Here is a 72,089-nt window from a genome sequence, read left to right on the forward strand (position 1 = left end):
GGGCTTAGACTTATGCAAAATAGAGACAATGCTTAGTCTCATGCAATGAATAGATAATAAGTGATAGCAGAGTATTTCTTAGCTAGAGATATGTTTGCGTTCGGTAGCTTTGTTGTTATGAAGATAGTGATTCTAAGGTGCGCACGTACTCGCGGCTATTCCTTGTTTCTGTATCCAAAGAAAAATTGTAACTTTTACGGGGAGGTCGGTTTGTGCCTCTGCCTTCTTGCTTTGCTTTGCTCTGCATTGAAATCCTGCTCGAGTTACTATGGGTAACATCTGGCTAAAAGTAAAGCTTTCCGAAAAATATGTGTGCATAGTTATTTAAAACACAGTAATATTAAATAAATTAGATGAACCAGTAACTGTGACATTATCAGAGACATTGCGACCTTCTTGCCATAGAATTTTGAGGGTCCTTCTCAAAATTCTACCCCAGTTATTCAGACAATTTTCTGGATATTCCGCACACGGTGCCGTTGGCTGAGCTTGCCCCGGAATTTTGAGGGTCCTCCTCAAAATTCTGCCCCAGTTTCTGATTGTGGGGAAAATGAGAATTTTATTGAATTGTGACCGAACCCACAGGGCTGCCTATATATCCCCTCTTAAATGGGAATCAGGTCAAGCGTAGTTCAATTACATCAGATGAAGAAATGCGAACATTCTAAACATAATATCTTTTGTCTGCGTCTGAATTGATAGGCTTTGGCCAAACCTCTTCATCCATTTCTGCGAGTATGAGTGCTCCTCCTGTTAGTACTCGGTGAACCATGTAGGGCCCTTTCCAATTGGGCAAAAATTTCCCTTTGACTTCATCTTGATGCGGGAAGATCCGCTTCAATACTAGCTGCCCCGGTGCGAACTGTCTAGGTTTGACCCTTTTGTTGAAAGCTCTGGACATCCTATTCTGATAGAGTTGACCATGACACACTGCATTCATTATTTTCCATCAATGAGAGCTAATTGTTCATAGCGGCTTATTATCCATTCCGCATCACTGAGTTCAGCTTCTTGTATAATTCTTAAAGAAGGAATTTCAACCTCGGCAGGAATGACAACTTCGGTACCGTAGACTAGCAAATAGGGAGTTGCCCCAGTTGATGTTTGGACTGTGGTCTGGTACCCCAATAAGGCAAATGGTAACCTCTCGTGCCATTGCTTGTGGTTGTCTACCATCTTCCTCAGTAATTTCTTGATATTCTTGTTTGCGGCCTCCACGACTCCATTCATTTGAGGCCTGTATGCTGTGGAATTCTTGTGCTTGATTTTGAAGGTCTCGCACATAGCTTTCATTAGGTCACTGTTGAGATTGGCATTGTTGTCGGTAATGATGGACTCTGGAACCCCGAATCGGCAAACAATACGATCTCTAACAAAATCTGCGATGACTTTCTTGGTTACAGCTTTGTAGGTTGCAGCTTCGACCCATTTTGTGAAGTAGTCTATGGCCACTAAAATGAACTTGTGCCCGTTTGAAGCGGTGAGCTCGATTGGTCCAATGACGTCCATTTCCCAAGCGGCAAAAGTCCAAGGTGCACTCATTGCATTGAGTTCATTTGGCGGCACCCGTATCATATATGTATGTATTTGGCATTGATGACATTTTTGGACATACCTGATGCAGTCTGTTTCCATAGTCATCCAAAAATAACCTGCCCTCAGTATCTTCTTGGCTAAAACAAAACCATTCATGTGTGGTCCGCAAGTTCCAGAGTGTATCTCTTCGAACAGTTTGGAAGCTTCTTTGGCGTCAACACATCGTAATACTTCTAAGTCTGGAGTCCTTCTGTACATAATTCCTCCACTTTGGAAGAAATGGTTGGACGATCTTCGGAGCGTGCATTGTTTAGTATGATTTGCATGCTTTGGGTACTCTCCTTTTGCCAAGTACTCCTTGATATCATGGAACCATGGATTCCCGTCTGCTTCTTCTTCAACATAAGCGCAGTAAGCTGGCCGATTATGAATCCTTACCGGAATGGGGTCGATGAAATTCTTGTCCGGATGTTGTATCATTCTTTAACATTTTGAAAATCGGCTCACAGATCACAGTTGATTGTGCTATAAAGCGGCTGATGTAATTAAGACGTCCCAAGAAGCTCATCACGTCTTTCTTGTTCTTTGGAGGTGGCAAATCCTGGATAGCCTTGTCCTTTGATGGGTCTATCTCAATTCCTCGGCGGCTGACGATGAATCCTAATAATATTCCTACGGAGACCCAGAAGGCACATTTTGCGGGATTCAATTTCAAATTGTACCTCCGAAGCCGATCAAAGAATTTCCTCAAGTTTGCTATGTGATATGTACTTTTCTTGGATTTGATGATGATGTCATCCACACAAACCTCTATTTCCTTGTGATCATGTCATGGAAAATAGTTGTCATGGCCCTCATATAAGTGGCCCCAACATTTTTCAGACCAAACGACATCATTTTATAGCAGTACACCCCCCATGGTGTGATAAAAGCTGTCTTTTCGGCATCCTCTTCATCCATCCAGATCTGATGATATCCCGCGAAGCAATCCATAAAGGATTGGAGTTCATGCTTGGCGCAATTGTCGATCAGTATGTGTATGTTGGGTAACGGGAAATCATCTTTGGGACTTGCTTTGTTTAGGTCTCGATAATCGACGCATACTCTGACTTTCCCATCCTTCTTCGAAACTGGCACGATGTTAGCCAACCAAGTTGGATATTCAACCACTCTGAGAATCTTAGCTTTGATCTGCTTGGTGACTTCTTCTTTGATTTTCAAACTCATATCTGGATTGAACTTTCTGAGCTTCTGCTTTACCGGTGGACACATTGGGTTGGTAGGTAGTTTATGAGCCACTATGGACGTGCTCAAACCAGTCATATCATCATAGGACCATGCAAAGATATCCTCATACTCCTTCAGGAAACAAGTGTATTCTTCTTTCTCTGATGGTGACTGGTGATTGCTTACACGTGTTTTCTTGACTGTTTCGGAGTCTCCTAGATTAACTGTTTCAGTCTCATCCAAATTGGACTTAGGCTTATTTTCAAAGTTTTTCACTTCTCTAACAATTTCCTTGGGTATTATATCCTCTTCCAGATCCTCTAAATCAGTATCCTTATGTTGCGTTGTCTCATTACATGTCACAGTCGTAAGTTCATCGGGATAGGTAGTAATTATGCTGTAGAGAAAAAACGTAAAGAATAATAATAAATAAAAACAACAATGCATTTAGATAAATCTTGAAAACGTCATACAAGTACGGCTCGATGACCCGAGCAATTATTTCAAAACAAAACATTCTTAAAATAAAATACTGAAAATGTCTTAAATGCTCATAAAAATTGCTTTTAAAATAAATGATGCTAATTGCCAGGCTACCCAGGAACTCGATGGGCCCTTGATGGTGCAGCAGTCCAGTTCTTGAGAACAACTCCCTTCTCCACGGTTTGAATAATGAGGCCTTCCTCCTCCTCCTCCTCCTCAACTATCGCACTACAATACATGTCTTCATCATCCAGAAACAGATTCCTTATACCGGCTAGAACTTCATCTTCTTCGGACTCCCATATCATGTCAGCTTGATGAAATGACTGGCTCAAATGTGGTACTGGTTGCTCTAGAGGGTAATAAGGACCATGCCATGGTGGCGACCAATTCTGATACTCGTGCCAGATGTATTCATACCCAAGCCAAAAAGTTGTGCCATGATGCTTTAGTTGTATTGGTTTTGTGATCCCATGGAGATTCTTACCGAGACCTTTGCCAGGATCATACACTGTCCATGACAATATGCCTTCTATTTTACTACTCCACCATTTGTCATTTTCAATTGCGTTGACGCGCTCGATGCGATGGTATGTTTCTCCACCCAACTTTCTTCTATTCTCGATGACCGGAACAGTTTGACTGGTGTAAATAGGATTACTTCCGTCCCAATGGATGATCACTTCCTGATGGTTCCACTCAAACTTCATGACCTGATGTAGAGTAGAAGCTACGGCCCCAACGGCATGTATCCAAGGTCGTCCCAACAATAGTTTGTAGGTAGCAGATATGTCCAACACTTGAAACTCAACATCAAACCAAGTTGGGCCCATCTGTAGGCTAAGGTTGGTTTCCCCAATTGTGGCCCTTTGAGACCCATCAAATGCTTTCACGTTCATACTTTCTGCTCGTATCTCGTGCAGGCCTTTACCCAATCTTTTCAGAGTAGTTAGTGGACATATGTTAAGACTCAAACCCCCATATATCAGGACTCTGGAAATGAACTTATCCTCAAACTGCACTGTGATATACAGTGCCCTATTGTGACTTAGTCCTTCTGGTGGTAGCTCGTCTTCATGAAAAGTGATCTTGTGGCTTTCCAATACTTGTCCGATCATATTGGCCATCTCTCCACTGGTAATGTTGTTGGGTACATAAGCCTCATTCAACACTTTCATCAACGCATTCCTGTGTGCCTCAGAATTCTGCAGTAGTGATAGAATGGATATCTGAGCAGGGGTTTTTTCAAATGATCAACAACAGAATACTCCCTTGCTTGCACCTTTCTCCAAAGATCATCTGGGCCGGTTTCAATGATGGGCTGCCTGGAAGCGGCTTCTTTACTTGTTCCCCCCAAATGCTCGGGCGTGTAAACCCTACCAGTTCTAGTCATACCTTGTGATGCACTAGTTTCTTCCATTTTCCCCTTTCCTTTCCTTCTTGCTTCCGCAACATAATCCCATGGTATAGTATTAGACTTATAAGATGGTGTAGGTGCTACCATCACAGTGAAGGGTGTTGTTACTTTAACCTCAAACGGAGTTGGAGCAACTACCTCAACTTCAATTGGTGCCTGAGTTTGTATCATGATAGGTGTGAGAGTGACTGGAGATGTTTCAGGATTATCCCCTTCTCGAATGAGTCCAATTGACCCCTTTGAGCCCCATTCTTCATCGGTATCTATCATGTTTACCCCTCCGCCCCTGTGATCTGGGAGAGGATTGTTACGGACATTGGGTGCAGCCTCCTTTGCCTGCATGACTTTGGTGTCAATTAATGTCTGAATATTATCCTTCAAAGTACGACACTCATCAATAGTATGACCTTTCATGCCTGAGTGATAGGCACATGTCTTATTTGGATTGACCCATTGAGAGGAATTTTCCATCGCGATAGCGGGAATGGGAGTGATATAACCGGAAACCTTCAGTCTCTCGTACAATTGGTCTATAGTTTCAACAATTATGGTGTATTGTCTGGGTGGTATGCGGTCGAAATTTGGTCTAGGTTTTTGGTAGTTTTGGCGGGATGGTGGTGAGTGGTAGTATGCGGGTTGAGTGTTATAGGTATGGTAAGTGGTGGCAGGTTATTGGTATATGGGAGGTGAAGGCTGATATGTGGGTGGAGGTGTTTGGTATGTGAGAGGAGACTTCAGACCTTGGGCTACCATTACTGCACCTACTTATTTCTTCTTGGAGATACCTCATGACTGCAGGGCTTTATTTGTGGCTTGGAGTGCTTCAAAATTCGTCGTTATTCCGCTTTTGATCCCTTTTTCTATTCTCTCTCCCAGCTTGATGATATCAGAAAATTTATGGTTTTCAATAACCATCAATCTTTCGTAGTATTGCGGATCCTGAGCTCTGACGAAGAACTTATTCATTTGTTCTTCTTCCAGCGCTGGCCTTACTTTTGCAGCTTCAGACCTCCACCGAGTATCATACTCGCAGAAAGTTTTCGTTGGCTTCTTCTTGAGATTTTGAATGTAGAAAATGTTTGGTGCGTTTTCTGTGTTAAACCTTAACCGATCCATGAAATCCGATGCCATGCTTACCCAATTAACCCATTTCTTTGGGTTCTGACTGATCTACCAAGACAGGGCATCTCTAGTGAGGCTTCTCATGAATAGCTTCATGCGGATTATTTCATCCCTGCCAAGTCCTACAAGTTTGTCACAATATGTTCTCAAGTGCACCTTCGGATCACCAGTTCCGTCGAACATTTTGAACTTAGGAGGTTTGTAACACTCTGGCAGTTCTACATCTGGCTAAATACACAAATTTTCATAATTCAAACCCTCGACGCCTTTGCCCCCTTCGACATTTTGAACCCTGATGGTACGTTTCTTGAGTTCCTCTACCATATTCTTGATGAGCAGGTCCTTTTCGGCGGATTCAGGTATGTATAGGGTATGTTATGGGGTATGGGGTAGGGTTTCAACATATATGGGATTGCTATGGTGGACTCTAGGAATCTGGGCATAATGTTGGTCATTGGTTGAGTTTTGCGGGTCAGGAGTAGGCTGTGCTGCATTTTGAGGAGTGTGGTATGTGGTAGTTTGTGGGTACTGGGTCGGATGATGATGATGATATGGAGGAGTTGGTACTGGTGGAGGATTAGGATTTTGGGGAGGCGTGGTGTATTGATGAGGTGTGGGAGAATTTTGCGGGTGCTGGTTTTGTGTGTTTTGAGGAGGTGTTGAGATTTGGGCATTTTGTTGGTTGATGTCGGGAACACTCAGGGTAAGGGAAAGGTTTGCCAAGTTACGGACCTGCTCAAGTTACCCTTGTAACTCCAGTATCTTTTGCTCTAATCACAAAACCAAGTCGTTCTGTGCCGGAGTACTCCGACCATCCGAAGTCTCAACATTCTCTGCATGTGTAGTGTTGTCTTTCCTGATACCGCTCAGATCATCCATCTTAGCCTTTCCTTTGTTATTAGGATCACTTGGAGGAGGAGGTGGTGGAGGACCTCTAGATCTGGTATGATATTCCGATGATGCCAGTATGCACAAACCAACCTTAGGGGATGGGAATAAACAAAGAAAAGAAGAAAAACAAAAGGTAAACAAATCAGTAAAGAGTATTAAAAGAATATTTACGATATTTAAACACGTATTGCGGAATTCACGTCCTAATTTGGGGACTTCATCGTGCTCGAGGTAGGCCTAGCGATATATAGCTTTGGAGAAAACTCAATGCTGATAACTATATCATTTGATTAATATGATAAATAAACCAAATCTCTACTAAAACGACAATAATTATAAAGAGTCACTAGTGGCATTTGCCTTACTACAATCAAATTCTAAAACGAATCTAGAAAATATCACGCCTAATCTACTTGGTCCCAGAGGGACCTTCTTTAAGCTTGGCCTTCTTAGCCCCGTCAATCAGATTCTCCAGGTCGCGCATGTCCAATAGCAGATACGCCCTTGCTAGATGTCCTCCTTCATTTCCCTCTGCGTTCTGACAATCCGAGACCCTTTTCCTTATCTTTCCCTCAAGTTCCATCAAACCCTGCTCCAAATACTCCAACCTTTCTGTTGATTTAGTAGCGATTCCCCTCCATTCATTGATTGCTTCCATGTCCACTTTATGATGTTCTAAATGCCTGGACTCAGATTCAAAGACCCTTTTGCGCAACCTCCTGTATTTGACTTGTGCTTCAGCAGCGTCGTCTATGACCCTATTTCTCAAATCAACCCCTGTCTTGACCTCTCCTGCTATGTCATCGACCAACCATGATGGGTAGAAGTACACATGGCCGGCATGATACCTGTCTGGCTCGATGGTATCTTTCTCTACAATAATCTTTTGATGCCACATGTGTTGTGCCTCGAACTTGAATGGAATGACATTCCCTTGGAGATCTGCTTTGTAATGAACCATTTTGGAAACTCGTGGTATAACCTGTTTTTTCTCCCAGCTTGCCTCATGACTCTGATATGAGCATAAGGATAGATTCCCCTTAATCCGATTAGCACTAGATGAGGAGCATCTCTCGACTTGATGATAAATTCACTGCTAGGGAACCACTCAAACATCCAATGTATCTTGTCATCAGTCAAATTGCTAAAGAAATGTACCCAACTCACAGCGTTTCCCGATTGTGCAAACCTGTCTGGGATAAAAGTCATTCTCTTCAGATGGTGATAAGCTATGTGGTCATTCCATGGTCGTCGTGGAAATTCTTGATGGTATTGTCCTCTCTGAAGGTGTTCCAACAACCTTATTTGCAGTAACAGATTGCAACCCTCGAAATGCCTATATCCCTTTTTGCAATGGTCTAAGGCTCGGTACATCTCAGCCACGATCATTGGGATAATAGTGTAAGTTTTCCCCTTAATTCCTTCCATTAGGGTCTTAGTGACCATAGCTAGGTGAGTGTGGATCCTTTCTCCTTGTATCTGGAATATCAACATCCCCAGAAAATAGACAATGAATACAAAAACCCGGCGGTGAGTCCAACCCAAAGAAGTGATGGCAAATTCATCATGTTAAAGGTGATATGACTTGATGTGACCATAACACTCGTAAAGGAAGTCGAATGGTATGTAAGATTTCTTCAGACAGACTAACTTATCATTTTTCCTGAAACCCATCATTTTTAGGAAACCTCGAGAAGTACAGTTTTATGGTACCAACAAGCCAGGGCTATCCCATGGGAGCCCAGCGAAGCCTCCTATTTTCTCTAGAAGGGAGACATTTCTATATCATCAAAACGAAAGACGGCCCTCTTCTCATCCCAGAACATGGTGGCAGCCTCAATTAACACATTGTTCGGTTGAATATCTAACAAAGAAGGTAAATTCCTGAGAACTCTTTTCACATGGTTTTGTCACTCGGCGAGAGAATTTCCCACCAATCTAGCAACAAAGGTGGGGTACTTAGAACTATGCCGAACCTGGGGACTTCGTGCCTCATTTCTGCAAAACAAATAAAGTTAGCCCTTTCCTCTCCGGATTCGACTATTTACACATTAATGATTAGCATATCGGCACGTTTTCTCCAAATAATACACATGTCATGATCGTACCCATTGGAATTTAAGGAAATCCCGGCGGGCTTTGGACAAAGCTTGCCTTAAAGAGTTATTACGCGAACAACATTCTAACCCATACTAGGTTTAGACATGATGCATGCACAGTTAATATAAGAGTGGGGGTTTCTAGAAGAGTCTAGACTCGTACTCTCAAGTAGATAACTTGAGAAGGGAAGGTACGGAACCATCGATTGCACCGTTGATCGACTAGTTTTACCGCAAATAAGCCTTTCCAAATTTAAAGGGTGATTTAGGAAGAGCGCGGACACTCATCAAGTGCCGCTATGGTATTAGTTACGCACGAGTGGAATATGATATGGAACATGCTTTATGAAAACATAAAACAACACGTTGTCAAGTATTTTGCGTGATGAAGACGATAAATGCAGTATTAAATGAAACGTAAAGATATAAAAACAAAGAAAAAATAAGGAAGAAGTTAGTTCGCGCAATATGAAAGAATTGTAATAAAGCAAGCAAGGGGTAGGGGTAGGGATAGAGACATGATGTAGCAAATTTAAAAATGATTCGGAGTAGGTGAACATGACTAGGAAATAAAGGAAAACGCACATTGTAACCAAATTAAGCAAAGATTTGCATACAAATTCAAAATGGAGGGAAATAGGGGAAAGGGTGTGCATGTAGCCATAAAAGGGAAAATGGAAGCGGGATGTTCATGTAACGATAAAGAACAAGGAAACACATTCATCAAAGAAGACTAATTCATATAGACCAAGTTCGCTATGGTAAGAGCCTAAAAATATCCCCAGCAGAGTCGCCATGCTGTCGCGCCCCTTCTTTCTCGCGAAATCGGGCTTCGATGTCGTGACAACTCTTTTAAAGGAAGGTAATTAAAAAAGAAGAGTCGCCACCTAACGGATTAAGGTGCGTTAGGGCACCTATTTTGCAAATAACTCTGGATTAACCAGTTCGCATCACCAAAGATCGGGTAAGGGCTCAAATTACCTTGAGGAGAAGGTGTTAGGCACTCCTCGAGGTCCACAACGGTGGGTCCCGGCCGAACTCGAATTATATGAATTAGTCTAAGAGAAGGGAAGCAATTTGGGCAAATAAAATGATTGACTTTAAACAAAGGTTGGGGGTCCTAAGTTTTTTAGCCTAAAGGATCACCCTGTGCAACATAAATAATACTTCGTAACTCCCTCAAGATGGGGTGTTACTCATATTATTCAGCGAGCACAGACTATCATCTCCTACTACCCGATTACTATCTTTAAGTTGTTTACCTAAAGCGCACTAGTCAATTCTATGTCGTACTCTATGCGTGCACTACCCGTCCCATGCCTATGGTCCAGGAGGTATTTGGACCTCTATTTCAGGGTGGTTCTAGAATTTAACTTAGGTTGCTCAAAAGGGAAAATACTAGGCGACAAGCAAAACATTTAGGACTTTCACATATAAGCAAATAAAGGCTCAAGTTAGCCTCCGCATTTAGACAACAAATTCACGCCAAACTGATTATCATTGACAGATTTTAATGAGTTAAGGTTGCAGAATCCTATAGGCAGGATCTCTATGTGATACCAAATTACTGAGCAGACAGCTACACGCAAAAGCCATTTCCTAAATACGATTTCCAGAAACCTACATAATTTACCTACTAATTTTAAGCATAAAGGGATTAAACCTATAGACACGATGTCTAGGTGTTATACTCAATAATAAATAATGGTAATCACGTAAGGATATTCAGAATTACTTATTTAGTCATATAGGCATATTTTCTAGTGATAATAATGACACAGTGTTGAGAACTCCTGAATAAACGAGCAAGATGATAATTAAACGGATTCTGACCTATAGGCATGCTTTCTACAATTAAATCTGATTTTAGATCCTATAGACATGATCTCTACAATTTGTGAATAAGGCAGCATGTAAATGCATATTGAATCATACAATTCCCTATAGGCATGGTTTCTAATAAGCAGAAATAGATCACAATTGAACCAAGTATTGAAACCATAGGCAGGATTGCTAAATGACTGAACATAATAGGATACCTATAGGCATGCTTTCTAACACACGATAACTAAACACACATTATTGAACCTATAAGCAGGATTTCTACCCCATTTATTGCAAATATAAGATAAAATCCCTTTCCCAATTTCACTAATACCCCAAATGTTATTACAATAATTATTATAGACCCAGAATGAATAGCATAAATTACATAGGAGAATAACTATAGGGAGCCTACAGCATGCCCAAAATACACCTGGACAGGCCTGGCCTTTATTCTCACAAATCACAACAGTCTCCAAGTTACACACTCATAGACATACAACAGCCAGGAATTGAATGATTCACCCAGTGAGCACAAGATAGAGTTGAGAATATAGAACCAAGGCCCAAGTGTGTCAGAGTTCCCAAGGGCTTCAAGAACCCAGGGCAGTGCTCACGTTAGGGTGGTTAACAAGAATAGTTCAGAGGATGGATTACGGACCAAATCCTAGTGTGTCGGAGTTCACAAGGGTCTCTAATGAACCCTGAACATTGCTCACACTAGGAAGGCCAAAGGACAGAACTTGGGCAGCATTGGCTAAGAATAGGATTTAAAAGAGCTTAGGTGACAGAGAAAGAAAGACCAAAATTGAGTAGACAGGAATTGAGGATTTAAACAGACATGACCAAATTGAGTCAACAAGTAGACACTTAAAAAAAGAACTAGTTTAATGAAACTGATAAACAGGTTTCAAACTCAGCACAGTAGCAGTCACATGCTAAAAGTTGGCAAAGAACATGTTTGCAAGTTTGGCAAAGTCATAGGTGTAGAATGAGTTAAAGCATGCTGAATCATGTTAAGTATATAACCTAGTGTTATTATCAAGAAAACCAGAACATCATCATAGAAGGGGGGAGGGCATCATGCTTACAGTCATAAGTCAAGACACACACACTCAGTAAAATCATGTTAAGTAGCAGGTAACTTTGTTATAATGATCTAACCAAAGATGATCCAGTTTGTATCAAAGGATAAAGCAGCAATTCGAACATGATGAGACAACTATTCCAAATTACAAACAAACACTAGAGGGCGTGTGGGATCGAGTGATCATGTTAACGCAATAGCAAAGAGGCAGATTATAACTAGTAATAAGAGTCACAGATGTGAGGCATTCACTGCAGGGATTCAGGGTAATGGGATAAACATGTTCATAGGCATTCAAGGATTTATACACTAACTGGATAGACCCTAAATAAGTTCAAATAACTTCAGCACATGTAATATTAGGAGCAATTAAGTGTTAAAGGGACTAAGACATACCGATTTGATAGAGCTATACTTAAACACCCTTCCAAGCATATTGAATAACAAATTCAGTAGTAATCACATATACAAATCATGGACATATAAGAATGAAAGTGCTGAAGTTAGGTGACTCACCAGTTTAGCGGAAAAAAAAATGCACAAAGTATGGAAGTCCACAATATATAGCAAGATTTCAGAGCTGACTGGCCTTGGCTTCCAGCCGGCCAAAGTTAGAGTATAGAATGCAAAATCAGAATAACCTTAGGTCTAGTAAGTCTATAGTGAGTTCAGAAAGTAGTCGAAGGTCCTTTCAAAAGGGAATGGGGGAAGAGTATATATAGTGATAGAAATCAGTACATAAACATGGAAACAAATCAGTCGTATGCAAGAAAATATTTCAGAATCAGTTATAGGTAATTTAGGGCACAAATAAAGGGATTCAGCAAATCAGGGAAACATCCGAGATTATTCAGAATATTTAAGGTAAATACACAGACATACCAAAACATAAATCGTTCAGACTTATTAAGGCAGACTTTAACGGACACACAAATAATATCGAAACAAAAATTATTCAGAATATTTAAGCAAATATTAAAGGAAACACAAATAATACCAAAACAAAAATTATTCAGAATATTTAAACAAATATTAAAGTAAAAATCAGGGAAAACATAAGGAAAGAAAGTAATCGAACACAGAAAGGAAAGATTCACCAGAATCGGTAAGAAAATGAGAAAGTTTCAAACCCTAGTTTTAGGAAAAGTGTGAAATCAGTGGAAAATAAAGTAAGATTCGCACAAAATAAGATGAATAGAAGCGGAATAACATTAAAAATCAGAAAATCGGACCTATTTTGATCCGATTGAAAGGGTTTGAAAACCCTCATTTGGGGTAGGTAAGAATCATCAACAGATATGAAGAATATTCGTTACTCACAAAGAATCAATGATGAACATAGACGGAATAGCCACAACAATTAGAGGTGTGAACCGATTTGGTTCGATTTTGGCAAGATTTGCTTGCCATGTTAGGCAAACAACTAAGTAAGATCATAGACGAGTGGCCAGTGGTGAGGAGAGGTAAATAAGGTAAGGGAATCCGTGGTGGATTCCGTTTTGGGGTCGGATTTGGGGGGTTTGATAGGAACGGCGGATAGGGTTCATGAGAGATGAGAGACGAGGGAATTCCAGGGTGGCGAGGTGGTATAGAATGATTAGGGTTAGGGGTTTAGGTTGGTTTAAAAGGGAGGGTGTAACGTGGACCGTTGATCTTAGAGATCAACGGTCACGATTTAAAGGGGTCCTGGGTCGGGTATTTAAATGGGTATGGGGATTGGGCTAATGGGTCTTGGGCCAAGGGTATTGGGCTGGTGTAAGGGTGTTGGGTTAAATTCGAAAATAGGGGATTTTAGGGCTAGATTTTAAATACCCACTATTTAACAAATAAATAATTTATAAAATAATTAATTAAAAAAAATCATTTGTACATGAAAATGATTAACAATAATTACTTAACATTATAAAAATATAAAAAGTCATTTTCTGTATGAATAATGTAATTATATATGCATATGGGCTATTATTGCAAAATATGCAATTTAGCCCTAAAAATGCAAATGTAATTATGATAAATGCACTGAAAATATTTAAAACCTCATATTGGTATAAATGATAAGTTTAGATGATTAAATCATCATAAAAATAATTTGTAGGGTAATTATTAGATATTTATATAATAAAAATACAGAAATAAATTGATTTAAAGTCTTTAAAAATTATGGAAGATTATGAAAAATACTTGTGTATGCTTGTAAATCAAGCGATGATGCATATGCACTATTTTGAAGGTATATATATATATATATATATATGGAAAATATGAGGGAAAAATTGGGTATCAACACATGCCACTTTTACACAATCTTTCCGTGGGACACGCTCTCACGACCTTCCGCATCAGGTAACAAGTCTGCACATCCATACCGCCGGTCACACTAATGTTGTAAAGCATATCAAGAATTCGCAATCAGTACGCAAAGCCTCTTACACAGGACACTGATCTCAGGTGACGCTGGAGACAATACCAGCTTATTCTAAACATCTAAATTCCTTTTCCTGCTCATCCGAGCTCGTGACATCCTTGTCAATACCGAACTGCAACCTCAATCTCTAATCTTTCAAATTTTATGCCGCTCACCTCTCCTATCTTATCAATACATGAGGGCCCAAGAATTGCATCATAGCTCCTAAACCACTAATAGGATATGCACTTCACTTTGTAGAAACCTTTCACTTTACTCGTTTCAAGAGAATCATTGCAACACAGTGACTGAATTCTCATAACCATATAACACACAAATCCTCAAGTAGTGGTCTAAACCACCCTAACCCTCCGGGATCCATATGCACATAACATGCCATAATACTCGAAAGCCTCCAAATAAGACCGGTTACGACGACCGTCAAACCTCGCACGTACCATCACAAATCACATGAATAACCCAACACACTGAAGGAGATGATCATTGCCATCATTATGTCAATTCAACCATTGCTAACCAAACCCGACTTCTCCTAATTTACTCTAGATCTTCCTTAGAAATAACAACTCCTTTATCAATATAACGAACTCAATCCGCACTCATCCTGAGTGGCCTTGAATCAGGAGACCATGCTGTCTCAAAACCCACGAACCATTTCATACCCTACTTGTGCGCATAATCACGTCTTCAATTGATATACCTATTCTGATAATTCTTCTATAAATCCAAGGCTACATGCTCCCATTCCTCTCTTGATACCCCGTAGACCAAAGATAACACGGAACACTCCAATCTCCTTTATCATAATCCGCTGCAGAAGCTCGATATTCAACCATACTATGGACTCGAAATCCTCAGGCACCATGCCTTAACTTTTGAATCCACTAGGACCATTATTGAGAGCCCCCTACTCTGACTTGGTCCCGAATATAACCAACTCCAAGGCTCTGCTAGCACATGAACGCCCTCTCAAAGAAGCACCCGGCCGAATCATCTTCCTTGAACATCACATCTACATGAAATATAAACTATGAGTCTTCCCAAAGCCTGAACATGAATCTATAAGGCCAATTATGGCACACATTCCTCAAATTCTTTGCCCAAATCACCACTGATGACCCTCTTCCTTAGTCATAATATCCCACAAATATGCCGATAACCAGAAATCTCACAATTAGCTGATCATGCAATTCAACCGTAGGCGGTGGAACTCTCCCACTTAGCTTGAAGATACCATTGCATAGATCTAGAACCCGCAAAGATTCTTTCTTCATCGTTGAACTGATCTTGCACAATCAACTTGCCAAATTCCTCGAAATCCTTCCATTTTACCTTTCATGAACACTCTGAATCACTAACCACATTCACATATTCGATCTCTTATCGGATAACCAGTAGAATTCTTTCGTGACAGCCCCATCAGCACCACGCAATCGCTAACCTGCTCATATGAGATAACCCGCATGTGAAAATTCTATGCCGACATCATCCAATGCCGCTGCACTAGGTACAATAACTACGAAATCAGTAATCCATTCTTAGCCCGTGCTCATTCACCTGATGTACATGTCCATTCACTCCTCATGGACATCAACTAAAGGTGCGACAATATATTCCAATCCAAAGTCATGTTGTATCCTTCTTCATATCAAGCAACTCCCTTCTGTCACACCTAATCTTCCTCAATATAGCAGCCAATATTTCAAATTAAGTCCATAGACCTAGTCACGGTCCACCATGAATCCCAAATCACTCTAAACTTTCTCAAGGCGTGTAGTTATCCTACCATAGAACCCACATGCTACTCTGTCACTCTCCCACTTTGGTCAAACTCACTCCTTTAAGTAACTACCCGACTCATGTTTCTCATGCTTGGCCTTCTATAAGTTTATCCACTGCAAGGCACCTCCCACATGCCCTTCCTCATTCTTCGCTGCCCAGTTGTTGCCTTAAATCACAATCTACCTCTGTAGCACTTGAACCAACAGATCACTACTAACTTTAAACCTCTTAGAAGATCCTCTTTCTCGAACCATCAATACTAGAAGTACCAATTCGATTCCGAAACCGCTACACTCCGTTATCTCTGACAACCGTATCTCAAGCACCATTTCACAGTACCCTGCCCCAAAGGCAAATTAAAGAAGGCCATAACATCGGCGAACCTTAACGCGTTCAACAAGGACGATGACACCACATCACAATTTGAGAACTCTACTACGCTCGAAAATACCAAGCATCATTACTCCATCAACCCAAATCTGGACATTCTTAGTTCGATTGCCTTTCCTCCGTCGGAAATAAAGTACCGAATCTGAATCATGCACTGAGTAAACCTCTTTTCAAATCATTCACTGCCCCGAGACATATGCAAGCATCCTACCTTCACATCAATACTGTGCGATAACAACTCATGAGCATCATAGCAACCTGTGCATGGCCTCAAAGCTCTCCGAAGTATAGCTACTGAGCTGAAATGACAGAATATCCTTCCACAAGGCGACGACAATAGCCCAATCAACTACACAGGGAGAAACATCCCGCACCACATCTGTAGTACCATTATAATTCCTCAATTCCCGATTTGTAACCAGCGCTTCACGTCGCATAAGATTGAATGGGAAGGAAATGAAGGCATAAGCCTCAAGGGAATCAAATTGCACGATGAGGAATCAAGAATGGAAGTGCTCCTAACAACCCTGTAGGCTCTCGAAGATAAGTACAGACGTCTTCGTACCGATCCGCAAGACTCTACTAGACTCGCTCATGACTCGTGAGACCTAAGTGAACTTAGTGCTCTGATACCATGTTGTCACGACCTTTAATGGATTTTGGGTCGTGACAGAATAAAGCAAAAATAAAAAGCTAAACCTAAACCAAATCAAAACAAGCTATGAAAGAAATAAACAACCATAAGTTTTTCTAGAGCTATATAGGTGGCTACGTATACGTTTTCAATTCTCCAAATTTATTTGGAGATATGCTTATATAGTGACTTCTTCAAGTCACCATATTTGGAAAGAAATCAAAGGAAATAAGGACTTTCTTTTAATAAATCTATGCGTAATTATTAGGTGAAATATTATAAAAATAATTAAGTAATAATTTGAGGAAAATATTAAATGACAATTTTGTCTATTGTGATGTCTTTTAATGAAGGGTAAAAAGTTCAATCAACATTTCGCTAAGGGCCTTCGTGCTTTTAATATAGTATAGATTACATTGTTAATAGATTTGTATTAGCATATTACTTTGTTTAATATTTTTGTCTGCTACTTTCTTTTTGTAATAGAAGATATATATTTTATTACTCTTAAAATTATTATTTTTCACAGGGAGCTGGAATGAACTTGATTAGCTGGGACTAAATTTTAAATTTTATTCTATTATTCTCAATAATATTCTCTGAATTTTAATGAATAAATAAAAAATTTATTTATAAAGAAAAAAAGAAAATAATTTAAACAAAAGAAACAAAGAAATTAACAAACCTAAATACTCACCCATGTTTGAGTAGTTAATTTTAGGTAGTTAATTTCTTTGTCTTTTTTTTCATTTTCTTTTTTCCTTTTTTAAATAATTTTTGAATCTCCAAATTTGTAGGAGGTTTGTCCTAAAATGTGACGATTATTAACTTTTGTTTGTTACACTTGGCATCATCACATTGATTTGCTTCTTCTATTCTATATAGATAGATAGATATATATTGATATGGATATAGACTATCATATTAGAAAGAAACTACTCCCAAATTTGAATTGAAAGTTTTTTATTTTTTTATTTTAAAATAATTCTAAAACTCCAACTTGAAACTACTCCCCAATTTGAATTGATATTTTTTTTTTATTATTTTAAAATAATTTTGAAACTCCAACTTTGTTGGAGCTTTGTCCTAAAAATCTACACTTGTCATCGTATCGTTATGCCACTTGGCTTTATTTATTTTATATATATATATATATATATATATATATATATATATATATATATATATATATATATATATATATATATATATATATATATATATGAGAGAGAGAGAGAGAGAGAGAGAGAGAGAGAGAGAGAGAGAGAGAGACTACTATATTAGGAAGAAACTACTCCCCAATTTGAATTGGTAATTTTTTATTTTTTCTTATTTTTGAATTTTATAGATATTTAAATTCAAAAATAATAACCAATAACTAATTTTTAACTTAACTAATTATTAATTAATTATGCCATGTGAATTTTTTCTAGGCTGCCACTTGGCTTAATGTGATGCTTTTTTCTTTGGCTTTTAATAATATAATATATAGATTTGAATTGGCAATTTTTTATATAATATAATATATAGATTTGAATTGGCAATTTTTTATTTTTTCTTATTTTCGAATTTTATAAATATTTAAATTAAAAAATAATAACTAATAACTAATTTTGAACTAAATACCTAATTATTAACTAATTATGCCATGTACCTTTTTTTTAGGCTACCACTTGGCTTGTGATGCTTTTTTCTTTGACTTTTAATAATATATAGATTCGTGTACAAAATTGAAGAATCCAAGTCAAACACCCTTGGGAAAAGTTTCTTTTCAAAAAATACAGAACAAAAAAAAAATATTTATCGTGGATACATAAAATTTAGTTGAAAATAACATAAAGATATAACATAAAACTGATGTATTTTGTTTGTCAAAATATATTATCTTAGTACAGATATAATGATTATCTAGAGTAACATTTGTACCTTCAGAAATAAAAAGACCAAATTTGAAATGCGAAGATTTACCTTACTCTAGGTATCTTAAAAAATTAATTTGATTCACAGAAAAATAGATGATATAATATTTTTAACCTCAATTGGATATAAACTAATTTATCATTTAATTTCTTTTACCAAAATAGTGCTTCAATGCTTTTTATTATTACAATAGTAATTGTTTTCTGACGATACTTGCAAGTTGCAATATATACTGAAAATCGATATTTATTATTTGATCTATATATTGTTGCTAACATGATATACATCACTGACTCAATAGAAAATAGATACCATCGCGTATAAATCAAGATTGCTAAATTGAATGCCTTGTACGTAGGGGTGTCAATGGTTTTGTTCGGCCGATTATTTTATAAAATTTGTACCACACCAAATTTTCGATTATTTTATTATGTATAACCAAAATTAGACTTTTCGAAACCGTCCCAATCATATCGGTTTCTCTTCAGTATCAGTACGATTCGGTTAATTTTCAGTATTCTTTTTAAAAATGTCATGTAAAAGTCAATAGTAAGAGTAGAATGCAATAACATACGTACTTTTATAGGTTTTAGCAAAACTCTCTAAACATTTTTACATTTGAAAGGGTGATGAATTAAAAAAATATGAAAGATGTATAGAGTATAGATCTATCAACTATTCTACAGCAACATAAAAGAAACTAAGCAAATTAATATAAAGAAAATATAAATTACACGAGTGGAAATATATTAACCAAGTTGGGACTGAGACTCAAGAATAAAGTCTATAGAATATTGAATATTCAAAAAGATAAATCTAAATCATACGAAAGGAAACATATTCAATACATTGTAGTTTGCTACTTATAAGCGCTACAATACCTTGTGTCTTAGCTTGCTAATGAATGTGTTGGAAATAATTTAGTTTCAATAGTAGTAGCGTAATAGGTTTGGGAATTAGAATTTTGAGTTTAATTACTTGTTGGCTTGTAACTGTTTTCATAATTCCAAGACCCAAGGAAAAGGTTAATGCTCTATTATTTTTAAAATTAATATATAAATATATTTTTCACATGTAAATTTATTCGGTACGGTTCAGTATTTTTTCGGTTTATTTTCATAAAATAAAAAATCTACCCTAATTATCGGTATAATTATAAAAATTTATATAAAAACTTACTGTTTTATTAAAAGAAACCTAAAACCCGATTCAATACGATACGGTTCGGTCGATTTAGTCGAATTTTTAAATATCCTTTGACACCCCTACTTGTATGCAATGTACTCCAAAGTCATTAGATCAAAATGAAAGAGAACTAAATTTGGGATTTAGTAAGTTATTTCCAACTATAGGTACCATCGTAACAAGGAATAGACCAAGAAAGAATAAACAAGAAAGAAAGAGCTGCAATCCAAGTTTGCATTTGTGCAAATCAACAACAACAACAATAACAACAACCCAATGTAATCTTACAAGTGGGGTTTGGAGAGGTAGGATGTACGCAGCCTTACCCTACTCTGGAAGGGCAGAGAGACTGTTTCCGATAGACCTTCGGCTAAAGAAGGTGGAAAAAGCCGTGATAGCAAATAATAGCAAGATAATATATTTAGAAAACTAAATTGAAGATAGCAATAGAGAATATAAAAGAGGTACCGATAGAAAGTAATAGCAAGACATTATATTTAAAAAACTAAATCCAAAATAGCAATAGAGAATATGGAAGAAGTACTACTAGCAAACTAATGAAGTACTGATGGCAAATAGTAACAGAACAAGAAATGTGATAATAGCAAACTAAGGATACAGGGGGTACCATACTATCACTAATACTATCGAACTAGCGAAGACAAAGGGAAACGCACGACTACCTACTAACCTTCTATCCAGGGTCATATCCTCGGTTAGCTCAAGTTGCGCCATGTCCCGCCTGATCACCTCTCCCCGAGACTTCTTTGGCCTACCTCTACCCTTCCTCCTACCTCCAAGGCCAACCTCTCACACCTCCTGATTGTGGCATATGTGCTTCTCCTTTTAACATGCCCGAACCATCTTAGCTTCGCCTCACGCATCTTTTCCTCCACATAGGCTACTCCCACCTTGTCCCGAATAACTTCATTCCTGATTCTATCCAACCTAGTATGCCCACACATCCATCTCAACATCCTCATTTCAGCTACTTTCATCTGCTGGATATGGGAGTTCTTGACTGGCCAACACTCTAACCCATACAACATAGTCGGTCTAACCACTACCTTGTAGAATTTACCCTTAAGTCTCAACGGCACATTCTTATCGCACAAGACACCGGAAGCGAGCCTCCACTTCATCCACCCCGCTCCGATACGATGCGTGACATCCTCATCAATCTCCCCATCCTTCTGAATTATAGACCCCAGATACTTGAAACTCTCTCTCATGGGAATGACTTGCGTATCAAGCCTCACATCCACGTCCTCTTCCTGGGTAACACCACTGAACTTACACTCTAAGTATTATGTCTTGGTCCTGCTCAACTTGAAATCCTTTGATTCAAGAGTATGTCAGACCTCCAGCCTCTCGTTAACACCACCTCGCGTCTCATCAATCAGGACTATATCATCTGCAAATAACATGCACTAAGGCACCTCCCCTTGAATGTGCGACACACAACAAAAATAATACCATAAATATTTAGCTGATCTCCCTTTATTTGATTAAAAAAAATAGCATTATATAGTAAAAGTCTTTAAAGACCATAACATAAGAATATTTTAAAGTCAGCTAATTGGAGAAATATATTTTGGCCTCGAGAACAGAAAAACTCCATAAGATATAGTATGAGATTAAATAATTAAAATATTAAGTACCTTAATAATTGAAAAAAGAAAAGTTGCACAGCAGTACTACGCAGTATTAATTCTCCACAGCTCTTCCTTACACACAGCAAACCACAACCTAACTCTGATGTTCAAAATAAACCACAATATCAATTTGTAGTTGTACATCATTTCAAGAGCCCTTAGCACTGGCAGTGCTAAACGGGGCAGGGTAGGGTGAGATCTAAATAGGCAGGGAGTTACATGGGGCAGGGCAGGGGAAGACTTAACCCGCCCCACCCGCCCTACCAAAAGTTGCACAGCGCGGCACTGCAATGCCAAATCTATCACAAAACTCTTAACGTATGGCAAGGCAAAACACCGCGATATATACTACAACATCAACATTCTTTTCTATCTATTCACTTCAACAACCAAAACAATTTAGCCAAAGTTCATGGTTTAATTAAAGATTCGTGAAGATCAAACATGACTGTAATCTTATACTAGTAAACTTTTGACAATAACTTGTGCTTTAGGTGATGCACGCTGAAATTTTGATATCTCAGCGAGTAATTTTGACTCTTGCAGATTCTTCATTTTCTCTGATGATGAGTAACTTGCAGAATTTACATATAGCCAGGACTCAATTTTCACTCTGACTAGCACTGGAGACTTGGCTAAGAGAAGCTTGATAAGCTGCATCTGAGGATTTTTGCCTATAACGCCTTCTAGCTTAATTTTCATGAGGTGATTGAATGTCACATCTGAAAAACCTTCAACTTCATGAGATTCTGGAGCAACAAATACGTCATTATCCACCTAAGATTTTAAAAAAAAAAAAAAAAAAAAAAACCATATATCCGAATTTATTGAGAATCTGAGGTATAAGAAAGCAATAAATAAGGAGGAGAAAGAAAAGAATGAAATGATTAAGAACCTCGATTTCCAAATATTGTAAATACGGGATGCTTCTCATCAAGCAAAGAGCATAGGAGACCTCACATAATTCACACAGACAATGACCAAAGAGGTACAGACGTTTCACCCGGTTAAGCTGAAATGGAAGCCTAGTCGGTACTTCACCTGCTACTGCAGCCACGAACTAGGAAGAAAATGCCACATTACAAGATGACTCAGAGCCCAAAAGATGTTCCATATATAAAAATGCATTAAAGATTCAAATAAGCAGATTTACCTTGAGAGTAATTATGTTACTCAAGTGGAGATGCTCGAGAGCAGAAAAAGACTCAAAGAAATTGATGATATAAAATTAACTTGCCCCATCATACCATCCCCAATGCGCAAGTGATAATTTTTCCAGCAGGGGAATACTTTTTAAGCAAATAGATCTTATATTGCCGTCAAAGTCAAAGGATTTCAGGTTGGGAGCATTAATTTCAATGACACTTCTTAAAGTATATGAGATTTTCAGCGCCAAATGATCAAGCAGCGGGCATCCAGAGATTAAACTTTCAAGCAACTCAGAAGAAATTTTTACGCCACGTAATTCCAGGCTAGTTAACTTATCAAAACCTTTGAAGGAGGGTGGAGGAAGTATTAAACAACCTTCGAGAGTCAGATGCCTCAAATGCAAACATGTGAAAAATGAAGAAGGCAATTTGTATGGTTTACCCTTGGTCGGAAGTCTAAGAAAAAGATGCTGAACGCCATTCCTAAAAAGGAAATATATCAAGTTGTCAATCTTATTACACATTCCTAAATGAGGAATGCAGAGGGTAAACGTTGTAATAGGTCCTGAATGAAAGGTGAAAATATTGAAGATAATCTTTGTAAAGTAAATGTTAAGGGATCTCAAATCCTTTTGAGATTTCCAAAGTGTTTCATCAAGCGTCAACTTCGGAAGCCTGCACCAGATATATCTCCATTTCTTCGATAAGATGCTTGTCCTCACAGTATCTTGAAAAGGCAAACACATAAGAATATCATCAATTACATTCTCAGGAAGGTTGCTAAGTACATCAGTAGTTAAAGTTCGACGACACTGCTTCTTGAGCTTTGGAGACATCAGAGCAACATTCGCCAATAAGAACCTGTAGAAAATAAACAAGACTACAAAAGATGAGGTTAACTATCTGGACAGAACTGCTGTTTCAGCATCGTCAAATTAACATGCAACAACTGTAAGAAGAACAAGAAGGGGGTGTTCTGTTGAAACCATTCATCCATCTCCTCTGAATATCCTTCATGAATATAGTGGAATAATCACATTTGTTGTGCAAAAGTAGAATCACATTACCTTTCGCTTCTATTAAGCTTACCAACTGACATAGATAGCCACAATTAATAAGTAGGAGTGCTTATCGGGTGGTTAGGTTCAGTATCTGCATTTATCGTTTTGCCTTATCAGTTATCGGTTTCTAAATGTGCTAAACCTGAACCGATAAAAGTCGGTTATTGGTTAAGTTAATACATATTTTGGGGTTTGATCAACTATTAACGATGTTGGTGTAATCAAATATCCGTATAGTAGTATGCAGAATCAAGATTCAGAACATATAGAAAGTAGAAGAATCCGCACGGTATAAGAAGGAATTCAAGGAAACACAACTAGTTAAACATTATATGATTGATATCAAATTAACATGGCAATCAACTGTTAGCAACACTTAACATTCAAATGAAGTGGACTAACGCTGATATACTCTAAAATCATTCAAAGCTTTAACCAACTCACACCATAAAAATATTTGGATTAGTGCACGAAACTAAGCAAATAATTACATTGTAATCTTCTGAACGAGGCTCTTGTTCAGGATTTTCAGTTAAAAAAATCTCAATAGTCAATAAACCAGTATTTATATATATATATATATATATATATATATATATATATGAAGTTTGAATCTGTAATATTGACTCTGCAATAACATAGGGTACAAACTGAACGTTATCACCTGTAATTTAAAAACAAAAAGAATCATGCAGATGGGTATTTTCCACTAGCATAAACTTCTAATCAGTAGCGTAGCTGTGTAGGCTGTAGCAAATAATATCAATGTCCGCTGAATTTGTGCATGCTTATTAAGCTGTTTTTGTGTGAGAATAAGATAAAGCAGCAGATGAGATTCACTACCTTAGTAGAATAGAAGACAAAATACAGTGTTTGAGACACCATGGACCAAAAATGAGAGAGAAAGAGGAGAAACTGACCTGAGATTGAAGGGATTTGGCCGGAAGTAGCAAATCGCCGAAGAGCTCTTTGGTTTTGGAAGTGAAGGGAGAAGTACCGTTCCTAAGGCACTAAATTAATTTGAAAAGTAATTAGCTTTTCAAATTAGCTTCCAAAAAGTAATTTTGGGCCAAATGTATTTTTTTTCAAAGTTAACATGTTTAGCCAAAAATTTTAGAAGGAAAAAAGTATTTTTGAATAAAAGTAAAAGCAGAAAAAGCAGCTCTTCCTAAAAGCATTTTTTTGCAAAATATTTTTGAAAAAAAATACACTTTCATAGCTTGTATGGCAAAGTTTTTTTTTGTTTGGCCAAAAGTACTTTTTTTTTTGTTGCCAAAAGTGTTTTGTTCGCAAAGTTAAAGTATTTGACAAAACTTTTAGAAGGAAAAAAATACTTTTGGACAGAAGCAAAAATAGTTTTGAGAAGTAGATAAAAGTAACTTCTTTTAAAAGCGCTTTTTTGAAAACCACTTTTGAAAAAAATATACACTTAGAAACACTTTTTTAAAGCTCAGTCAAACATTAATTATTGTTCAAAGTATTTTTTAAATTAATTAATCAAAATTTGGTAAATCACTTTTCAAGATAACCTAATTTTAGAAGCACATATTAAGTAAAAATCCTACTTATAGCCTGTTTGGCCAAGCTAAAATCAACTTATTTTCAAAAGTGTTTTTCTCAAAAGTACTTATTAAGAAAATACTTTTGTTGAAAACCAACTTATGTTTGACTAATTAATTTGAAAAGCACTTTTGAACAGCAACTAATATTTGACCAAACTTTTAAAATCTGTTTCTACCTGTATTTTTTTCAAAAGTGCTGTAAAAAAAAATATTTTTGAATTTTTTTTTTCTGCTTCTCAAAAACTGCTTCTACTTCTACTTAAAAACATTTTTTTTCTTTAGAAATACTTGCCAAATACCTTTACTTTGAAAAAACAGTTTTAGCCCAAACTAAGCCAAGCAGGCTATTTTAGCATCATTTAAGGATATTCAACGGATGACCTCTCATAGAGAATCTCCAGTAATGTTCAATAGACTCCTAAATGGGGTTCTCAATTGCTCTATTAATATGACCAATTCCTTCCCCCCCCCCCCCCCCCCCCCACCGACCCCCAAAAGCACTAGCAAGGGGGAAAAAGCACACGTTGAAATTGAACAAAAATACAAGGAATGACCAAAACGGGTGTAACCAAATATCTATGCCTAATATTGTATACTCTGATCAAGTGATCTTGTGAGACTGTTGAATCATTTTAATCAAGATATTATTTGATTAAGCATTCTGTTGTCATTAATAAAGTAAATATTAGTCTCTATCAAATAGTTTTATGTATTCGTCCAGCCATGACAGAAAAGGAGCCTTTTCAACTCAAAATCTGAATTGGGAAAATGCTAAAAAAAGCGTGCCATTTCTTTTTCGATGCTTCTTTACCGTGCCTTATTGAAAACTGGGCGAGTTTCCAAGTTACATTCATTTGAACATGGCATGTAGGCCCGGCCCTCAAACATCTAACAGCCCTATTTCCTAACTTAGAAGGACATGATCAGTGCCACATTAGTCCAACATGCTTTACCCTATCCGACAGACCATTTTTTGGCTTCTAAAAAGGGATGAAAAATGAACAGGATAAATTTGGGACCAGTCTAACTATAAATTGCTTAATCTAAAGATGAATTTCTCCGATTCCAAGCGCTAAGAAAAGTTGATTGGATCGTAAAGGCGTATTTTCACCCACTCAGAAGAAGCAGCTTCTCTGTTTTTTGTACAATTGTAGGTAGCGAGTACAAAGAAACCAAAACAGATACTGCCAACTCTAAACCACCACAAACGCTAAGGCCATTTAGAGAGTTATCAGCATCAGCACAACAATAAGTAACATAGAAAGGGGGAAATTTTCATAATATGCTGGGAAAGAGGATCATCTATTTAGTGGGAGAAGCAGCTATAAGAAACCTCTGCATAGAATACAAACCTCACGATAGCAGACAAATACCATTCAATATCTTTGTACAAAAAGCAAGCCATCCATACATCACGCTTGCATCTTCAACAAAATCCTTATTGTCGTTGCTTATGTAAACAGCAAAATTTACAAACAGATCTTATGCAACAACTTTCTACCGTGCCCTTTTTACTTTCTTAACAAGTAAACAACATTTTAGTATTCTGGATAAATATCCATACAAAGTCAAAATACATATGCATCAAAACTAAAACAAGATCAGACACACCCCTTTTTTCTTTTGGGGGTCCCTTTTTCACTACTCAGAACATCATTAGTAGTGAAGATCAGTCCTTCATAACAAGCTTGTTAACGCCCACCAGTTCAGAGCGTCCACCTGACAAAAAAATATTACCACATGGGGGAAAGTTCAATGCTCTACACCCTCTAAAATTCACACCTTCAGTATTGTGTTCAATGCAGTATCACACTGATGCAGTGAGTAAACGTACTAGCAACAATAAACATTGGAATAGAAGGCAAGGAAGAAAAGAGAATATAATATTGACACCTGACCCAACCTCACAATGTTTGTGATACACCCGTTTAATGCAGTACACCGAGGCATATGATCAACGAATTATTTCAGACCCCACGATGAAACAAGAATTATATCAAGAACAGATTTTCAAGATATCAACACGGTGTCAGCGAGTTACATAACCACTTACACGTGTACATTGAAGTGAATTCCTTTTGCTAAGTAACACATACATCGAAGTGAAATTCCTTTTGCTAAGTAACACATACATGCACAGGTCAAACATTATAGATGGTGAAATCTTTGATCCATAAGAGCCCAATTTGTATGGCAATTGAAATGAGGAAAAACCACCCAAATAGCAAAAGTTTTGCAAGATCTCTAATCTGATGAGATAGCAATAGCTCATAAAGGAGGATGGAGATTTTACCTCTGTCGTTGCAGTGCTCAAATAAAATCCATGAAATCATCAAATCTGGGCCGCTGATGAAAGAAGCCCCATCTGTTCAGTAAGATGACACATATGGTTTAGTTTATCCAAATCATTCTCCTGAACTCCTAGAAAATCCTCTTCCTTTTCTAAGCCATCTTCCATACCAATTTCATCTGTATCCCCACTAAGAGGGCTTGCAGAAAGAATCTGGTCCCAGAAAATATCATTAATCGCTGGAAGTTTAGGCACATCATCTAACAGGACATCGACATGGGTGTCTGCCGAAAATCCATCAGGGGCAACTGGTGTTACACCATCCAAAATGGCTTGCGTGTTGTCAATATATGGCACATTTCCAGTCTCAGACCTCTTAAGACCAGTTATTCCAAAAGTTTCCTGTCTATTGATCCTTTGTACTTGAGAAAATTCAGGCAAATCATGGTCTGTGAGAGAGTTCAGAGCATCCGTTTCAGGTAACTTAGGAACTTTGGCCTCCCCAGGAACCACAGTAGTTGAAGATTGGCTCTCAGACATGACAGATGAACAAGAGTTGAATGGAAATCCTGAATCAGACATTATATGAGACTGTGAAGACATTGACAATACTTCAGAGAGGGTAACCCCAGAAATACGACTGGACGTATCACCACTTAGTGTATTCTTGGGAGAGAGGGGATTATCCGTCAAAAGACCATTTGTATTCTTAAATCTGTTGTCCAGCCTCCCAGGTGTATTTATTTTCAGAATCTGCCGCAGCAATGCTTTTGCTGCCTCATTCATTGAAGGTTGATATCTGACAATCCGTCCATCTCGCAACATATTAACAGGATTGCCTGCAACATTTTCTTCATCCTGGTCAGGAAGTCTCCTTTTCTTATTCATTCCAGTAAGACGCCTGTTATTGCCATTCTGTTGATGTACCAGTTGGGCTACAAAGCCAGGGCTCTGCATGGCCTTGGCAAGGAATGACATCATTTGCTGTTGCCTTTTCTCCATTATTTGGACACGCTGCCCAACAGTCTGCATTTGGTGATCCGTCGCCTGCTGCTGCTGTTTCAACTTAACCAGCTCCTGCATAAGAACATCCTTATCTCTTTTGAGCCTTTCCACCTCATCCTCTATTCCGAACTTCCCAACTTCAACACAAGATCCAACAGATGCATTTTGCACTTGGGAGGTGGTTTGCTGATGACCCTGCACCTGAGAGGGTTTTCGCCTGCTTATACTCTTCAACAGGTGTTTGTGGCCTCTAAGAAATCCCTCGTTTGCAAATTCCCAGCGATCCGGATCAACCTTCCTGAAACCCTGATTGACAAAAGGGGAAAGCAAACTATAAAAGGAATTAAAGTTGTCCAGTGGGTACAAGGAGACTCCATATCATAACAAAAATACAAGGGCAGAACACATAATAGCGACGATCACACTCTGCAGAAAGATGACTCTCTGGTCACAAACAAATCCCTAACATCCATCTATTACTTAAAACATCTAAAGCTGGAACGATTCCATCAACTATGTCGACGATTGTTACCCGGGAGTTAAAGTGCAGGACTATAATGGTGTAGCAAAAGTATGTACGTGAATAAAGCAATATTAAATTTTGTGACAAAATGGCGTGCCCCAAAGGCATAGAATAATATGCGATTTAACCTAAAACTACTCTAACAGCTAGGCTAACACTATCTTCAGTACATTTACTAAAGCTACTTCACAGGAAACAGTAGATTCTTTTTACAAGTAAAATTTTACTGGAGCAGTAGATATAAAAAAGGGAACAATAAATGTTTGAAAAACAAGAGCAAATACAACAACATAGGGAGACAGAGAGTGGTGAGGCAATGGAGGTTAGTGAGTGATGGATGAGAGAAAAATAAAGAAGGGGTAAAAGCATGGGATAAGTTTTACCCCACCTCCCCGAAGGAATATCTTCATCTCAGTTAATTATAGTCCCCTTGAGCAATTCAATCCTAAGCTTCCCCCATAAATACCAAACATCACAAATTATAATCATAGAGATCAAAACAGATGTGCCATCCTTTTTTATCTTTTTATGACCGAGAAAAGCTGTCTGAAGCCCTATGTTGCGCGGACTCTCCAAAATGTTGTTGCGCCCCTGTCAGATCCTCCAAGAATGCACTACTTTTGGAGGATCCGACACGCACCCGGCGACATTTTCATAGAGTCCGAGCAACATAAACCCTCAGGACCAACTACAGCCTTCGTAACTCGCGGATAATCCTCCCTCCCTCCCCCCCCCCCCTACTCTTCTTGATCATGTGACCTAAGTCACAAGTACCTCAACCTTCATTTTTATTTTTTAATAAGATAAGTAAATATTATTAAGGCAAGTACCAAGATGGTACTGCAAAAAACAAATTTACAACAGCACAGAAGTCACCATATAGCAATTAATCACACTCATCACAATGAATCTAAAAAGTCTAAAACATCTGAGAAGCCTTCTACTATCCTCTCCTGACACCATTGAAACAGATTTTCTGCTATATATTTCCTCTCTCCATCAAAACACCTCCTATTCCTTTCCCACCATATACTCCATAAGATGCATAAAGGAGCTGTTCTCCAAATTTCATTTCTGTTTTCTCCAATCTTTTCTGTTTTCTCCAATCTTCTGTGATTGCCAGCTCGACAATAAACTTTGCACATCTCTAGGCATCACCCAGTGCACTCCAAATAAACATAACACGACAGCCCAGATCTATCAGGCAAAAACACAGTGAATCAGTATGTGATTTGCTGATTCTACTTTCTTCTCACATAGATAACACCTGCTACACATTATAAATCCTCTTCTCTGAAGAAGATCTTGAGTTAGGCAGGCATTTCTAATAGCAAACCAGCCAAAACATGCCACCTTTGATGGTGCTTTAATCTTCCATATCATCTTCCAGGGTGATGCCTCCTTCCAATTATTCAAATTTTCCTGAAACATATTACAGCAGCTACTTACTGTAAATATGTCTTCATTGTTTGCCAGCTACACCTGTGAGTCATTCTTCGAACTGTCCAGTTTGAAGGGTTCTAAAACAGCTAACAGCTGACTGATCTCATCTATCTCCCAATCATTAAAATCCCTTCAAAACTGAATATTCCAACCAGCTTCAGAGTAACACTTTGAAACCACACAATCTTTGTGACAGAGAGACTATATAAAATAGTGAGCTTATCTTATTCAACCTTTGTCACTTGAACTAAACTTTGAGGGCAAATCAGGTATGCCATCTTTGCAACTATTTCTCAAATTAGAAGCACTAATTTCCTTTATCCTTGATAAGACACTAGCAGATACACTTAGAATAAACCTATAAAATGGATCATTACCCTGCAACTATTCCTACAGAAAATTGGCAATAACCAAATAACCAGCTGAACGACCGATTATAATGACCCCTATGTTTCTATTTACATATTCCCGACGCCAACTCATTATCAGTTCATGCAGATATAAAATTTGTAGAAGATGATTACAAATTGCATATAATAATCTGGTGATAGCACACTATCCAGACGGAACTTTAACAGTATTTTTCAGATTATCTATGAAGCTTAGCATAATTGCTCTAGTTTAACGACATCGTTCCAGCACAATATACCACTAATATACTCTCGAAATTTCTAATGGAAAAAATTCAGAAGATAGAGAAGCGAGAGAAATAATAAGTAAAAGCATTAAAATCAGTATAAATAGAGGAAACAAAATATCTTAGTACTCTAAACCCAAACAGAAATTTTGCAGAAATAGAAAATTGATTAAACTTTTATTAAAGCGGTGACTTAGGGTTTAAGGAACCGGTTCGGACACAATCATAAGTGCAAGAGAAGTAGCAACCAGACGAAGATTCAAGTAAGAAAAAGGAAGACTGAAATGTACAGACGTAAGTATTCAACTGTCTGACGAAGCTGGAGAAGTTATTGTGCTTAAAATACTTGGGTAAAATATCTCTAGCAAACTCCGGCACGTTCCACACAACAAAGCTGTTGTGACTCTTACTCCACGACACCACAGAATCCGTCGACGGATCATCCACCATATCATACGTCTTGCTCAGAAAAGGCGGCGGCGAATTCCCTACCGCCGTGTTCTCATAAACTCCGTCCATTCAATCGCACCGTTTTCTCAATACACTCGGCGAGCGATTCACAAACTCAACAGAAAATAAATACACAGAGAAGCAGAATTTACATATATTGAAGATTATGCGGAAAATGGAAGTATCGAGATCCGAAGAGAAGCAAAGAAAGGAAAAATGTCGCTGTACAGTGAGCAAACGGAGACTAAGGAGAAAGAAGAAGGGGGAGTAGGGGAGAGACTGACTGGCACCAAACGGTGGAAATTGGAAAATAGAGGACGCGAGAAGGTCATAGAACGGTTGATTTGCGCCAACGAGGCATATTCTTTTATCCTTTGCTCCCTACATTTATCGAAATTTTCCCGAGGAGCATATTTGTTGTGATTATTTGTGCACTCATCCTAAATTTGCATATTTTTAGTTTTTTATACCCACCAAGGTGACAAAACAACAGTTAGATCCCTGATTGATGATGGAGTTACAAGCTAGTTATTAGAAAGTTGTGAGCATAAACAAGAGCAACACCTATTCAACATACTGTAAAAATATTAGAGTACATAAATGAGGATACAAATTAGACATAACCAAGTAGCAGGAAAAAAAAAGAACTAATGTATAAAGCATTTTATTGCATATACAAAAAATAACAAAAATAAATTGTAGCCATTCAATTGTACTAGTTATTCATTCATTTTTGTTATCATTGATATTTACATCTCAAAGAGGAAAACGGAGACTAAAAATTAACGGAGATTGAAAAATAATGTCCGTCTAAAAATGATAATTATATGTAATATTTTAGATCAAGGTAATATGCTAAGATCTAACTAGAGTATTGATTTGGTATCAATCAATACTTGTTCAACTTTAATAATTTTCAAACTAAATATGAAATTTGACTCGAAGATTGAAAATTATGACAAAAGAGAAAGAAGTAAGTAACATTTGAGACTTAGAGGTAGCATGCCAAGTCATACTCAATGATATCAATACCTACTCAATTCTACTAATATTTAAACAAAAATTTGCTTTACTCTATCATAATTTTTAGAATATAAGTATTACATTCCTTTTCTACTCTTGTTATTTTACGGAGGGAACGGGCCTTTATGGCCATTTACAATGTTAAAATTAAGAAAATATCATTTTAAATCTCTTAGGTGTAAAAGCAATCTTCTATGTGTCAAAAAGAAATAGGATCATAAAATTAAAAATAAGTTTGTAAAGACCCACAAAACTATTTGACCCTTATTTTAGGTGCAATTTTAAAAAGGTATTATCACACTCAATCATTCACAAAGTTTTGAAGGGTTAAATTGGGAGGTTGAAATTTATAATCTTCATATATTCTTGTTCTTAACTTTAGGGGTCTATTTTGTGAAAATATCAAAGTTTTATGGATAGACTTGTTCACTTTTAAGTTTTAAGCATAACCACGCACGTACCATATTATGACGCAACACAACAAAATTGACAAATTAGAGCGTAAAGTTCTCTTTTTCATAGTACTAGTACATTATCCGATAGCGCCGCTGCACACGGAGAGCGGCGATGGTGGTTGGAGGAGCAGTAGCAGATTGCCTTTCTAAATGTGGAACGTCGTTTATCGCGAGGTCTTCTTCATCATCATTTTACGGAATTGGTTTAAGTCTTAGTCTGAATTCGAATCTACCTTGTACAATTAGACCTTGTCGAGCTGTTGGATTATGTGTTGCTAGTTTGATCACGAATTCCGATTCGTTCGAAGTTGGAAGGCTTATCGGTAGCTATGGCTTCATGAATGTCACTAGGTAAGTGTGGCCACTGAACAGACACTCAAATTCGGACTATATTTTTGTAAATAGACAATGGAGTCATTATATTTGTGTAGAATTTCCTATTATAAAGTTATAGGTAAGTGTTTAATTTTAAAATAAAAGGGTATGTGCAATTAAGTCATATTACAAGGGTGTGTAGATAATTTATCCTCTTAATTTTAACTACATATAGATGTATATTCATCTTCCTTTAAACTTTACGTCTCTATTCATGATGCATCTTCTTTTTTGGGTTTGTACCATTTAATTTTCTTAATTTTTTTTTGTTATAGTTACTCGGGCCTCCAATCCGGAATGGGGATGGATTATGCGGTATCAGAAGATATAGGGAGCTTTAAAGTACAAGATATTGGAGAAGGAAATGTCACGATCAGGTGGAAATTCCTTTCTGGGATTATATGTTTTCTAAATTGTTGAATTTGGATAAAGTAGGTAATAGTGGTTTATCGTTACCTTTAATCTTGCTGCTGATACTATCATCCGCAGTTCATTTGCAGGCTTTATGAAGGGAGAGTAGCCCAAGGTCCACGTAAAGGAACTCGGGTTATTTTTAAGGTGATTGCCTTTGCCATTCTTTTCAATGTTGATGTATTGATTGTCTGACTTTTTTCACAAATTGAAACTCTTTCAATCTTGAGCTTAATAACTATTGCGTAGCTGATATTTTACTTGCTTTCAAGTGACAACTCGGTGACATGAATGTTCAGGTTTTTTTGTCATTACTGCGTTGCTCCTGTGTCCTGTAACAGAACTCATGCTACTATGTCTGAGTAGGTAATGGATATATACAAGCGGATGTAACGAACTTGTGAATCTTGCCAACTGTTAAATGTTTATGGAAAATCTTGATCTTTGCTTAACCATGTTTGACTTCCCTACTGGTGATCTTCATCTTTCCCACAGTTATGCTCTTCTACATATCTTACTCCTTGCTGTCTTTACTCAAAGAAGAGAATGGGAACCTAAGTTATTGCTTTCAAAGTATGCTCATTGCTAGTGGCAACCTAGGAATTTAAACAAGGCGATCCAAAAAAATACAAGAATATCCAACTAGGAAATTGAACCTGTGATCTAATGCAATTTTTGAACCCTCTTTGCCACTACGCTAAAATCTTCCTTCAAGACAATCTCAACAGAAGAAACATACAGAGTAGGGTATTGAGGCAAATACATTATTCAGATACACAAAAGATAGTTTAATTCAAAGCTTGTATCCTTGATGTTAGCTTCCTCTCTAAGCCTCTTCAGCAGCCTCTTTATGGTAAGTCTTCTTTTCCCCTTCCTCTCAATAGAATTTTCATATGATAAGAAGTGTCATATGATGCAGGTATATCCTGGAAAACAAGTTGGTGGAAGTGAGGCTGACATGATGGCTGCGAATGAGCTTAATGCTCATGCTTCCCTTCAAGTAATATTATAATTCTTTGGTTGAACCCATAGCATTTACGGAGCTATCTTGTTGGATCATTGCTGGTCGAATACTTCAAATAAGAATCTTTTCTTTTTATATATTTAACAGAGCAGCCCAAAAGATTTCTGCAAGCATATTCAAACACTTCTAGGAGGATTTGAGACAAAAACTGGGGAACAGGTATGTTTTGTTTTTGTCATTGTAGGCAGATTATATGTGAACTTCTTGCTTATGGCTTATGTTTCTGATGACATCACGGAAATTTTTGGGCTTCCTCAGTGGCTTGCTTTTAGGGATAATGGAAAATACAGTGCTGCAGATTATGCTAAAATTACTAGTGAGAAAATGGCAAAAGTGGTTGCTGGAGGAGAACAGAGAATGTGGAACCCCTTTGAGCAGGATCAGACCATAAAACGCAGAAGATACTTCGTTATTAGGCTGCTTCATGGGGCTATGAGAGGTCTGGCCTATATGCATGACAATGACAGATTACACCAAAGTCTTGGTCCTGCTTCTGTTGTCCTAAAGTAGGTTACCACTTCTCCTTTTTTCCTGTTCATTTGGTTCTTCCATTTTTTTGGGGTAGGTGGATGGTTGTTCCTTAAACATTGTTACCTCTATCTGAATCGTGATTTTGTTGCAAACTACCAGTACAGTTGTTGAGAAAGATGCTGCATATCTAGTTCCTCAGCTCCGGGACCTTGCCTTCTCTGTTGATATAAGGTATCCCCATTACATAGCTCGCTCGCCTACTACATCAATCTCATGGGGCAACAAATAGCAATCTACATATCTTGAAAGCTGCATCTGATCCCACTTTGGTCTGTATTGATTTTGGATGACTTAACTATGCTTGTGATTGACTATCTATGGAAAATATACTACTCCATTTGATTTCAGATTTACATATAAATGCGAGCTGAATATTCGTTTTGTTTCTTTTCTGCTGACTGTCATACAATTTATCTTGTCAAGGATTGATTAATATGTGAAGTATATGCAAAGTAATTGGTAAATACTCTTCTGTTCTGTTTTATTTTTTTCTGTTCATACCTTTTGAGGTTCTGCTGACTACTTCCTTAAGGAGTATCTTCCTAAGTTGCCAGAAACAAGCAATTCACATAAAAGCAACTGTAGTTTAATTGATTTCATTACTTGTTCCCCTTATGACAACCGTATGGTGACATTTTCTTCTCAGATAATTGGCCGGTGAAGGTGGTGAGAAAAAAATAAAATAAAGATAGCTATATGACCATCAAGGTTGATATTTTATAACAATTTGTCTTTACAGGTATTCTCAACTTGAAGATCGTCCTAATATCCTGTCAGAAGGACTTTGGAGACGGGCATCTGTTGCTGGAGCATCTAGTCCTTTGGAGAGAAGAGCTTTTGGAATAGCAGATGACATGTACATTCCATGAGTGCAATAGTTTTTCGTTGGAAAAAATCTTAGGTTGCTCATATGAAACCTTTTGCTATTTGCAGATTTGAAGCTGGACTTCTTTTTGCTTATTTAGCCTTTATTCCATTTTGTCAAGCAGGAGTCATGGACAGCCTATCATTGCGGGTTTGTGCCCCTTATAACTATATAAATGTTTTACCTTCTGCTCTTATATGGTGACTGGAGCTGATCATTATCCACTGTTATTCTTCTGTCGTGCCGTTGCAGAGGCTCCTGGAGAATACTTTTCAACTTGATCTTCAAGCTGCAAGGGAGTAAGAGAACTCACTTTGAATTCTATGGTTTGAAATAGAACTTATATGGCTGAAATTCAGACAGGCTTAAAGTCATAAAATGGCTGTGAAGAGAAAGGGACATTTATATAAGATGTTACATATTGCATATGCAAGCAGCTTTTACGTGGTTTACCGTGTTTTATTGGCCGACAAAGTTATGGCCATAGTTAGGAGCTATAGAAATGTAGGGGAAGAAGGCATGTAAATGCCCCTCTACCCCCAAACCCACGCAATATATAGGGGGGGGGGGGGAGGAGAGGGAGGGGGGGGGACAGGGAGGGAGGGAGGAGAGAGAGTGGGGGGGGGGGGGGAGAGAGAGAAGTGCCAAAAAGATTGTAACTTAAGTTTGTCGGTAAAGAGATTATTGATTGACACCGTTTTGCCATCGTACATTTCTCACCTTGAGCCGATTCTGAACACACAAAAATCATCAGTTTTTATCAGGACCATTCGCACTAGGTACTTAACTTATTTTGGTCAGGTATTGCTCTGCTGATGATCGCCTGATAGAAGCAGTCAAGTTTCTTGATCTAGGTGATGGTGCTGGCTGGGAGTTACTACAGGTTGAATATCTCAACTATTGCAACGAATATTGACGAATTCCATATTATTTATTCAAGTCTGCAAAATACTGGAGGCACCATGACCATGAGGAGGAATACCTTAAAATTAGTCTGAGTTTCATTGCAACTCATTTATTCCCTTTCAAGTTCCTTCATATTAGAACTTAAATGAGTTGTCCAAAGAAAATATTGTAGTGGAAAATTTCCTTAGTATTAGTTTCAGGCCACTCTTTTGCTCCCTTTCAATTCTCCATATTATTTGAGCAGCGAAATGTGTATGAGTCCGTGCACTTGCATTTGTTTAGTCTGTAGGTCCACTAAATATGAGTTTTTGGGTTGTTTTACTATGCAGGCAATGCTTAGTCGTGACTACCGTGGGAGGCCAATTGCAGAAGCTGTAGTAAACCATCGATTCCTGAGTGGCACTTTCCTATGAAATCACACAGAATTTGAGTCGTACATATTGAGTGCAGATCTTCAAAGAGGCGAGAACCCACCGCACTAAACTAATGTGCTCTTACCATGTATGTTATGTTGTTGCCGATTTTGTAATCAGATCCTTATTTTGATTTATTATCCGAGCTACATGATATGAAGTTCCAGTCCAACTAAACAAAGGTTGAGGTGGGTTTTTGAACCGCACTTAACTTTTATATTGAATCATGTAAAGTTCTTCCGAATAATGAAACTATCGCATGAACTCGTCAAATCACTACTAAAAATCCGCGTAAAACAGTCCAAAAAAATCGATCAAAATCGGTCGGTAATAGCCAATAACCGTCCAAAACGCGACCATTTATGTGTGGTCAGTATTTTGAAGGTCGGTATAACATACCGACCAAAATCAGTCGGAAGTTACTACCGACCAACTTCGGTTGGTATGCTCTACACGACCATCTCACAATTTAATTGAATTACCGACCAATATTGGTCGGAATGTTATTTTAATAATTTAATTTACCGGCTAACGTTGGTCGGTGTTCTAAATTTAATAATTTTGTTTACCGACCAACTTTGGTCGGTAATAAAAAATAAATTAATTTATAATATTTTATATACCGACCAACGTTGGTCGGTACTAGAAAATTAATATTTTTTATAAATAATTAAATTTAATAATATCGACTGACGTTGGTGGGTAATCTGGACATGGCAAAGTTGGTCGGTAATGTTGAATTTCTGGAAATTCAATGTGCATTAACCGACCAACATTGGTCGGTATTTTGCAATTAATTTTTTTTTATTAGTTACCGACCAAGGTCGGTCGGTTTTCTGAGATTAATTTTGGCAGAAAATGCCTGTTTTGGTAGCTACACCACCTGCCAAATAAAAATAGCATACCAATACCCCCAATTCACATCAAATAACCTCTCCCCCCCCCTCCCCCCCCCCCCCACATTCATAATCAAACAACCCATAATTCACCACAAATCCAACCAAACATCCAAATAATACTTTAACACTAACAAAGTTTAATTAAACATCACAATTCAAAATCAAACTAAAACTAAGTAATTACAACAAGTTCAAAATTGTTCAATCTAATTCAAAACTAGTTCTATTAGTCTAGTTCAAAGTATATCAAAATATTGGTCAAGGGGTGTTTTCTACAACATCATCACCATCTGATGAACTTTCATCTACAAGACGGTATAGGGAACGGTCTTGTGGAGGACGGGAAGAACGATCATGGGGAGGACGGGAGGAATGATCACAGGAAGGACGGGAGGAACGATCACGTGGAGGTCGAGCCTCTAGCGAGGACTCACAAGACCGAGGCAACGAAAAAGTTCCAGTAGAAAGGAGAGTTCTGATATGAGCTTGCATACCAAGGAATTGAGCATCTCTAAGCTTTTCTCTTTCCTTGGCCGCTTCTAGCTCGGATGTAAGCCTTGTCACTGTCTCCTGCATAGCTGAGAGGCTCTCCATATTAAGTGTCTCGCCCTGTGAGGAAGTCCCTATCCCTTGCATTCCATACCTGTAGCGATGAAATTTTTTCTCAGGAAGCCCGTATACCTTCCCTTTTTTTGGATCGCCAACAACCTCCAACAATATTCTTTCATCATCCTCGTCCGAAGGTTGGATTGGTTCGCCCGATTCACTAGCTGGCTGACTACGAATGAAGTCCTTCACGTTACTTTGGTAGCGACCATATGTTATTTTAAATTAAACTAGTATATAAAAAATCTTATAAAAGTAAATTATAACACTTAAGGAAAATTGAAAGCTTACATATGTAGTCTCTGCCCGGTCCTCGACCCACCTATCTACATCCCCTTCTTTCTTCTTCTTTAAAATATGTGTCTCCTTGAATAACTCATCATGGTGCATTGGACGCCCATACTTCTTTTCCTGAAAACAAATTAATTTGGTTAATAAATAGAATTGATATACTTAGAAAAGTAAAGACGTAATAATTTAAGCAATTACCAATCTTCTTCTTATTGTCCTGATGCTGATAGCACCCCCAGTGTGCAATGAGCCTCCCTTCTCGGATGAGCGAGCTTTCTTCCCTAGTTTGCTCTTCTGTAAGAATTGCTCAGTCTGCCATTGCCTTAACAAATCATCCCATAAATGCTGCAGACGCCAGTCATGCCTCTTGTTCTTCTTTCTACCATCCGAGAAATGATCCGCCAATGTCTTGCGGGTTTTAAAATGAAAATTTGCAACCACTTCCTTGCTATAGCGGTCTTCACATACACACTTACTCTGCATTTCAAAAGTTAAATATTAGATGGAAACATCATAAATATAAATTATTAAACTGCTTAAAAGAACATTTATACCTTAAACTGGTTGAAAATTTGCTCCTTCAGCGAGTATGGAAATCACTCCAAGTCGCATAGGGGACATCATAAAGCTTTTTTATCGCATTGGTGATTATCTTCGTAGTCTGCTTACTCGTCCTGAACATGCAATTTAATAAAAACACATGAGAATATTAGTAAAAGCATTATAAAACAATAAATGCAAAAATAACAAATAACTCTTACCCGTTACCCTCAGGGACTATGATGATCATGCCATAGCGACCATGATGCACTACCTCTGTATCATCATCCTCAGCATGTGTATCATAGGCATGCGTAGATGGTATAGATGCGGGCTCAAAGCTACGGTCTCGTAGGTGAAGTCCTGAAATGGATGAAGTCGATGATGAAGATGGTTGCGATCCCTGTGACTGCGACATAGCTGGATGCGATCTATGCGGCTGTGAATCTGTGATACATATGGATTTGATATGGATGGTTGCGATCCATGTGGATGTGATATGTAGGGATGCGATCTACGTGGCTGTAATGCAGATGGCTGCAATCCACGTGGATGTGGTGCAGATGGCAGCGATCCACATGGCTGTGAGGAAACTGGACTGTATGTTAGACGTATAGTCCTATGGACCTGTGATGGAAGACCCGGTGTCTGGATGAAGGTATAGGTCTCGTGATGCTGTGGCAGCTCAGTATAGCCGTGTGGTGGAGGATAAGATATAGGCATCTCTGAAGAGGGTGGAAATGAGTGAGTAGTATTATCTCCATATTCTACCCTCCTCTTTCCCTTCCTAGTCTTTTATCGACCCCGAGAACTAGTAGGGTTATTGTTACCTTGACCCTTGCCTGCCATCTATTGAAACATAGAAGAAACTAGTTATAACACGAGAGTGCTTTTAAAAATCCAACTTTTTAATCCTCGTCGACGTATTGTTCCTCGTCCGAGAATTCATCGTCCTCACTTGTTTGAATTTCATTTGTTGATTGTTCATCCTCATCTTCTATAATTGTTACTTCATTTATATCAACTTCTTCTAATATGCGTTCAGGTTTTCTAAATCATTTTCTAATTGATCGTCCACTATTTGGTGAACATCAGAGATATCGTTTTGATATGCAACATCTAACACATTCTCGACTTCCACCCTACCTACAAGCTTGGTTTTGATTACAACCCACCAATCGGACTTATTATGCCACAATGGATAAGGAGCATAATACACTTCCCTAACGTTATGTGCAATTATGAAAGGATCATAGCGATCATACTCCCTCGTATGACTAACCACAATTATGTTATATTGGTGGTGTACTTTTGTACCTCTTATTGGATTTGGGTCAAACCACTTGCATCTAAAGAGTATCAATTTCTTATATGGCCAACATGTATATTCTAGTTGTAATATTTCTTTGACCACACCATAATATTCAATATCTCCAACTTGGTTGCCATCACCACCTTGAACCTATACCCCGTTGTTGTTGCTATTTTTATTCTTAGAGCAATCCTCTGTATGAAACTTATAACCATTCACTACGTACTTAGACATTGTTGTGACCTGAAGCTCAGGTCTCCAAGATATATCTTTCAAAAATTGATTTACACCATTATTTAGATTATTTACCTTCATAGTGTTAAAAAAACTCATAAGTTAGCATAACCGAATATATATATATATATATATATATATATATATATATATATATATATATATATATATATATATATATATAAGGATAAATGGCGGGAACTCATATATATAGCGGAAACTTTAGAAGAACATTATCAGGATAAATTTACAAACTGTTTGAACCACGTATCAAAACTTGTATATACAACATCATGGCCAAATTGACTCACGAAGTGACTGTGACACATCAAAATTTTTTAGTAGTTGCATCAATATGTAACCACTGTAAATTTTACATTTTGATAACTAATAAATCAATACTTACTTAAGAAATGGTTGAACTTCGGGACAATTTAGCAACACATGCATTGTAGCTGACTTGTACTCCATATCACTCAAACTTTTCTTTCTAACATCCTTAGAACATCGGCCTGGTTAATTGAAGATGGACATTGGTGGATATAATGGATCATTCACACATTCGACAGTGTGCCTATTGGGCCTATTCCTAGAACATGGCACGTTACTCTCAAAATAATAAGAACAAAAATGTGCAGTTTCCTTTGCAAGATAGGCTTCGCATATAGATCCTTCAATACTATTCCTCTGCTTAACAAATTATTTGCATTTGCCAATTGTCCTACATAATGTTATGTTAGCCAAGAGCATTCAAATAAAATAGAATAATACATCAAACTTATAATATTACCTCTCAAAGGGATACATCCATCCGCATTGAACAGGCCCTCCAAGTCGTGCCTCGTGTACAATGTGGATTGGAAGATGTTCTATCACATCAAAGAAACCACATGGAAATATTTTTTCCATCTTACTAGAAGTTACACGAATGTTCTGATCCATCCGAAGTAGGTTTTCTTCCCTTAAAGTGGTAGAACACAAGTCTTTGAAAAATAAACTAATCTTTGTGATGGGTTTCCAGATTCTTTCAGGCAAATCGCAAAATGCAATAGGTACTAAGGTCTCCATGAAAACATGACAGCCATGACTTTTCATATGGCTCAACTTCCCAACCTCCATATCTATTTTTTTTCCAAGATTCGACGCATAACCCTCAGGCATCTTCAATTTCATAACCCAATCATAAATTTGTCGTCTTTCCTCCAGAGTGAATGTGTAACTTGCTTTGGGCTTGAACACCTTACCATTGTTCGCTGTCTGCAAGTATAATTCAGGTCGCCTCCAATATTCTTGTAAGTCTATTCTAGCCTTCGAGTTATCTTTTGTCTTACCTTTAACATCCATCATTGTGTTGAACAAATTGTGAAAATAATTCTTCTTAATATGCATGACATCAAGGTTGTGTGGGAGAAGATTATCCTTCTAATAAGGAAACTCCCAAAATATACTCTGTTTTGTCCAATTATGAGTAACACCATATCCGGGGAATCTAGAAGGTGGAGCCTCAGTAACTTTACTGAAGTTTTGTACCATCTCCCAAATTTCCTCACTTGAAGTGTAATGACCCAATCGGTCATTTTAACTTTTAGAACCCCGTTCCCTTAAATAAAACTCCATGTATGTACTTTTATTATTTTATGACTTGCAGGGATGGTTGGTTCTGGATTTGGAAGTGTTCGGGTTGAAATCGGAACACTTGGTTCCTTAAGTTGGCCTTAAAATGCCAAGTTCGACTTCGGTCAACAGTTTTAGAAAATGACCCCAGAATCGGTATTTGACTGTTCCAATAGGTTCGTATGATGATTTTGGATTTGGGCGTATGTTCGAATCGGGTTTTGGACAATCCGGGAGCATTTCGGCACTTAATAGTGAAAATCAACTATTTGAAGGTTTAATGTTCTTTAAATTTGGTTTGGAGTAGGTTTTGAAGTAATTGAAGTCCGTTTGGAATTTCGAGCCTGAGAATAGATCCGTATGGTGATTTAAGACTTGCACGCAAAATTTGGTGTCATTCCGAGTAGTATAAGTATATTTCGGCACGTTTGGAGTAAGTTTGAAGAATTTGAAAATTCTAAGTTGAATAAATTTGGTTTGAGGTATGATTCTTAGTTTTGATGTTGTTTTACATGTTCCGAGGGTTCGAGCAAGTCCGTTTATGATTCCAAACTTGTTGGTATGTTCGGGCGGGGCCTCGGGGGTGTCGTGTGTCAACCGAACGAGTCTCAGACCAATTTTGGAATTTGGAACAACAGCTGAAGCTTCCAGCTTCTGCGGCAATCGCACCTGCGCTTGGACAGTCGCAGGTGCGACATTTTGGGGCACACCTGCGAGCGTGCAGGTGCGAGGCAAGGCACGCAGAAGCGAGAAATGCGCAGGTGCGAAGGCTTGGGCGCACCTGCGGTTGCACAAAAGCGGTCCCTTTGTTCGCATGTGCGAGAACACTATTGGGCAGAACGTTTTAAAGGGGCGAGACTCAGCCATTTTAGCCCGTAATTCCTCCATTTTTGGGCGATTTTGGAGCTTTTTGAGAGGGGATTTTAACTAGCAACTTGAAGGTAAGTTAATTCTACACACTTTGAGTTAAATACATAGATTATGGATAGATTATAACCTATAAATCGTGAAAATCAAGGGTTAGAGGAAAAACCTAGATTTGTATAAAAATGAGATTTTAACCACAAAAATGGTTATGGAATTGGATGAAAATTATATATTTGAGTTCTTGAGATTATGGGTAACGATTTCCTCCAAAATTTTCTGGGAATCCGGGCACGTGGGGCGGGATAAATTTTAGGAATTTTACCATTTTGGGTTGGGTAATTAATTTAATAGTCTAATTTCCAATTATTGAGCTTGTATTAATTATTTTATATAACATTTGGATAGTTTCGGATTGTTTGGCACCGAATTGGGATTTTTACACAACATTGTGCCCGGGAAGTGGACTTTGAGACAAGGTAAGTCTCTTGTCTAACCTTGTAAGAGGGAATTTACCCCATAGGTGATTTAAATTAATAATTGTTGGTAATTGTGGGAGCTACGTACGCACGAGGTGACGAGAGTCCGTGCGTAGCTACTAATTATGCTATGTCCGGGTAGTTTAGGACTCAAATCATGAATTACTTGTGATAATTGCATATTTTATTTAATTAAATTATTGGAATTATATTGTAAATTGTTAGAGGAAATAGTAAAAGATCGAAACTTCATATACTCGAATTTTGTGTAAATCATTTAATTGTTAATAGAGATCGAACATCCTATGTGTTAACATTATAATAACTTCTCATTCCGGAGGTTCATAAGAAAATCTCCTCCTTTCTCTTGGAGCGGACCGAACATTTCGATAGTATAGATGCATCTATGGATCGCACCGCACGTCCCTCGGCAGTATACACGACACTCTGGACCGGGCCGTACGACCTTGGCAGAAATTGTGCCTAATAATAATAATTACACGATACCTTGATATTTTAATTTCTGCTTGTTAAGTTAATTGATAAATTGGAAATTATTGAAATGTAAGGAATTAATTATTTCTGCTTGTTAAGAAAATTATTGTTGTTCACCTAAAAATCATGTTTAATTAAATATATTATATTATAATATTCTTAACCCTTAGTGAGTGTCAAAGTCGACCTCTCGTCACTATTTCTTCAAGATTAGGTTTGATACTTATTGGGTACACGTTGTTTACGTACTCATGCTACGCTTGCTGCACTTTTTGTGCAGGACCTGAGACAGGTGCTATCAGAGGACCTATCGGCGTGCACCCACGTTATCTAGAGGCTTAGTGGTGAGCTGCTTTTTTTGAGCCATTCTGCAGCAACTAGTGCCTCTTCTTGTCTTTGTATTCTGTCTATTTTATTTCAGACAGTATTTAGAATTTTGTATAATCTACTAGATGCTCATACACTTATGACACCAGGTCTTGGCACACACACTAGTGGAATTTGGACTCAATTTTTTTCTTGGTTTTAATGTAGCAGACCTTTCATATTTTTCTTAATTCTTGCAAGTAAGAAGAGTTTAATTACTCGGCTAATTTTTAAAGAAATAATTATATGTTTAAATCACTAGTTGGCTTGCTTAGATGTGATGTTGGGCGCCATCACGACCTATAGAAAATTGGGTCGTGACAACATGGTATGAGCAGGCCTAATAGAGTTTTGTGGATCGGTACAGAGACGTATGTACTTATCTTCGAGAGGCTATAGGGTGTTAGGAAAACTACCTTTCTTCATCTCCCATAGTGTAGTTGATGTAGTACTAAACATCTTTCTCTTATTCTCTCACAGATGATGGGAACGCGTTCTAATGAGGTTCCAGGCCAGGGAAGAGTTACTCCCCTATTTTTAGAGGCCGAGGCCGAGGCTGAGGGAGGGATCCAGCCCGTGGTAGGGGACGAGGACATCCCAGAGTTGTTCTAGTTATGCCACCAGTGGGTCCAGCTGAGGATCCTATTATTGAGGAACAGGGCGAGGTGCCCGTAGCAGAGCCAGCTCCGGTGGATTTCACGTCTGCATCGGGATTCCAGGAGGTCATGGGTCGTATTCTGCGGTTCATGGACACTATAACTCATGCCGGTTTATTTCCGGCAGACCCAACCACATCTCAGGCAGGCGGGGGAGCACAGACCCCTACCGCACAGGCTCATGGGAAGGCAATTGTTATATATCAGACCTAGGGTGCACTACCCGTGGGTGGAGTCCATCCAATGGCAATAGCTACACTCGAGCCGCAAAAGCTATTGGACAAATGGACTAGATTACATCCTCCTGTCTTTGGGGTGAACGACATGAGGATCCCCAGGATTTCATTGATAGGTGCAGGGACAGAATGCACAACATGAGGATATTGGAGTCTCACGGGGTAGACTTTGCTACTTTTCAGCTGGAGGGCAGAGCCCGTAGATGGTGGAAGTCTTATATTCTTGGCATACCAACAGATTCTCCTCCTATGACTTGGGATAGGTTCACCCGTATTTTCCTAGACAAGTATATTCCACCTTCCTAGAGGGAAGAGTTGCGGTTTCAGTTTGAGCAGCTCTAGCAGGGTCAGATGTCAGTGACCGATTATGAGGCGAGGTTCTCTGAGTTATCTCGCCATGCACTTATGATACTCCCTACTGATGTGGAGAGAGTGCGGGGGTTTGTTGCGGGTTTACATACTGGCATTCAGGACATTATGGCCCGAGAGGTTGAGATGGGGATTTCTTATGAGTTGGTTGTGAAGATAGCCCGAAGGATTGAGGGTGTGCGTCAGCGTAGCCGAGAGCAGGTTATGAGGGATAAGCGGTTTAGATACTCTGGAGAGTTCAGAGGTACTCCGTCTAGGGGTAGAGGTCAGTTCGTGAGAGGGCAGTCCAATAGGCCCCCATATCCAGCACCACCGCCTTCTCGGGGTGCCCCAGTGCGACCTTATTTCAGTGCTATGCTAGAAAGTTCTTATCGCCCACCAGCTATTCAGGGTTCTTCCAGTGGGTATTCAGGTCACCAAGGTTAGACTTCTAGTCAGCAGCCCATCGCACCGAGAAGTTATTACGAGTACGAGAATTTCAGTCACATGCGGAGATTCTACCTTAGGCTTCGGGGTAGACCAGTGCAGCAGGGTCAGTAGCCTATGATTACCGCACCAGTTGCTCCACCAGCCGTCCGACCACCCAAAGGTGGAGGGCAGGTAGGTAGGGTCCGTCCTAGAGGTGGAGGCCAGCCAGTTGGCGCTCCAGCTCGGTTCTATGCTTTTCGAGCCAGACCAGATGCAGAGGCCTCAGATGCCGTGATTACAGGTATTTTTTCTATTTGCGGCAAAGATGCCTCAGTATTATTTGATCCAGGATCTACGTATTCATATGTGTCATCTCTATTTGCTCATTTCCTAGGTGTTTCTCGTGAGTCCTTGAGTACTCTTGTCTATGTGTCTACTCCTGTGGGCCATTCTGTTGTTGTGGATCAGATCTATCGGTCCTGTGTTGTTACATTCTGTGGTTATGAGACTAGAGCAGATATTCTGCTGCTTGATATGACCAACTTCGAGATTATCCTAGGCATGGACTGGCTATCCCCATATCATGCCGTCTTAAATTGCCATGCTAAGACTGTTACTGTGGAAATGCCAGAATTACCTAGGTTGGAGTGGAAGGGTTCGTCTGTCAATGCATCTAACTAGGTTATTTCCTTTCTAAAAGCTCAACACATAGTCGAGAAGGGTTGTTTGGCTTATCTAGCCTATGTTCGGGATACTACTGCAGAGACTCCGGCGATTGATTCAGTGCCTGTAGTCCGAGAGTTCTCTGATGTATTTCTCTCAGATCTTCTAGGCATGCCACCAGATCGTGATATTGAATTTTGTATTGACTTGGCTCCAGATACCCACCCTATATCTATCCCACAGTATCTCATGGCTCCAAAAGAATTAAAGGAATTGAAAGAACATCTTGAGGATTTACTAGCTAAAGGGTTCGTCAGACCGAGTGTATCGCCTCGGGGTGCACCGGTATTATTTGTGAAGAAAAAGGATGGAACTATGCGAATGTGTATTGACTATCGCCAACTGAACAAAGTCACCATTAAGAACAAGTACCCGTTGCCACGTATTGATGATCTATTTGACCAGTTGCAGGGTGCTAGGGTGTTTTATAAGATCGACTTGAGGTCGGGGTACCATCAGTTGAAGATTCGGGATTCGGATGTTCCAAAGACTGCTTTCCGGACTAGATATGGTCATTATGAATTTTTGGTGATGTCTTTTGGTTTGACTAACTCCCCAGTGACATTTATGGATTTGGTGAACAAGGTATTTAGGCCATATATTGATTCGTTTGTCATTGTCTTCATTGATGATATTTTGATTTACTCGCGTAGTAAGGAAGAGCACGATCAGCATATGAGAGTGGTGCTTCAGACACTGCGGGAACAAAAGCTATATGCTAAGTTCTCCAAATGTGAGTTTTGGATAAATTCTGTAGCATTCTTGGGGCACATTATATCGGGCGAGGGCATTAAATTTGATTCCAAAAAGATCGAGGCAGTTTAGAATTGGCATCGTCCCACTTCGGCGACTGAGATAAGGAGTTTTCTAGGTTTAGCTGGTTATTATCGTCGGTTCGTGGAGGGATTTTCATCTCTTGCAACACCTTTGACCAAATTAACCCAGAAAGGTGATCCGTTCCGATGGTCTGATGATTGTGAGGTGAGCTTTCAGAAGCTCAAGACAGCATTGAGTACATCACCAGTGTTAGTGTTGCCTTCCGGTGTGGGTATGTATACAATGTATTGTGACGCTTCACACTTTGGTTTGATTTGTGTATTAATGCAGGAGGGGAGAGTTATTGCATATGCCTCACGTCAGCTGAAATCCCACGAGAAGAATTACCCGATATATGATCTGGAGTTAGCTGCAATTGTTCACGCTCTTAAGATTTTGAGGCATTATCTTTATGGGGTGTCTTGTGAAGTTTACACTGATCATCGTAGTTTATAGCATTTGTTCAAGCAGAGGGACCTAAATTTGAGGCAGCACAGATGGCTTGAGTTAATAAAAGATTATGATATTACTATCCTGTATCATCCGGGCAAGGCAAATGTGATTGCAGATGCCTTGAGTAGAAAAGCGGAGAGTATGGGTAGTTTGGATTTCATTTCAGCAGAGGAGAGGCCATTAGCTTTGGATTTTCAGTCCTTGGCTAACAGACTTGTGAGGCTGAATATTTCAAAGTCCAGTCAAGTTCATGCATGTGTTGTGGCCCAGTCTTCACTATTTGAGCTGATCAAGGCTCTCCAGTATGATGATCCACACTTATTGGTTCTTCGAGAAACGGTATTATGGGGTGGTGCCAAGGAAGTTACTATTGGCGCGGATGGTGTTCTACGAATCCAGGATCGTATATGTGTTCCTAATGTGGATGGACTGAGGAAAAAGATTCTAGAGGAGGCATAGAGTTCTCGGTATTCTATTCATCCTGGTGCTACGAAGATGTATCGTGACCTGAGGCAACATTATTGGTGACAGAGGATGAAGAAGGACATAGTTGAGTATATAGCTAGGTGTCTAAATTGCCAGCAAGTTAAATATGAGCACCAGAGGCCAGGTGTCCTACTTCAGCAAATGACTATACCGGAGTGGAAATGAAAACGCATTACTATGAACTTTGTAGTTGGGTTGCCACGGACCTTGCGGATGTTTGATGCAGTTTGGGTCATTGTCGACAGGTTGACCAAGTCGGCACACTTTATTCCGGTTGTGACTAAGTATACTTCGGAGAGGTTGGCCCAGATTTATATTCAGGAGATAGTACGGTTGCACGGTGTGCTAATTTTCATCATATAATATAGAGGTCCTCAGTTTACTTCACATTTTTGCAGAGCAGTACAGAGCGAATTGGGGACCCGTATAGAGCTCAGCATAACCTTTCATCCGCAGACCGACGGACAGTCGGAGCGGACAGTTAAAATTTTGGAGGATATGCTCAGGCATGTGTGATTGATTTTGGAGGTCAGTGGGATTGTTTCTTGCCTTTGGCCAAGTTTGCTTATAACAACAGTTACCAATCCAGCATCGAGATGGCTCCATTTGAGGCTTTATATGGTCAGCGATGTCCTTCACCTATCGGATGGTTTGAGCCCGGTGAGGCTTAGTTATATAGTACTAATTTGTTAAAGGATGCCTTGGAAAAGGTAAAGTTAATTTAGGAGCGACTTTGTACAGCACAGTCCAGACAGAAAAGTTACGCGGATCAGAAAGCGCGTGATTTATCATTTATGGTGGGTGAAAAAGTTCTCTTGAAGGTTTCGCCGATGAAGGGAATCATGAGATTTGGGGAAAAGGGCAAGTTGAGCCCAAGGTTTATAAGCCAATTTGAGGTGTTGAGACGATTTGGGGAGGTTGCTTATGAGCTTTCTTTGCCTCCCAGTCTATTAGGAGTTCATCCGATTTTCCATGTATCTATGCTCCAGAAGTATCATGCCGACCTATCACACGTGTTAGACTTCAGCACGGTTCAGCTATATAAGAGTTTGGGTTATGAAGAGGAACCAGTTGCCATTGTTGATAAACAGGTTTGCCAATTGAGGTCCAAGGAGATTACTGTGGTAAAAGTCCAGTGGAGGGGCCAACCAGTTGAGGAAGTGACTTGAGAGGCCGAGGAGGACATGCGGAGCAGATATCCACAATTATTCAGCACTCTATGTATAATTCTAAACCCGTTCGAGGACGAACGTTTGTTTAAGAGGTGGAGAATGTAATAACCCAACCGGTCATTTTGACTTTTAGAACCCCGTTCCCCTAAATAAAACTCCTCGTATGTGCTTTTATCAATTTATGACTTGCGGGGATGGTTGGTTCGGGATTTGGAAGTGTTCGAGTTGAAATCAGAACACTTAGTTTCTTAAGTTGGCCTTAAAATGCCAAGTTTGACTTCGGTCAACATTTTTAGAAAACGAACCCGGAATCGGGATTTGACGGTTCCAATAGGTTTGTATGATGATTTTGGACTTGGGCTATGTTCGTATCGAGTTTTGGACAACCCGGGTGCATTTCGGCACTTAATAGTGAAAATTATCTATTTGAAGGTTTAATGTTCTTTAAATTTGGTTTGGACTAGGTTTTGGAGTAATTGAAGTAAGTTTGGAATTCCGAGCCTGAGAATAGCTCCGTATGGTGATTTAAGACTTGCACGCAAAATTTGATGTCATTCCGAGTAGTATAAGTATATTTCGGCACGTTTGGAGTAAGTTTGAAGAATTTGAAAATTCTAAGTTGAATCAATTTGGTTTGAGGTATGATTCTTAGTTTTGATGTTGTTTTACACATTCCGAGGGTTCGAGCGAGTCCGTTTTATGATTCCAAATTTGTTGGTATGTTCGAGCGGGGCCTCGGGTGTCAACCGGACGAGGCTCGGACCAATTTTGGAATTTGGAACAGCAGCTGAAGCTTCCAGCTTCTGCTGCAATCGCACCTGCGCTTGGACAGTCGCAGGTGAGACCATCGCAGATGCGACAGGTGCTCGCAGATGCGGAAAGGGGAAGGCAGGCCATCAACCGTAGATGCAGAATTTTGGGGTGCTTCTGTGCAACCGCAGGTGCGAGGCAAGGCGTGCAGAAGCGAGAAATGCGCTTGTGCGAAGGCTTGGGCGCACCTGCGGTTGCGCAGAAGCGGTCCCTTTGTCCGCAGGTGCGAGGCAAGGCGCCCAGAAGCGAGAAATGTGAAGGTGCGAAGGCTTGGGTGCACCTGCGGTTGCGCAAAAGCGATCCATTTGTCCGCAGGTGCGAGAATACTGCTGGGCAAAACGTTTTAAAGGGGAGAGACTCAGCCATTTTAGCCCGTAATTCCTCCATTTTTGGGCGATTTTGGAGCTTTTTGAGAGGGGATTTCAACTAGAAACTTGAAGGTAAGTTAATTCTACACACTTTGAGTTAAATATATAGATTGTGGATAGATTATAACCTGTAAATCGTGAAAATCAAGGGTTAGAGGAAAAACCTAGATTTGTATAAAAATGAGATTTTAACCACGAAAATGGTTATGGAATTGGATGAAAATTGTATATTTGAGTTCTTGAGATTATGGGTAACGATTTCCTCCAAAACTTTTCGGAATCCGGGCATGTGGGCCCGGATAAATTTTAGGAATTTTACCATTTTGGGTTGGGTAATTAATTTAATAGTCTAATTTCGAATTATTGAGCATGTATTAAGTATTTTATATAATATTTGGATAGTTTCGGATTTTTTGGCACCGAATTGGGATTTTTACACGACAATGTGATTGAGAAATGGACTTTGAGACAAGGTAAGTCTCTTGTCTAACCTTGTAAGAGGGAATTTACCCCATAGGTTATTTAAATTAATAATTATTGGTAATTGTGGGGGCTATGTTTGCACGTGGTGACGAGAGTCCGTGCGTAGCTACTAATTATGCTATGTCCGGGTACTTTAGGACTTAATTGAATATTTTATTTAATTAGACTATTGGGATTATATTGTAAATTTTAGAGGAAATAGTAAAAGATTGAAACTTCATATACTCGAATTTTGTGTAAATTATTTAATTGTTAATAGAGATCGAACATCCTATGTGTTAACATTATAATAACTTCTCATTCCGGAGGTTCATAAGAAAATGTCCTCATTTCTTGTGGAGCGGGTCGAACGCCTCGGCAGTATAGATGCATCTATGGATCGTGCCGCACGTCCCTCGGCAGTATACACGATATTCTGGATCAGGCCGTACGACCTCGACAAAAATCGTACCTAATAATAATAATTACACGATACCTTGATATTTTAATTGCTGCTTGTGAAGTTAATTAATAAATTGGAAGTTATTGAAATGTAAGGAATTAATTATTTTTGCTTGTTAAGAAAATTATTGTTGTTCACCTAAAAATCATGTTTAATTAAATATATTCTATTATAATATTATTGACTCTTAGTGAGTGTCAAAGTCGACCTCTCGTCACTACTTCTTCGATATTAGGCTTGATACTTAGTGGGTACACGTTGTTTACATACTCATGCTACGTTTGCTGCACTTTTTGTGCAGGACCTGAGACAGGTGCTATCGGAGGACCTATCGGCGCGCACCCACGTTATCCAGAGGCTTAGTGGTGAATTGCTTTTTTTGAGCCATTCTGCAGCAACTAGTGCCTCTTCTTGTATTTGTATTCTGTCTATTTTATTTCAGACAGTATTTAGAATTTTGTATAATCTACTAGATGCTCATACACTTGTGACACCAGTTCTTGGCACACACACTAGTGAAATTTGGACTCAATTATTTTTCTTGGTTTTTAATTTAGCATACCTTTCATATTTTTTTAATTCTTGCAAGTAAGAAGAGTTTAATTACTCGGCTAATTGTTAAAGAAATAATTATATGTTTAAATCACTAGTTGAATTGCGTAGCTGTGATGTTAGGCGCCATCACGACCTATAGGAAATTGGGTCGTGACAGAAAGTATATGAGGTGGTGAATCATATTCCACTTTATTCTTTTTGAATGCATTTTTCATCCTTCTAAACTTATGATCATCAGGCAAAAACTGACGGTGACAATCAAACAATAATTGCTTTCGGCCATGTTTCAAAGTGAATTAAATAACACCCCACTGCCCAACGACTGTCGCAGCTGCGGTGAATTAGCCGCTTCTGCGGCTCCGCACTTTGGAAAATCCATTGCTAGCTCAAACCAGCAACCCTCGCTTCTGCGCCCCAAGTAGCGCATCTGCGCTTCTGCTTCTGCGGGCCTCGAGCGCTTCTGCGGCCCCAAGCCTTCTTGGCCAACCTCTGCTTCTGCGGTATCTTCTCCGCATCTGCGGCTTCGCAGGTGCAGAATTTTCCTTGCTCTCAGACTTCCTCGAGGAAAATCTCACCTGTGATGGACTCTTCGCACCTGCGTGACCGAACCTGCAGCCACTCTTTCTGCAGGTGCGATGGCACCAAACTTCAGCAGCATCAACAGGTCCTCAATTCCAAGTTTCAATCCGTTTCCATTCCATTTCAAACCCGAGGCCCCCTGGAGACTATCCAAACATACCAATACAACCAAAAATACAATACGGACTTAGTCGAAGCCTCGAATCTTTCCCAACAACATCAAATCTACGAATCAACGATCTAAACCTTCTTTAAACTTTCAAACATTCAAATTTCGCTGAAAGCATCCGAATTACACTTAAACATCCCGGAATGACGTCAAATTTTGCGTGCAAGCCACAAATCACGATACAAACCTATTCCAAAGCTCGGAAACTCAAACGGATGTCAATAACATCAACATCCACTTCAAACCAAACTTATGAAATTCTAAAACCTTCAAAATGCCATCTTTCCATATTAAGTATCGAAATTCCCCCGTTTCACCCGATACTTAACCCGAACATGCTCCCAAGTCCGAAATCATCATACGAATCTATTGGAACCTTCAAATCCCGATTCCGAGGTCGTTTTCTCAAAAGTCAAACCTTAGTCAATTCTTCCAACTTAAAGCTTCCGAAATTAGAATTTTTCTTCTGAATCAACTCCGAACTTCCAAAAATCCAAATTCTGACCACACGTACAAGTTGTAATACATGAAGTGAAGCTACTTGAGGTCTCTGTCACGACCCCAAATTCCTTCCGTAGAATGTCGTGATGGCACCTAGTATCTAAGACTAGGTAAGCCTACGCGGAATACAAAACTGAAACTAAATCTCAACATATAAAATAAATTAAACCGTGATTCAAATAGTGACAACTCCCAAAACCCGATGGAAATAAGTCACAAGCTTCTAAGAATTTATTCTAAGAGTCTCTATACATCAGAGTCTAAAGATAATAAGGAAAGCAACACAATAAGGATAGAAGGGGACCCAGAGGTCTGCGGACGCTGACAGATATACCTTGAAGTCTCCGCGTGTAGCTAGTTCACTGATACTTGGTTTGATAGGAAGTACCTGGATCTGCACAAAAAAATATGTAGAAGTGTAGTATGAGTACACAACAGCGGTACCCAGTAAGTGCCAAGCCTAACCTCGGTAGAGTAGTAACGAGGTCAGGTCAGGGCCTTACTGAAAATAATAAAAGACAGGGTGAAAAGTTTAACAATATAATAATAAAAATGACAATGAGAATAAATCATGTGAATAGTATGCCACAATTTAACTACACAGAATAAGGGCAAACAATACCTCGCGGAAGGAAAAACAGAAATTTACAACTTTAAGGTATTCATCAAAATAACCAAAGACAAATGCAGCCATAAAGAAATATCAACATGGGCACTCCCGAGATACCGCCTCGTAGTCCCAAATCATAAATAAATTCACAATATTTCATTTTCTTATATCACCGCGGGAGCCTTCACATTTAATTTTAAAGAAAATATTTTTTCCGAAATAGCATCCCGTGTTTTAGCTACTCTTATCACACCGCATGACTTCTAGTAGTTCCCCTACTAGCCACGCGTATCAAGTCATTCATATCTCACCGCATGCGTTTCAACACCCAGACCTTATACGATCGCATGCGTATCAATATCACAATATATCATAATTTGTACCTCAAATGCCCAAATATTTCAACTGGCCAAAATAAATCAACAATAACATTATTTTCACAATACAGATATCACAGCTCAATCACAATGAATATAAAAAATCTCACAAAATATTCAATAAAAAAATAATATCCATTATTTTCACAATACAGAGCTCACGGATCAATCACAATGAATACAAAAATCTCACAAAATATTCAGCAAAAATAATATTTCACAAATTTAACATCTTGACTTAACATCAAAATTTTAAATGTAAAATACTTTATTTTTTAAATAATATTTAAATTAAGAAATCCAACCTTCAAATAATGCACGGAACAAAAGAAACAGAGTTTTAACTAAACAAGTAAAACACTTAGCAGGAACAGGTCAGGCAAATTTTAAAAATATAAAATAGATCAATGATGATGAATATAACAGAATAAAATAATTTAATTAATATGAAACAATACTCTACACAATTAAAAGACATAATCTTCCACATTTAGCCCGTGTACACACTCGTCACCTCGTGTATACGACTTTCAACACATCAACATTTTCATATCAATACCAATCCTAAGGGAAATTTCTCCCACACAAGGTTAGACAAGTCACTTACCTCAAACCACGCTTAATCAGTCAAGTAATATGCCTTTTCCTCGATTTTCCGACTCCGATCGGCTCGAATCTAGTCATAATTAATTCGATTCAATCAATACAAATTATAGGAATAAATTCTATATGAAAATATAAATTTTCTAACAAAATCCGAAATTTAACCCAAAAATTGCCTGTAGGGCCCACGTCTCGGAATCCGACTAAACTCACAAAATCCGATAACTCATTCAATTACGAGTCCAACCATACTAGTTTTACTCAAATCCGACTCCGAATCGACATCAAAATCTCAAAAATTTGTTTTATGAGATTTCTACATTTTTTCCCAAATTTCCATCTGAAAACACTAATTAAATGATGAAAATAATGATATATTCGTGTATATTGACCAAATCCGAGTTAAAATTACTTACCCCGATATTTTCCTTGAAAATCTCTCAAAAATCGCCTCTTCCCAAGCTCCAATTTGTCAAAAATGGAAAATGGGACAAAGTCCCCTTTTTATAACTTAAAGTTTCTGTCCAAGCACTGCCCTCGATCGCTGCCCCCGATCACTACCCTCAATCGCTGCCCTCGATCGCTGCCCCTGATCGCTGCCCTCGATCGCTTCCCTCGATCGCTGCCCTCGATCGCTACCCCGATCGTTGCCCCCGATCTCTGCCCTCGATCGCTGCCCCTGATTTCTGCCCCCGAATTCCAGCAGAAAAATTCCAGCAACTGTTTAAGTCCAAATTTTGATCCGTTAACCATCTGAAACTCACCCGAGGCCCTTGGGACCTCAACCAAATACACCAACAAGTCCTAAAACATCATACAAACTTAGTCAAAACCTCAAATCACATAAAACAACGCTAAAACCACGAATCATACCCCAATTCAAGCTTAAGGAACTTAAGAATTTCCAACTTCTACATTCGATACCGAAACTTATCAAATTAATTCCGACTGACCTCAAATTTTGCACACAAGTCATAAATGACATAAGAGAGCTATGAAAATTTTCAGAACTGGATTCCAACCCCGATATCAAAAAGTCAACTCCTCGGTCAAACTTCCAAACTTAAATTCCTATTTTAGCCATTTCAAGCCTAATTTAATTACGGACTTCCAAAAAAAATTTCGGACACGCTCCCAAGTCCAAAATCACCATACGGAGCTGTTGAAATCATCAAAATTCTATTCCGGGGTCGTTTACACATAAGTCAATATCCGGTCAACCTTTTCAACTTAAGTTTTTATTTTGAAGACTAAGTGTCTCAATTCATTTCGAAATCTCTCCGGGCCTAAACCGACTACCCCGGCAAGTCACATAACAGCTATAAAGTACAAAATGAGCAGTAAATGGGGAAAACGGGCTACAACTCTCAAAACGACTGGACGGGTCGTTACAGTCTCAAACCGCCGACTAACGCGCTAGAGTTCAAAATGATCGGTCGGGTCGTTACATTCTCCCCTACTTAAACATACATTCGTCCTCGAACGTGCTAAGAACATGCTCCGGAGTTTTCCCAAAATCACCGTTCAACACTTCGTGCACCTATCTGTGCCACCACAATCCATATGAACACACACCCTTGAGCGAGACTGAAAATCCTTTATGCTATCTTAGTCCACAAGCCTTGAAACCACATTTTAACATCCGAAATTCTCTACGAGGCTTGATTCTAACATACGAACACTGTATAAATCCCTACACACTGCACCCAACACAACCATGCTCCTCCGCTGAAATCACACCATGCACCACATAAGTCGCTTGATCATAATAACATTCTCTGACAACAATAGCTGCAATTCCACAAATCTGATGCCCACAATATGCCTCATAACCCATGTAAGCCTTGTTCCAACTCTCGCAATACTGCCACGACGAAAGAGATGTGTAGAAACTCATAACAACCTAACCAAATCAATAAATCATGGAGTCTCTGCTCCTGACAAGAACCATTACCTCATTCTGAACTGATTAATGATATTTGCTCTTTAATATACCTTACATAACTCTGATCGCACTGATCTCAGGTCCAATAACCTCATCTCACCCAGTACAAGCTGCTCAGGCAATAATCCATCTCAAGCACTGCCAAAAACCTCATATGATGCCATCAATGCGCCAACAAACTACAAACTCGAATGTGATATATAAGGAAAAACAAACCTTGGAAAAGAACTACCCAGCCCGCGTAACTAACAAAATGATCGAACAAATGCTATGAACCCTTCTCATAGAATGAGAAACAAAATACACATAAGAAGATATAGGGAACCATACTCAACATCTCACCATTACAACGTGCAACCCGATCCACATACGATATCGTTGCGGCATGCAACCCGATCCAAACAACATACCCGTGGCGGCGTTGCACCCGATCCACACATAGCAATAAATAAGGAAATACCCATCAAGCCATAATGCTTATACCTACGGAATACCCGGATATCGATCACTAGCACGCCAAGTGCAAAAATACAACCCTGGGGAGAAGGATAAAACCTTACGCTACAAAACCCAAGCACGACTAAGGTGCAATGAATGACCTGCATCTTGAGAGCCATCCTGCTCATATAGTACCACAAGCTACACGGGACCACAATACTTGTGCGAATAATCAAGTCGTCTCACAACCCATATGGTACAATAGAGTATTACATGAAATAGCTGACGACGGGAATAACATTCAATGCTTGAAGACTCCTCCGTAAGCAATGTTATGACGAATGAACACATCCGATCTGATGTAAATCTACTAGCAGACCTCAAGCCGATTCCGCTTATCCCATACTGGGCTAATACCCTTTCAAGGATCACCAATAACTCTATTCATGACACACATGAACAACAGTCCAATCCGGAACAAACTCCCACGATCCACAACCCAAGGAACATAGCGCCTTTCAGGCATAAAATCTCATATTAGCGGCAGTACCAGAATCTCCATACTTGGTTTCAATCCTTAACAATCAGGTGACTAACATGTCACACTTATACAAATTTTCCCGTGGGGTACGCTCCCACGACCTTCCGCACCAGGTAGCAAAGTCTGCACCTCCACACCACCAACCGTACTAAATCTGTAAAGGCAACCAGGAATCCGCAAATCAATACACGTTGCCTCTCACCCTGGATACCATTCCCAGGCGACACTAAGATAGTGCCATCTTCCTCTAACATATAAAATGTTGCCTGCTCATTCGAGCTAGTGACTTTCTTGTCAACACATAACCGCAACCTTGATCCTCAACTTCCAATTCCCATGCCGCTCACTGCACCTATCATTCCGCTACGCGAGAGTTCAAGAATTTCATCATAACTCCTGAACCACCAATAGAATAAATACTTCATCATCTAAAACCTCTTTCACTCCACACAATTTCAGAGGAACGTTGGCAACACGCAACCAAATTCCCATAACCGCAGAAAATAAAAACCTCAAGTTGTGGTCTAAACCGTCATAAATCTTCCGGAATCTATCTACACATAACACGACCATTATAATCAAATACCTCCAAATCGATCAAATTACGATGGTTGTCAAGCCCGCACGTGTAGCCACGAATCACCTATATAGCTTACATACCGAAGGAACTAATCATTGCCAAAATCACGTTGATTCAAACCATTACTAACTGGCCCAACTTCTTCCAATTTACTCTTGACTTACCTTAGAAATAATAATAGCTCCATTCAAAACATAACGAACTTGATCAACACTCATCCCGAGTGACCCGAATCACGATACCACATCGTCTCAATACTCGTGAACTATCTCATACCTTCCTTATGCGCACAGTAGCATTTCCAACTGGTATACCCGTTCTGAAAGACCTTCTGCGAATCCGAAGGTATTTCTCCTATTCCTCCATTACTACTCTGCAGACATGATGATAACATAGAAAATTCACTAGGTATTCTTCACACTTTGTTGCAAAATCCCGGTCTTCAGCCACACAATGAACCCAAAATTCTTAGACACCGCGCCTACACCCCAGAACCTATTAAAACCACTATTGAGAGTCACCCACTCTGAGCTGGTCCCGAATATAATCAAACTCCAATGCTATGTTAGCACCTGAACACCCTATCAAAAAAGCAACCGGCTAAATTTTTTTCCTTGTACATCGCCTCTACAAGAAGATAAACTCTGAGTCTTCCCAAAAACCTGAACATGAATCGATAAGGCCAAATATAGCACACATTTCTCAAGTTCTTTTCCTGAATTACCCTTGATGTTTCCTTTTCTTAGTCATAAATAATCCAACAATGCACCGATAACCAGAAACCATACAAGCAGACAACCATGTGATCCAATCGTAGATGGTGGGCTCTCCCACTTAGCTTTAAGCTACCATCACATAATGTAGAGCCCACAACGACTCCTCCTTTTCAATTATCATGATCTCGCACCGTTAACCCACCAAATTTCTCGAAATCTTTTGTTAAGCTTTTCATAAAACATTCTGAATTATTAGCCACAATCACACACTCGATCTCTTGTTAGGTAGTAAGTAGAAATCTTTGTAGAAACTTCATCAACCTCACGCAACCGTTAACTTGCTCACAGGAGATAACCCACATGTGGAATTCTATGCCGACATCTTCCAACGACGCTGCATTGGGTACAATTACCACGAATTCAGTAAACCCTCCTGAGTCCTTACTTGTCCACTAGCCATACAAGTCTGTTCATTCCCCATTGACATCAACTGAACGTCCGACAATACGTTCCAAACTCAAAGTCATGTCGCATCCAAAAACGGTAATCAAGTTTTCACATCCCTCTTCATTTCAAGCAAACTCCTCTTTTCCATACTCAATCTTCCTCAGTGCAGTAGCCTCTATTTTAAATAAAAATTCGTGGACCTAGTCACTTCCCACCACGATTCCCCAAATTGCTCTAAACTTTTCTCAAGGCATGTGGCTATCCTACCACATATTCCATATGTTACTCTGCCAGTCTCACATTAGTTAAATCATCTCCTTTAAGAAACTTCTCGACCTCTGCTTTTCATACTTGACCTGCTAGTAATTCAACCACCGCGAGACACCTCCTGCCATGTCCTTCCTCATACTTCGCTGCCCAAATGTTGCCTTAAATCAAATCCATACTTGTAGCACCTGAACTAATAAATTGCTACTAACTCTAAACCTCTTGGAAGATCATCTTTCTCGAGTCATCAACATTAGAAACACCAATTCGATTCCGAAACCGCTACACTCCGCTATCTTTGACAACCGCTTCTTAGGCACCACTTCACAATACCCTTCCCCAAAGGCAAAGCGAAGAAGACCATAACACTAGTGAACCTTAATGCGTTCAAACACGGATGACGACACCACGTCACAAATAAGAATTCCATCAAGCTAAAAAATATCAAGTCTCGCTACTCCATCAACCAAAGCCTGAACAACCATAGACCGATTATCTTTCCCCCCGCTGGAATTAAATGCCGAACCCCTAAACCATGCACTGAGAAATCCTCATTTCGAGTTATTCACTGCCTCGACGCATAGACAAGCACCCTACCATAATACCAACATTGCGCGATAACAATGTATGAACAACATAGCAATCTGTGTGTAACATCAAAACCATAGGCAATACTGATATATGGCATGAAATGACAGAACCCCCTTTTACAAGACGACGATAATAACTCGTTCGAGTACGCAGGGAAAAACATCCTCCACCACATCTGCAGTACCACTACAACTCCTCAATGCCCAATTGATAACAAGCGCTCCACATCGCATAAGATTGACTAGGAAGGAAATAAAGTCATAAGCCTCAAAGGAATCAAACCGCACGATGAGGAATCAAGAAGGGAAGTGCTCCTACATCCCTGTGGCCTCTCAAAGATAAGTACAGATGTCTCTGTACCGATTCGTAAGACTCTACTAAACTTGCACATGACTCGTGAGACCCAAGTGAACCTAAAGCTCTAATACCAAGCTGTCACGGCCCAAAATCTACTATAGGTCGTGATGGCACCTAACGCCGCCGCCAGGCAAGCCAACAGTGGTTGATCAATTTAGTTACTCATTTTATTACTTTCGAAATCATAAATTTTAATAAGGAAGGAAATTTACACCTTTAAATTCACGGAAACGTACAAAATTTGTAGTTTAAAAAAAATGGAGGCGATGATAATATATAGAACCGTAAGCATCAACTAGTATATCCCATAACCTGGTGTCACAAGTGCATGAGCATTTACTAGGGAGTACAATAATAATACAACATCTGTCTAGGATGTAAATGTAACGACCCTACCGATCGTTTTGCTTTCTAGATCCATGTTCCCCTAAATAAGACTCCGCGTATGTGCTTTTACTATTTTATGACTTGCGGGGATAGTTAGTTCGGGATTTGGAAGAGTTCGGGTTGAAATCGGAACACTTGGTTCCTTGGTTTGGCTTTAAAAGGCTAAGTTTGAATTTTGTCAATATTTAGAGTAAACGACCTCGAAACTGAGATTTTATGGTTCCAATAAGTTTGTATGATGAATTTGGACTTGGCGATATGTTCAGATCGGGTTTTGGATGACCCGGGAGCGTTTCGGCACTTAATATTGGAAGTTGGCACATTGAAGGTTTATAAAGTTTTTTAAATTTGGTTTGAGGTAGGATTTGGTGTTATCGAGGTACAGTTGGGATTACGAGCCCGAGAATTGTTCCGTACGGTGATTTAAGACTTGCACGTAAAATTTTGAGTCATTCCGAGTAGTTTAAGTATGATTCGGTGCATTCGGAGTAAGTTGGAAGAATTTGAAGTTCATAAGTTGATTCTATTGGCTTGGGAATATGATTCTTAGTTTTAATGTTGTTATATGTGTTACGAGGGTGCGAGCGAGTCTGTTTTATGATTTCAAACTTGTTGGTACGTTTGGGTGGGGCCTCGGGGCCCCCGGATGCCATTCAGACGATGCACGGAAGTCATTTGGCCGTAGTTGGTTAGCTGAAGCACCCAGCTTCTGGTGCAATCGCACATGCTAAGGGTCAGCCGCAGGTGCGAGCTCGCAGAAGCGAGCCAGTAGCCGCAAAATCGGCCCAGCATTGGCAGCCCAAAAACCGCAGATGCGCGACCGCAGAAGCAGTCAAGGGACTAGAGAAGCATGGGCATGCGCTAGTACGACTCATCTGCCGCAGGAGCGGCAGCGCTGAAGCGAGACCTCATTCCGCAAATGCGGATTTAGTTCGGCTAAGGTAGGACCGCATCTGCGATGAGGTTTCTACAGATGCAGAGCCACAAATGCAGCCAAAGAACTGCAGAAGCGAAAAAACCTACTGGGCAGAACCTTAACTTAAGTCAGGACTTAAACATTTTGGGCTCATTTATTGCATTCCTTGGGCGATGTTTGGTGCTCTTATAGAGGGGTTTTCACTAGCTAATTGGAGGTAAGTAATTTCTATCCAATGTGAGTTAAATACATAGATTATGGGTAAATTTTAACATGTAAATTTGTAAAAAATATGGGTTTAGATGAAAAATCTAGGTTTTGATAAAAATAGGATTTAACCACAAAAATGGTTGTGGGTTTGGGTAAAAATAATTATATTTGAGTTCGTGAAGTTATGGGTAACATTTATCTTCAAAAATGTTTGGAATTCGGGCACATGGGCAACAGGGGTGAATTTTAGGAATCTTTCAATTTGGGTTGGGTAATTGCTCTAATAGTTAAATTACAAACTTTTGAACATGTATTGACTAAATTATATAACATTTGAGAAGTTCTGAGTCATTTGGCACCGAGTTTAGGCTTTAGAAAGAATTTGAGGATCGAAAGCGAGCTTGAGAACGAGGTAAGTCTCTTTCCTAACCTTGTAAGAGGGAACTCATCCCCTTAGGTGTATTTCATTGTAAATTATGTGTGGGGAGCTACATATGCACTAGGTGACGAGAATCCGTACGTATCTATATTACATGTGATGTCCGGGTAGTCTTAGGTTTACATCATGCCTTGTTTACACTGTTATGTGGTTATGCTTGTTAATTTTCTTACATGGAAATAAGATTAAGGATTTTTAGATTTAAAATCCCTAGTTTGGATTTCTTATGTTTGGGAAGAATTGAATAATTTTATAATAACTATGAGAAATCTATGTTCACTCGCGTCGCAAGTATTTCCGCGAGGGATGTAAATTCCTCTACTCTCATGGGAGCGGTTCATTCACCTCAGAAGGTTAATAGATGCATATATGGTTCATGTCGTTCGACCCTCGGTAGTGCATAATATATATCTGGATCGGGCCGTATGACCTCGGCATAAATCATGCGTGATAATACTCGGAGCCTAATTTTGCTTGATATAAATTTATGGCTTGAGCGGTTATTAATTATTTAAATGACATGAGTTGATTCGGAATTTATTATTAGTGAAAGAATTATTATTCACTACTTGTTACTAAGTTGTATTAATTGTTTACATAATCCATGCTTATTTATAATTCCTGCATTTTATTGTTAGCCCATAGTAAGTGTCGATATCGACCCCTCGTCACTACTTCTTCGAGGTTAGACTTGATACTTATTGGGTACATATTGTTTATGTACCCACGCTATACGTCTGCACTAACCGTGAATGTTTTGAGGCAGGTGCATCTGGTAGTTACCTTGACGCACACCTCTGATACTCCGAGACTGAGCGGTGAGCTGCCTTCTGAGCTGTTCTGCAGCACCCAAAGTCTCTCTTTTGTGTTTTTGCTTTCTGTCTACTCTATTTCGGACAGTAGCTTAGTGCTTTGTATATTCTACTAGTAGCTCATACACTTGTGACACCAGGTCTTGGCACACACGCTAGTAGACCTTATGGTTTTAAGGTTATTACTATTGTTATGATTGCACTTAGCTGCTTTCGCCTTATTTATTTAAATTTGTTGTTTCGTAACCTTTTAATTAATGGAATTTAATTACTTGGAAACTTGTTAAAAAGAGTAATCACGTGGTCAGTTCACTGATGGCTTGCCTAGCGGCGGAGCTGGATGCCATCACGTCCTATAGGAGATTTGGGTCATGACAACATGGTATCAGAGCCAGGTTCACGTAGGTCTCAGAAGTTATGAGCAGGCTTAAGAGAGTCTTGCGGATCGGTGCGGAGACTTCCGTACTTATCTTAGAGAGGCTATAGGGTGTTAGGAAACTACTCTTTCTTCATCTCTTATCGTGCAGTTGATGTTGTACTATTCTCTCATAGATGGTGAGAACGCGCGCAACAGATGTACCTGATCATGGAGGAGCTGCTCCCCCTATTACTAGAGGCCGAGGCAGAGGTCGAGGGAGGGCTCCGGCTCATGGTAGAAGACAATGACATCCTAGAGTTGCCCTAGCTATGCCGCTAGTGGATCCAGTAGAGGATCCTATTATTGAGGAGCAGGGCAAGGTGCCTACATCAGAGCCAGCCCCGGTGGATTTCATCTCCGCATAGGGATTCCAGGAGGTCATGGGCCATATGCTGCGATTAATGAATTCTATGACTCAGGCTGGTTTATTCCCATAATACCCAACTACATCTCAGGCTGAAGGGGGAGCACAGACCCCTACCACTCAGGCTCCAGGGCATGCAACTGCCGTGTATTAGACCCTGAGCGCACTACCCATGGGCGTAGCCCAGCTAGTTGCAGCAGCTATACCTTAGCCAAGACAAACTGCAGCCGGCGATCCGCAGAGTCTAGTGGAAAGATGGACCAGGCTATAACCTCCTGTCTTTAGAGGTGAGCAACATGAGGACCCCCAGGACTTTATTGATCGATGCAGGGACAGACTGCACAACATGAGGATATTGGAGTCACATGGGGTGGATTTTACTACTTTTCAACTCAAGGGCAGGGCCCATAGGTGGTGGCAGTCATATCTTCTCGGCAGACCATCAGGTTCTCCTCCCATGACTTGGGATCAGTTCGCACGCCTCTTCTTGGACATATATATTCCACCCTCTCAGAGGGAAGAGTTGCAATTTCAATTCGAGCAGCTCCAGCACGGCCAGATGTCAGTGACCAACTATGAGGCGAGATTCTATGAGTTGTCTTACCATGCACTTATGATACTTCCTATCGATGCATAGAGAGTGCAGAGATTTGTTATAGGTTTGCACTATGCTAGCCAGAACACTATGGCCCGAGAGGTTGAGATGGGGACTTCTTACAAGCTATTTGTGGAGATAGCTTGGAGGATCGAGGGTGTTCGTCAGCGGAGCCGAGAGCAGGCAACGAGGGATAAGCGGTTTCTATATTGTGGAGAGTTCAGTGGTGCCCCAGTTGGGGGCAGGGGTCAGTTCGTGAGGGGTCAGTCTAGCAAGCCCACATATCCAGCACTGCCGCCTCCTCGGGTTGCCCCAGTGCGACCCTATTTCAGCGCCATTCCAGAGAGTTCCTACTGGTCACCATCTATTCAGAGTTCCTCCAGTGGGTATTCTGGTCATCAGGGTCAAACTTCTAGTCAGCAGCCCGTCGTTCCAAGGGGTTGTTACGAGTGTGGGGATCCTTGCCACATGAAGAGGTTTTGTCCCAAACTTCAGGGTAAGGCAGTACAACAGGGTCACCAGCCTATGATTACTGCACCAGCTACCACACCAACCGTCCGGCCATCCATAGACAGAGGGCAGGTGGGTAGGGGTCGTCCTAAGGGTGGAGGTTAGACAAGTGGAGGCCAGTCAGGTGGCGCTCCAGCTAGATTCTATGCTTTTCTGTCCAGACCAGATGCAGTGGCCTCAGATGCCATGATCACAGGTATTGTTTCTATCTATGGTAGGGATGCTTCAGTACTATTTGATCTAGGGTCTACCTATTCATATGTTTCATCTCGATTTGCTCATTTCCTGGGTGTTACTCGTGAGTCCTTGAGTACTCTTGTTTATGTGTCCATACTAGTGGGCGATTCTGTTGTTATGGATCAGATTTATCGGTCCTGCATTGTTACTTTATGTGGTTATTAAACCTGAGCGGATCTTCTGTTGCTCAATATGACCGATTTTGAGGTCATCCTGGGAATGGACTGGTTGTCTCCATATGACGCCATCCTTGATTGCCATGCCAAGATTATTACCTTGGCGATGCTAGAGTTGCCTAGATTGGAGTGGAAGGGTTTGTTTGTCAGTACATCTAGTCGAGTCATCTCCTATCTGAAGGCTCGACACATGGTAGAGAAGGAATATTTGGCTTATCTAGCTTATGTTCGGGATACTACTGCAGAGACTCCGGCAATTGATTCAGTGCCCATGGTCCGGGAGTTCTCTGATGTGTTTCCTTATGATCTTCCAGGCATGCCACCAGATTGTGATATTGATTTATGTATTGACTTGGCTCCAGGTACCCAGCCTGTATCCATTCCACCATACCGCATGGCTCTGAGAGAGTTAAAGGAATTGAAAGAATAACTCGAGGAGTTGCTAGCAAAGGGGTTCTCCGGGTCGAGTGTATCACCTTGGAGTGCACCAGTGGTATTTGTGAAGAAGAAGGATGGGACTATGTAGACGTGTATTGATTACCGCCACTTGAACAAAGTTACTATTAAGAATAGTACCCGTTTCCACGTATTGATGATTTATTTGACCAGTTACAGGGTGCTAGGATGTTCTCCAAGATTGACTTGAGATCGGGGTACCATTAGTTGAAGATTCGGGATTCGGATGTTCTGAAGATGGCTTTCCGGACTAGATATGGACATTATGAGTTTCTAGTGATGTCCTTCGGTTTGACTAACGCCCCGACGGCGTTTATGAATTTGATGAACCGGGTGTTCAGGCAATATATTGATCCGTTTGTCATTGTCTTCATTGATGTCATTTTGATCTACTCACGTAGAATGGAGGAGCACGAGCAACATTTGAGAGTGGTGCTTCAGACTTTGTGGGAACAGAAGCTATATGCTAAGTTCTCCAAGTGTGAGTTCTGGTTAGATTCTGTGGCATTATTGGGGCATGTTGTATCAGGCAAGGGTATTAAGGTTTATCCCAAGAAGATCGAGGCAGTTTAGAGTTGGCCTCGTCCCACCACAGCGATCAAGATCAGGAGCTTCTTGGAGTTAGCAGGTTATTATCGCCTGTTTATGGAGGGCTTCAAATCTATTGCAACACCTTTGACTAGATTGACCCAGAAGGATGCTCCGTTCCGATGGTCTAATTATTGTGAGGCGAGCTTTCAGAAGCTCAAGCCTGCCTTGACTTCAGCACCGGTGTTTGTGCTGCCTTCCGGTTCGGGGATGTATATTATGTATTGCGACGCTTCACGCGTTGGTTTGGATTGTGTATTGATGCAGGATGAGCGATTTATTGCATATGATTCACGTCAGCTGAAGCCCCATGAGAAGAATTACCCTGTACACGATTTGAAGTTGGACGCGATTGTTCATTCTCTTAAGATCTGGAGGCATTATCTTTATGGGGTGTCCTGTGAGGTTTACACCGATCATCGTAACTTGCAGCATTTTTTCAAGTAGAGAGATCTCAATTTAAGGCAGCGAAGTGGCTTGAGTTGCTAAAAGATTATGATATTACTATCCTTTATCATCCGAGCAAGGCTAATGTAGTTGCGGATGCCTTGAGCAGAAAGGCAGAGAGTATGGGTAGTTTGGCATTCATTTCAGCAGGGGAGAGGCCACTAGCTTTGGACATTCATTCCTTGGCTAACAGACGTTTGAGGCTAGATGTTTCAGAGCCCAGTTGAGTTCTTGCATGCGTTGTCGCCTAGTCTTCACTATTCGAGAAGATCAAGGCTCGCCCGTTTGATGATTCGCACTTGTTGGTTCTTAGAGAGACGGTACTGCAGGGTGGTGCCAAGGAGGTTACTATCGGTGAGGATGGTGTTCTGCGACTCCAAGGTCGCCTATATGTTCCTAATGTTGATGGCTTGAGGTAAAATATCCTAGAGGAGGCACACAGTTCTTGATATTCTATTCATCTAGGTGCTACAAAGATGTATCGTGACCTGAGGCAGTATTATTGGTGGCGGTGGATGAAGAAGTACATAGTTGAGTATGTAGCGAGGTGCCTTAATTTCCAGCAAGTTAAGTATGAGCATTAGAAGCCAGGTGGCCTACTTCAGCAGATGACTATACTTGAGTGGAAATGGGAGCGCATTACTATGGACTTCGTAGTTGGGTTGCCGCGGACCTTGGGGAAGTTTGATGCAGCTTGGGTCATTGTCGACAGGTTGACGAAGTCGACACACTTCATTCTGGTTGTTAACACGTATTCTTCAGAGAGGTTGGCTCAAATTTACATTCAGGAGATTGTTCGGTTGCATGGTGTGCCTATCTCCATTATATCAGATAGAGGCCCTCAGTTTACTTCGCATTTCTAGAAGGCAGTACAGAGTGAGTTGGTGACCCGGGTAACGCTCAGCACAACCTTTCATCCGCAGACCGACGGGCAGTCGGAGCGGATGGTTCAGATCATGGAGGATATGCTCAAAGCATGTGTGATTGACTTCGGAGGGCAGTGGGATCGATTCTTGCCTTTGGCCGAGTTTGCTTACAACAACAGTTATCAGTACAACATCGAGATGGATCCGTTTGAGGATTTATATGGTCGGCGATGTCGTTCTCCTATCGGATGGTTTGAGACCGACAAGGCTAAGTTATACGGTACTGATTTACTGGAGGATGCCTTGGAAAAGGTAAAGTTGATTCATCAGCGTCTTTGCACAGCACAGTCCAGACAGAAGAGTTACGCGGACCAGAAGGCGCGTGATTTATCATTTATGGTGGGCGAGAAGGTTCTCTTGAAAGTCTCGCCGATGAAGGGAATCATAAAGTTCAGTAAGAAGGGCAAGTTGAGCCCAAGGTTTATAGGTTCATTTGAGGTGTTGAGACGAGTTGGAGAGGTTGATTACGAGCTTGCTTTGCCTCCCAGTCTATCGGGAGTTCATCCAGTTTTCCACATGCCTATGCTCCGGAGGTATCATGCCGACAGGTCATATGTGTTAGACTTCAGCACGGTTCAGTTAGATGAGAGCCTAGGTTATGATAAGGAGCTAGTTGCCATTGTTGATAAACAGGTTTGCCAGTTGAGGTCCAAGAAGATTTCTGCTGTAAAAGTTCAGTGGAGGGACAACTAGTCGATAAGGCGACTTAGGAGGCCGAGGAAGACATGCGGAGCAGATATCCACACTTATTCAGCACTCCAGGTATGATTCTAGACCCGTTCGAGGACGAACGTTTGTTTAAGAGGTGGAGAGTGTAACGACCCGACCGGTCGTTTTGCTTTCTAAATCCCTGTTCCCCTAAATAAGACTCCTCGTATGTGATTTTACTATTTTGTGACTTGCGGGGATGGTTAGTTCAGGATTTGGAAGGGTTCGGGTTGAAATCATAACACTTAGTTCCTTGGTTTGGCTTTAAAAGGCTAAGTTTGACTTTGGTCAACATTTAGAGTAAATAACCTCGGAACCGGGATTTGACAGTTCCAATAGGTTCGTATGATGATTTTGGACTTGTGCATATGTTCGGATCGGGTTTTGGATGACCCGAGAGCGTTTCGATGCTTAATATTGGAAGTTGGCACATTGAAGGTTTTTAAACTTCTTTAAATTGTGTTTGAGGTAGGATTTGGTGTTATCCAGGTCCAATTGGGATTCCGAGCCTGGGAATAGTTCCATACGGTTATTTAATACTTGCACGCAAAATTTGGAGTCATTCCGAGTAGTTTAAGTATGATTCGGTGCGCTCGGAGTAAGTTGGAAGAATTTGAAGTTCATAAGTTGATTCTATTGGCTTTGGCGTATGATTCTTAGTTATAATGTTGTTATCTGTGTTCCGAGGGTGCGAGCGAATCCATTTTATGATTTCAAACTTGTTGGTACGTTTGGGAACGGCCTCGGGGCCCCCCGATGCCATTTGGGCGATGCGCGGAAGTTATTTGGCCTTAGTTGGTTAACTGAAGCACCCAACTTCTGGTTCAATCGCACCTGCGGAGGGCCGGCCGCAGGTGCGAGCTCGCAGAAGCAAGCCAGCAGCCGCAGAAGCGGCCCAGCATTGGCAGCCCAGAAACCGCAGATGCACGATCGTAGAAGCGGTCAAGGGATCGCAGAAGCCTGGGTGTGCGCAGGTGCGGCAGCGCAGAAGCGAGCCATCATTCCGCAAATGCGGATTTAGGCCAGCTAAGGGAGGACCGCATCTACGATGAGTTTTTCGCAGATGTAGAGCCACAGATGCGGCCAAAGAACCGCAGAAGCGAAAAAACCTATTGGGCAGAACCTTAATTTAAGTCGGGACTTAAACATTTTGGGCTCATTTATTGCATTCCTTAGGCGATTTTCGGAGCTCTTAGAGAGGGGATTTCACTAGCTATTTAGAGGTAAGTAATTTCTATCCAATGTGAGTTAAATACATAGATTATAGGTAGATTTTAACATGTAAAATTATGAAAATTATGGGTTTAGATGAAAAACTTAGACTTTGATAAAAATGGGATTTAACCACAAAAATGGTTGTGGGTTTGGGTAAAAACATTTATATTTGAGTTCGTGAGGTTATGGGTAACATTTATCTTTGAATTGTGTAATTACTCTAATAGTTAAATTATGAACTTTTGAACATGTATTGACTAAATAATATAACATTTGATTAGTTCCGAGTCGTTTGGCACAAAGTTGAGGCTTTAGAACAAATTTGAGGATCAGAAGCGAGCTTGAGAACGAGGTAAGTCTCTTACCTAACCTTGTAAGAGGGAACTCATCCCCTTAGGTGTATTTCGTTATAAATTATTTGTGTGGGGAACTACTTATGTAATAGGTGATGAGAATTTGTGCGTAGCTATATTGCATGTGATGTCCGG

At 39.7% G+C, this 72,089-nt stretch overlaps 3 protein-coding genes and 1 long non-coding RNA gene across 9 annotated transcripts; 2 read left to right on the plus strand and 2 right to left on the minus strand.

Moving 5' to 3' along the window:
* Window positions 1-21,628: 21,628 nt before the first annotated feature.
* Window positions 21,629-24,909, minus strand: LOC104093450 (uncharacterized). 5 transcript variants are annotated; one of them, XR_001968738.2, is made up of 3 exons: window positions 24,807-24,909; window positions 22,573-23,686; window positions 21,629-22,454 (listed from the first exon to the last, which is right to left on the minus strand). It is a non-coding gene; the product is annotated as an uncharacterized lncRNA (long non-coding RNA). The 5 variants fall into 5 exon arrangements; XR_004506317.2 differs by having other exon boundaries at window positions 22,573-23,977; window positions 24,807-24,882; XR_001968740.3 differs by having other exon boundaries at window positions 22,573-23,705; window positions 24,807-24,864.
* Window positions 24,910-26,731: 1,822 nt separating this feature from the next.
* LOC104114771 (heat stress transcription factor A-1b) lies at window positions 26,732-32,101 on the minus strand. Its single transcript, XM_009625296.4, has 3 exons — window positions 31,641-32,101; window positions 27,742-29,049; window positions 26,732-27,167 (listed from the first exon to the last, which is right to left on the minus strand). The coding sequence occupies exons 1-2, from the start codon at window positions 31,863-31,865 to the stop codon at window positions 27,781-27,783; spliced, it is 1,494 nt and encodes a 497-aa protein (XP_009623591.1). The 5' UTR covers window positions 31,866-32,101; the 3' UTR covers window positions 26,732-27,167; window positions 27,742-27,780.
* A 1,185-nt stretch (window positions 32,102-33,286) lies between these two features.
* On the plus strand, window positions 33,287-37,959 carry LOC104114758 (uncharacterized). Of its 2 annotated transcripts, XM_009625277.4 has the most exons (12): window positions 33,287-33,625; window positions 33,925-34,026; window positions 34,150-34,207; window positions 34,980-35,060; window positions 35,172-35,243; window positions 35,343-35,590; window positions 35,715-35,786; window positions 36,355-36,471; window positions 36,549-36,630; window positions 36,733-36,779; window positions 37,282-37,363; window positions 37,716-37,959. In XM_009625277.4, exons 1-12 carry the CDS (start codon window positions 33,387-33,389, stop codon window positions 37,797-37,799), a joined length of 1,284 nt encoding a protein of 427 aa, XP_009623572.1. In that variant the 5' UTR covers window positions 33,287-33,386; the 3' UTR covers window positions 37,800-37,959. The 2 variants fall into 2 exon arrangements, with proteins under 2 accessions (XP_009623572.1, XP_009623580.1); XM_009625285.4 differs by lacking the exon at window positions 37,282-37,363.
* A 31,749-nt stretch (window positions 37,960-69,708) lies between these two features.
* Window positions 69,709-70,388, plus strand: LOC138908209 (uncharacterized). The gene is made up of 2 exons (XM_070198860.1): window positions 69,709-70,072; window positions 70,312-70,388. Exons 1-2 carry the CDS (start codon window positions 69,709-69,711, stop codon window positions 70,386-70,388), a joined length of 441 nt encoding a protein of 146 aa, XP_070054961.1.
* The last annotated feature ends 1,701 nt before the right edge of the window (window positions 70,389-72,089 follow it).

Source organism: Nicotiana tomentosiformis, chromosome 3 (genome assembly GCF_000390325.3).
Source record: "Nicotiana tomentosiformis chromosome 3, ASM39032v3, whole genome shotgun sequence".
Lineage (NCBI taxonomy): Eukaryota > Viridiplantae > Streptophyta > Magnoliopsida > Solanales > Solanaceae > Nicotiana > Nicotiana tomentosiformis.

Bases quoted from the DNA above. Each gene is read 5' to 3' on its own strand.
- LOC104114771 (XM_009625296.4), bottom strand. From the start codon at position 31,865: ATGGACGGAGTTTATGAGAACACGGCGGTAGGGAATTCGCCGCCGCCT. The intron at 29,050-31,640 runs GTCTGTACATTT...TTTGTCAATCAG, and splicing joins TCAGACAGTTGAATACTTAC to GGTTTCAGGAAGGTTGATCC.
- LOC104114758 (XM_009625277.4), top strand. From the start codon at position 33,387: ATGGTGGTTGGAGGAGCAGTAGCAGATTGCCTTTCTAAATGTGGAACG. The intron at 33,626-33,924 runs GTAAGTGTGGCC...TTTTTGTTATAG, and splicing joins GGCTTCATGAATGTCACTAG to TTACTCGGGCCTCCAATCCG. The intron at 36,780-37,281 runs GTAAGAGAACTC...TATTTTGGTCAG, and splicing joins GATCTTCAAGCTGCAAGGGA to GTATTGCTCTGCTGATGATC.
- LOC138908209 (XM_070198860.1), top strand. From the start codon at position 69,709: ATGGAGGATATGCTCAAAGCATGTGTGATTGACTTCGGAGGGCAGTGG. The intron at 70,073-70,311 runs GTAAGAAGGGCA...GTTGATAAACAG, and splicing joins GAAGGGAATCATAAAGTTCA to GTTTGCCAGTTGAGGTCCAA.